This window comes from Prosopis cineraria, unplaced genomic scaffold (genome assembly GCF_029017545.1).
Source record: "Prosopis cineraria cultivar Desert tree isolate PC_DT_omini unplaced genomic scaffold, ASM2901754v1 PC9, whole genome shotgun sequence".
NCBI classification, from domain to species: domain Eukaryota; kingdom Viridiplantae; phylum Streptophyta; class Magnoliopsida; order Fabales; family Fabaceae; genus Prosopis; species Prosopis cineraria.
In genome coordinates this window covers 16,474,826-16,546,914 of record NW_026555340.1, presented here as the reverse complement: position 1 = coordinate 16,546,914, position 72,089 = coordinate 16,474,826, and the positions used below count along the sequence as shown (strand labels likewise).

At 31.6% G+C, this 72,089-nt stretch overlaps 2 protein-coding genes across 7 annotated transcripts; both read right to left on the bottom strand.

Moving 5' to 3' along the window:
• Window positions 1–17,830: 17,830 nt before the first annotated feature.
• LOC129319921 (uncharacterized) lies at window positions 17,831–47,533 on the bottom strand. 6 transcript variants are annotated; one of them, XR_008595558.1, is made up of 4 exons: window positions 46,762–47,533; window positions 43,846–43,896; window positions 39,868–39,971; window positions 35,895–36,542 (listed from the first exon to the last, which is right to left on the bottom strand). XR_008595558.1 is itself a non-coding variant. In XM_054965031.1 (3 exons), the coding sequence occupies exons 1-3, from the start codon at window positions 46,948–46,950 to the stop codon at window positions 17,999–18,001; spliced, it is 312 nt and encodes a 103-aa protein (XP_054821006.1). In that variant the 5' UTR covers window positions 46,951–47,533; the 3' UTR covers window positions 17,831–17,998. The 6 variants fall into 6 exon arrangements, 3 of the variants coding, with proteins under 3 accessions (XP_054821006.1, XP_054821005.1, XP_054821007.1); XR_008595557.1 differs by lacking the exon at window positions 35,895–36,542 and adding an exon at window positions 37,473–37,761; XM_054965031.1 differs by lacking the exons at window positions 35,895–36,542; window positions 39,868–39,971 and adding an exon at window positions 17,831–18,070.
• Window positions 47,534–60,665: 13,132 nt separating this feature from the next.
• LOC129319452 (germin-like protein) lies at window positions 60,666–62,533 on the bottom strand. Its single transcript, XM_054964522.1, has 2 exons — window positions 62,065–62,533; window positions 60,666–60,838 (listed from the first exon to the last, which is right to left on the bottom strand). The coding sequence occupies exons 1-2, from the start codon at window positions 62,531–62,533 to the stop codon at window positions 60,666–60,668; spliced, it is 642 nt and encodes a 213-aa protein (XP_054820497.1).
• Window positions 62,534–72,089: the final 9,556 nt, after the last annotated feature.

Sequence of the window (72,089 nt, the reverse complement as noted above, 5' to 3'; positions counted from 1 at the left end):
CCACAAGATATGCACTGAACTTGGTGTCGATGATAATTATGAGTTCTTGTCTTTACTTTTAACCTCCATTGGCAAAGTGAATCAAAGAATTTCTTATATTGGAAAGACGATGTGTAAGCAAAAAAAGAGATGCTGGTTTTTACCAATTATTGAGAGGTATGAAATTTTAAATTCATCACTCAATTTATAAAAAAAAATTGCTTGATGATGTGATATTAATATAAATTAATATATTATAGCCATCATTGGATGCTTATTGTCATTTGCTTGTATGAAAATACTATATACTGGTTTTGTTCACTAAAAGAGAAAGTAAGCTATAACATGAAGTCTTTAATTGAATTGTAAGTTTTTAAATAATTCTATTTTGTGTTATTAATAATATAAATTTAATATTTTCTAAGTGTGTATATTTGGTAAATAGATCTTTAGCGACATATTGGAAATCAACAGGAATGGTTGACAAGAAAAAAAAAATAAAATCAAGTTTGTATCAATGCAAGTAAGTATTTCAAATTTATTCCTTAATTAGAATGAAGATTATAATATTAGTTTAATGAATTTAATTATTTCTATTTTTTTTAGTGTCCTCAACAACTAGGAAGTGTAGAGTGCAGGTACTATGTAATGATTTTCATGTATGAAATCATCGCTTAAGGTATTATTCACTTATTTGATCAGGTAATAATTTGTAAACAATGATATATAATTATGAAATTTTTCATATACTTATGTTATTATTCATTCGTATGTTGCTATTGAATTTGCAGCACTTTCAAAGTTTAGAACCATATTCTAAGCAAGAGTTGAGACATATACACAATTTGTGGTCTAGTTTTTTCTTAGAATTAATGGGATTAGAGTAGAAATTTTCTAGATATTTTGTATTGGAAATGTAAATTTTTAGTTCATATGTTTGCATTGGAAATATTTGTATTAATCTCTGGAGCTGCTGTTTCTGTATTAATGCAAGTTTTTTAAGTAAGGGATGTATACAAGTGGTATGAGTGAAAAAAATAGTATTTACGACCACAGTTATTACAATAATTGTGGCAAAAATTCATTTAATAATTGTGGCAAAAATTCATTTATGGCGACAATTGTAGCTAAAATTGTGGCCATAAATGATCTCAAAAGCAATTTTTCGCCATAAGTGAGCTCAGACCTGTAGTGAAATGTGATATTTTGCTATAGGTAAGTTGAAACTTGTGGCAAAACATACCATTTTTTGCCACAAGTCCGAGCTCACCTGTGGCGAAAAATTATATTTTTCTACTATTTTTTGCCAAAGGTGGTCTCAGATCTATGGCGAAAGATGGTATTTTTCGCCACAAGTGAGCTTGAAACTGTGGTGAAAAATAACATTTTTCGCCATAGTTTCTTTTGACCTGTGGTAAAAAATGTCTATCTACTACCACACAATCTTTTATTACATAGCGTCTTTTGTTGCCAAAAATGCATTTTAATTGTGGCGAAAATTAATTTTTACACTAGTGGTTTGAGGTTTCAGTGGGTTCATGGGTAGAATAGAGTGATTTTCTTGTATTTTAAATAGAGAGTAAATTAGTAATTGAATCTTTAAACTTATTTACCATTAAATCTCTAGGAATTTGATAGCTATTAAGGTGATTTCATAGAATTTTTGAGTATTTTGAATGTTTTCCCATAAATCTTTATAAAATGCTAAAGCATTTTTCTGAATTTTTTCTTTTTCAAAAATCCAAGTGTGATCCTCATTCCTTATAGCCTCAATTTTATTTCTTCTTCATCTCGTAGTGGCTTTACATTACTACAAAAATGACTTTTTACAGTGGTTAAAAATGACTTTTTACAGCGGTTAAATAGGTAGTGTTGTTACAGGAGATGTAGAAAGTCTAACTTTCTACATTGGTTATACAACCACTGTAAAAAATATATATTCTACGTCGGCTAACCATAACCGATGTAGAAAATAGTTCAACGATTAAAAAATTAAAAACTGGAGCACTTTCTATAGCGGTAGAAAGTCCTCTTTCTATAGCTGTTGTGTTGGAACTGCTGTAGAAAGTCCTCTTTCTACAACAGTTCCAACACAACCGCTGCAAAAAGTTTGCTATTTTACACCGGATTTTAAATTAACCAATGTAGAATATTAATTTCTACAATCTTTCTATAGCAGTTCTAACACAACCGCTGTAGAAAGTTTTCTATTTTACACCAAATTTTACATTAACCAATGTAGAATATTAATTTCTACACCAGTTATGGTAATAACCGCTATAAAAAGTGTATTTTGTTTTTAAAATAAACATTCATATTTTTAAACTTACCCTACTCTGTACACAAAAATTACCACAGCCAAATCAGACAGCTCAATTTATTTACAATTTTCAATATAAAATTAAATTAACAACTATCCAAAATTTAAAGTTATCTATGAACTATCTAAGAACTATATACTGAGCTATTCCAAAACATTATGTCAATAAATGTTTTCAAAAGTTGTCTATAACTAACAAACTTCTTAAATTGTATGAAACTTTCTACAAAACTTACAAATTCTTCCCAAAATAAGTTTCCTAACATAATGTCTTCAATTTCAGCTTTGGGGAATGGATTTGAATTGTCAAACATCTAAAATATAATTTGTAAAAGAGACTTATTATGTACTCTCAAATAACATAATAAAATAAAACTCTTAAAAATATATTTACATCTTTTGTAAATTCAATCATACCCAATGTGATAATGTTGAGCATGTCTCATGACATAGAAGCCACACAAATTCATCTTCACTGGTTATCTACGGCTCTGTATAAAACTAAATCATAAGAAATCAATAAAAAATCTTAATAATTGAACATATTCATAAAATATAACATTACCTTTGGCTCGATCCATGTAGGATCCCTGAGCTCATGTCTGTGCTTTTGCAAGACCACATTTTGATATGTTTTCATTGCTCTATGTTCAAGATCACTAAGTTAGTAACTAAAATATTTAGTGTAAATTATATTAAATATTTTTTGCACCAATATACTTATGAGTCTTTCGTCTTCTTCATTGCCTTTGCCTTCTTCTTTGCATGTAGAGTATTCCTTTCTTCGTCATGTGATGTGGGCAAAGGAATCCGAACTTATCACCTTTGCCTAACGTGATGCACAAATAATGAAGGTACCCACAGTAATGCAATTGTATTAGATCACTAGATGTGATAATTAAGTTAATTTCATTAAAGAAACACAAACTTATATCATAAATAGTTCAATGTGTGGTGTGGTAAGCTGACTATCTGTCAAAAGTCCAAGCAAATCTTCCCGTTCAATTGTCACTATCATATCTTTCTTACCCACAACCTCCGGATCCATTTCTAAATCTTTGAATTTGAATGATAGATCATATGCCATTAAGATCATTTGTTGGTGTGGAGTTAATGAGGGTTTTGGAAGTTTTGGGAGATTTGGCGAGAAAAACTATTATACATAATAAAAAAGAAAGAAATAGTTAGTAAGAAAACATTTTAGGAAAGCTGCAACATAATAAAATTACATACCATAGGTTGAACCATATTCACAAGTCTCTTGGGCCACAAGATAAAATTGCCAACAGCTTCTGCTACAGTCTTTACCTCATTAGTAGAGAATGGAACCAACACGTTTGGCACTTTTAGATCTTCAACCACCACTCTTACTTGATAATCTTGAATTTGCTTATGGTGGATGGTTGACCCTAAGTTGTAAATACTACCAAGAGCAACCAAGCATCTATCTGGATCTTCTAGAAACATCTCGCATGGTTCACCAATGTTGTCACCAGAAGGACCCTCTGACACACACTCAAGAACATTACTCCCTTTTGTGCTATGAAATTCAGGAGATGTATGAACTGGTTCAGTAGGCATCTCCTGTCATGAGCTCATCATGCTCATTATCTCCTCCTTCATTTGCTCTTTTATTTGTAAAAGCCGGGCCTCAAATAAAGCTTCAAACTCTTCTTTAGTTTGCTGTCTTATAGTGGATATCACTGTTTCAAGTTCTTCTCTAGTCACTACACCTCCTGAGTTGGGGCGTAAAGGTGCTCTAAAATAGTCACTTTTGCCCATACCATGTCCAACGCCCCTCACACAACCCAGATGCTCTAGTTTTCCTATTGCAACCATCAAGATATCATTTCTGCCCTTTGGAATGAAACTTCCTTGGGCTTGTTGCTCCTTAAGAGCATCCTGTAACATAAAAATAACAATCTTAATTAATATTATATATAATTGTATAAAAATTTAAAAGGACAAGAAATAATAATATTACTTACAATCCTCTCAGCAATCTCACGCGCAGTCTCACTTGTATAGCTTTATTTGCTTCCTTTTTTGTATTGGTGTCCATATCTCCATTTCTCCTCTCAAGAGATGGGGGATGGTGGAGAAAGGGTATGGAAGGATTGGACTTAGCTTTTTCTTCTCTCTTCTTCTGTTTCTTCACCATTAATATATTATCAGCCCTAACATAACCCCTACGAGACAGCGTGTGGGGGCATTGATTCTATCAAGTAATTTCTTACCCTCTAGCTCATTTTTCCTGTTAAAAAAGATTAATTTTAAATTTTATAGTTGAAGTAAAACTAAACAAAACTTAAATTAATTAGAAATCAACAAACCAAAGCTTTTTCAGAAGTTTGAATCCTGACAAATTCTTACCAAGCATCTTTATCAAGGAACTAGTATATGTTGAGAGGATTAAAAGGAGCCTAACCCTTTGGCACCACAATATGGATATATCTCCTAGCAAGATCAGTCTTGAAATTTCTCCAGCACGTTCCACAGTAGGAAATCAACCTATGTCGACAATCTTGATTAGAAGGAATATCCTACGTGAGTTGCAATTAAAACACAAGATGATAATTAGTAATTTAACAATGATATATAACTACATGCATAAATTAATTACATAGCTAAATACTTTCCCATATGTGGTCTTTCACATGTTCTGGCATATTAGACCAGTCCTCAAATACAATAGGGGACTTGGTGCGAGATAGGAGGCCAAGAAAACTAACAAACTTGGCCTTGTGTTCCCCTATCGAATTCCATCTCAGATCAAATTAGATTGGTAACCTGCGCCAGCACTCCTACTTAATGTCAAATCTCTCAATCGTGTGCCATATCTACCTCTCCTCACAGACTGGCTCTCACTAAGGGTACCCTGACTTGAGTCATCGCCAAGTGGCTGGCCAATAGTGGGCTGGCTCTGAGTGTCATCACCATGTTTACTCTGATACTCTATATTACTATTAATTCATATAGATTAAATTAATTAGAAAAATAAACAAATATAAGATAGTTAGAAAACATAATATAAATTTAATTGAACTTAGAAAACATACTTTAATTTAAAAACTAAATTCATATAGGGATATTCTCCCATATCCCTTCATGGTGATCATTTCTTGTAGCATGTTCGTCATTTACTTCATCTACTACATTCAAAATTGGTAGCCCTGATGAGAAAGTAGGGGTTTCAGAAATATCAAAGCTTGATTCTTGATTATCATCACTATCAATCACCATTTTTTCTTTCAGTGTTATTGATTAATTTTTATTTTCTGGATTTGTCACATAGAAAACTTGTTTAGTTTGGTCTGCCATGATAAATGGCTCATCCCCATAAGTTAGTTTTTTAAGATCAACCATTGTAAATCCTAACTTATCATTATAAACACTGTTGATGTCAACCCATTTGCATTTGAAAACAGGAACTCTAAATTTTGTATAATCAACCTCCCAAATCTCTTCAATAACCCCAAAATAAGTCCTTGCTGCCAGTTTAGGTTTCTTATCTTTTGAGCTAGAGAAGTGAACAACTTCAACCACTATCATAGCCCTACTATTTTGCACTGTACTCTTTTCATCCAAGGACTTTGTGTAGAAAGAATACCCATTGATATCATATGCACTTCAACATATAACATCAAAGTTAGGACCTCTTGCCAACCATTTAATTGTATCAGAAATGCTACTTTCATTCAAAACTTTCTGCTTGAACCAATCTACAAAAGTCTTATTATGCTCTTTCAACAACCTTTGTTCAATCATTCTCATTCGATAATTTTCTACCTTTAGAAGTTCTTTGTGAGAAGAAATGTATTCTATAACTTCATCAATATTATTCAAGATATATAAATGTACTTCTTGTAATTCATCATGACTTATGCTCTTTACTGATACTCCACATGTGCCTTGACCTAATTGCCTCTTCTCACAACGAGATTTAGGAAGTCCAATTGATTATGTACTTGACAAGTAATTAGAACAAAATTCCATGGCTTCTTCAACAACATATTTTTCAACTATCGATGCTTCAGGTCGATATGGATTCTTGACATACCCTTTTAGTATTTTCATGTATCTCTCAACTGGGTACATCCATCGTAAATAAATAGGGCCACACAATTTTACTTCCCTCACTAGATGCACTATTAGGTGAACCATAATGTCAAAAAAAGTAGGAAGAAAGTGCATCTCAAGTTGGCACAAAATCATACAAGCTTCTTGTTCTAACTCTTCTAGTTTACAGGGATCTATAACTTTACTACATAAAGTACATCTCAAGTATACTTATTGTAAGTCTTAAATCTTCTTTCAATATACCTCGAATAGCCAAAGGTAATAGTTGTTGCATCAAGACATGGCAATCATGAGACTTTAAGCCTACCAGTTTCAACTCTTTCACAGATACAAGCTTCTCAATATTTGAAGAATACCCTGAAGGAACTTTAATTCCATGTAAACACTCACAAAAATTTATTTTCTCAGACTTGCACAATATATGAGAGGCTAAGGGATAATAAGTTCGCTTATCTTCTGGTCTCGGGTGTAAATCCTCTCGTATTCCCATTTCTTTCAAATCCAATCTTGCGTTCACACTGTCCTTAGTCTTTCCTGGTATGTTCAAAAGCATTCCAATAATACTATCACACACGTTTTTCTCCACGTGCATAACATCAATACAATGTCTCACTTCAAGATTGTGCCAATATGGAAGGTCAAAAAAGATAGACCTTTTTTTCCATATGTTTTTTACACCAATGTTCTTTTTAGCCTTACCGAAGACAATATTGATATCTTTCACCCGTTCAAACACTTAATCCCTAGTCAAAGCATCTGGAGCATGATTGTGCTCTTGGTGACCATGAAAAGCTTTCTTTAATTTATGATAAGGGTGATCTCGTCTAAGAAACCTCCGATGGCTAAGGTAGACTCTCTTCCTTCCATGTTGAAGTTGATGATAGTTTGTGCTTTCTTCATAAATTGGACAAGCTTTATGACCTTTCACACTATAGCCAGATAAATTTTCATATGCAGGAAAATCATTTATAATACAAAAGATTATAGCATGTAACTTAAAATTTTCCTTTCAATTTTCATCAAACACTTCCACACCTACCTCCCACAACATTTTCAAATCTTTAATTAGAGGTCTTAGGTAAATATCAATATCATTTTCAGGTTGTTTTAGTCCTGAAATCAACATGGATAGCATCATGTACTTCCGTTTATGCACAGCCGAGGTGAAAGGTTGTAAATCACTAAAAGAACAGGCCATGAACTATGTATACTACTGAGACTACCATAAGGATTCATTCCATCAGTAGAAAGTCCGAGCCTCAGGTTTCTTAGCTCATTACTAAATTTAGGAAACAATTGATCAATTTTCTTCTACTGAGGAGAATCGACTGGATGTTGAAGTTTTCCATCATATATCCTCTCATTTGCATGCCACATCAAGTTCTTCACATCATTAGTATTTGCAAACAAGCGCTTGAACCTTGGTATAATTGGAAGATACCATAAGACCTTTGCAGGAGCCCCTTTCTCTTTGTACCGTGGTGCCTCACATTTCAAATACTTCTCCTCCCCTTCAAGCTCTTTTCTGTACAATACATAATCATTAGGGCATGCATGTATTTTTTTATACTTCATACCCATTGGACATAAGATCTTCTTGGCATCATAATAATGATTTGGTAGTACATTGCCTTTCGGCAACATTATTTAAAGTAACTCTAGCAACCAAGTGAAACTTTGGTTACTCCACCCAATTCTTGCCTTTAAGGTAATCAGTTTTAACATCCCAGATAACAAACTAAAATCAGTGCACCCCGGGTATAGAGGCTTCTCCACATCAGTACACAATTTATCATACACATATGCTCGTTCAAAAGCTTCTTCCCCCACATTACGGATCATGTCCTCTAATCGATCTTCATTCATATCTATTTTATCATCCAGATTATCAATTTCCATGTATTGAGACGTGTTATGCCAAATCCATACTGTATAATTCTTGCAAATCCCATCACAAATCAAGTGCTCTCTTATTTCGGCAGCACCTAATCTCCTCTCATTCAAGCAATTAACACAAGGATAATAAAACCTTACACTATTGTCAACAGCATTTTTCTTAGCAAATTTTAAAAATTCCTTCACCCCATTATCATATTCATCACTCGTTCGTCTAGCATTCATCCAACTACGATCTATATGTCAACTCCTAAAGAATATACTAATGTTAAAAATTAGACCTTTTTAAAAATGACTACATGCAAACAACTTGATGAGGCCTTCTTAAAAACTAAATTTAAGCAATTCAAGGGAAAAAATGAATTTTAAAAAATTTTGACAAAGTCTTCCCTAAAAATTGGACTTCCCAAGACTTTTAAAAAATTTTAATAGAGAAAATTGATAATTTTAAACCAAATTAATGATCAAATGCAACAACTTAAGGCTTTATGAATCCACTAACAGCACTCCGAACAATAATCATTATCATTATCATCATATATATCTATATATATATATACACATATCAGCCTAATAAATTAACAAAAAAATACAATCAAATAAAAAATTATCTTTACAAAAATTAAGAGCCATACCTAATCAATCAAGAGTGGCGGCAGTAACAAGAGGAGGAGCAAGCAGGAGGAGGAAGAGGCGGTAGAGGTAGGGGGAGGGAATGGCAACAGAAGGGGGGAGGGGCAGCCAGTAGGGGGAGGGGGCCGACGGGGAGGGAGAGGGGGACAGGGGTGGGGACAGGGGGTAGGGGATGAGGAGCAGGGGGAGGGGGAGGGGAGGGGGTGAGGATCGAGGGGGGTGGGGACGAGGGGCTATGGGGAAGGGGATGGAGGGAAGAGGAAGGATGAATGAGGGACGGGCGACGAGGGAGGAAAGCATGAATGAGTGTTCTGAAGGCATAAAAATGAGGGAGGAGAAGCGTGGAGTTTAAAAAAAAAAAAAATTGAACCACTTTCTACAGCGGGTCACTATACACCCATTGTAGAAAGTGGTTTTCTACAGCAAGTGGCTTGCACCCGCTATAGAAAATAGAGTTTCTGCAGCTGGTGCAAGCCACCCGCTATAGAAAATTGTCTTTCTATAGCAGGTGCAAGCCACTCCCTATAGAAACTCTATTTTCTATACTGGGTGTCCAACCATCTATTGTAGAAAGTATTTTTAACAGCAATTGCCTTTTCACTCAGTGTAAAAATTATAATATGTGTTGTTAAAATTATAAAAATATCACCACCTTAACTTTCTACATCGTTTGCTCAAACGATGTAGAAAGTGCTCCTTGAATTTCATATTTTGTACTAATGTTAGCATGAAAGTATTTTGAGTTTCTATCACCAAGCACATAAAACTTATCCTTGGACTTTTGAGCCCAAAGCAGTTCCTCTTTGAATCAAGAAATCTTCAAGTTCCTCTTGTAATAATATTAATTAAATGTACTTTGCTGTACGCTAATACAAAATGCTTTTTTAAAGTCAGAATTTCAGATTTATTAGACAAAGCTGTTCTGAAAAAAAATGTCATTACGTATTCCTTTACATTATAGTTTTTATTTTAAAAATGCAACAAATATCACGGAAAAAATACAACTCACAAAATTGAAGGCAGGCTAATGCTTTTTGAACCAAATATTGAAGGTTAAAACCAATTTAATAGACCATCAGATCTGAATGGACCGAGCTGGCCAGTCGAATAGGAATTTTGGTGAACGAATCATTTGGTCTAGAAAATGAGGTAAATAATTTGCTTTTGAAAATTCGGGTCAATTTTCTTTTTTTAACAAAAAAGGGTTAACCAAATCAAACCAAGCAAATTTTTTTTATATATCATGTCTTTAAACTATGATTTCTGCATACCTGTATATGCTTAACTAGCTTTGTGATAGCAAACTAATCAGCTAATGGGCAAGAGATTCATATATGTTAAAGGGAAAACCCATCTGCCAGCCCTCATAGTTTATACTTATTTTTAAGCAGACCCTCTAGTTTCAATTATTAGAATTGAGCCCTTATATTTTAAAGCGTTAGGCCCGTTAATCCTCTCCAACCATTTCTTGTTAGATCTGGGGTTAACTCTTTCGATCTGTTGGGTCCTCTGTTTTGCATGGATTTTTGTTGCCCAATATGCATTTCTCTATCGTCTTTCATTTTTTTTGTTAGATCGTGCAACTTCATCCAATTATGTAACTGGTTTAAGACAAAAAAAAAAAAATATGTACTTCGTACTGGAAACTTCTCTCTACTGGTTTCACAGTGCGTAGCTTGGTTCCTTTATAATTTGTTCGTGCACTTTATATGTTGATGGAAGAGGATTTTGGATAGAAGGTTCAAAGCAGCTCTGCAATTTCGATTGATAAAATTTGCTCATGCTTCAGACTTCATACGAGAATGAACGTCCATGGTTTTAGTTTTAACGTTTACTGAGTTTAGCTTATGATGTCTTGGCTTTCAAGCTGTTAGAACTTAGCAATAATTAACTTGCACGTTGAACTTTGGTACAATTCTACAGAGAAGCACTACTCAAGATTTAATTATAAGGGGCTAAGATTGTCAATGTTGGGGCTGGAAATATGTAACACGTCATAATACGAAAAGATTGAAAACTTCTTGTGGTAATTTACATATCTAGCAACAGTTTTAGGTAATGTGCTGCCTATTAAACCAATGAAAGGACTCTTGGTTTCAATACGCATCTGGATTAAAAGAACCTGTTTGTTGAGTTTTCGGTCTTGTTATGATTAATGGATTTTTCCCATACCATTTGTTGTGTCGATGATTGATTTGGAGTTTTCTGAATATCTTGCATCCTTGGTGATTTACATATCCTGCTTGGATTTTTCTCAAACCTTGTATTTATCTTATATTGTAAATGATTAGTTTGATTTATCGATATGTGATATGCTGCAATTGATCTTATATAGTACAATGAGCAAGTATAAATCCAGACCTTTCTGGGATATGAGAAACACTGCATTTTTTTATTGACATATACTTGCAACAAGTGCAGAAATTGTAAATAAATGGTGGTAACTTTACTAAAGTAGGATGAAAAAAATATAAGGCTTGTTTGATAAATTGTTTTGAGAACAGTTTTTTATTATCTAAAACAAAAAAATAAAATAATTTATTTGATAATATATTTTTAAAAAGTATTTTAAAAAATAAAAAATTAAATATTGTTATGCAGAATAAAAAAAATAGAAACATCTTTTAAGTGTTTTTGAATTATTGTTTTAAAGAACAAGAAAAAATGTAAAAAAATACTTATTTTTATTAATTTTTTTTATTCTCAAAATATGTTTTAAAAAATATTAATTTTTAGAATAATAAAATCAAAATAATTTCAAATAAGCCCATATTATATGCCTTCAATGATAAGACTAGAGAGGGAAATGTGAGAAGCGGTAAATCAATTTCTCCCAGCCCCATCAGACCTTCTCATATCCTCTTGCGGTTTTCCTTGTGGCAAGACTAATTTGCAAGTGGGCCTTCAGCCAACATGGACCCAGAAATTATCTTGTGGGCTCTTGAAGATATCTTTCTCTTATGTAAGGGGTACAAAGTAACTACTCTTAACTGGGGGGACACAGGTCCAACTTTAAATTTACTTTTACTTGGCCCAAACCTGCTGCTCGAAACGCCATATGCCTCACTTTTCGCAAGATTAAATGAGAAAATATATTTACAAATTCTTATAATTTTATTCAATTTTAAATTAAATTCTCATAATTTATTGTATTTTAATTTTATTAATTACATTTTTTTAATTTCTAAATGTTAAAATTCTTAAATTTTTCTTTTTTAAAAATAAAATTAAGAATTTTTATATTTTTACTAAATGATTATGTAACTTTAAAATTGATTACACAATTTTTATAACTCAAATTGATATAATTATGTTTTTTTCTAATTTTTTTTACATAGAGAAGTTTTATAAATATTTAATAAACAATGTATTAATCAATTTTTTAATTTTGATTAAAAATATTAAATTAAATTATATATAAACTCCATAAGTATTTTTGTTTTGTGAAATTTAATAATTTATTATTAATTTTAGGCTAAAATGCATAAAACCCTCTTGAACTTTGAAGCAATTATATATAACACTCCTCACCTTTAAAAGCTTAAAATTATAAGGGTTTGATTTAAATGAAAGACATTATAAAGTTCTATTTCAAAATTGAATGAAATTATAAGTCCTGTTAGATTAATTTTCCTATATTAAATTTAAAGCCTTAGTTCCTTCCTTCAGTGCTGTTTTTCTTCTATGGGAAGCTACCTCGTCCTTCTTCTTAGGTTTCCGTTTGCTCTTCTCTCTTTTTCTCCTTTGTTGTCACTGTGCAAGTGAAGACAACATTTTTGACAGGTCCTTCACGTGCTTTCTTTCTCTTCCCGTCCTTTGGTATCTCTCATTTTTACCCTCCATTCCATTTTGATGTCTGCCATTTTACATTGTTCATGGGGTGTTTGATTCTTTCCCCCTCTCCTTCAAGATTAGCTACTTATTTTGTTATTATTAATGAGTTCAATAAGAGCCCTAATGAAATTAAAAGAAGGAGGAGAGAGGATTGGTGAAAGTGTTTGGTCGGTAAGTAGTTATTGGTGAAAATGTACGGTAGTGGATGAAGAGTTGACAAATTAAAAGGTTTGAGTGAGAAGTTTATAAGTGAGCGTCAATATGCTTTACAACAATAAGCTTTTTTTTTGGGTAAAAGTCAAATATGTTAACAAAAAGAATAATGAAGTATATAAAGCAAGTATTAAAACAGGTCTGTTAAAGTAAATAGAGAAAGCAGGAAAAGACAAAATGTTGGGACCACATTTCTGAATAGTATAACTATTAAAATCCTGTAGAAACTTTAAGATGTTTTGATCCATGAGATGCAGTTGATTAAAGAAAAAGCAAACTCCTTTGTTATGTGTAATCTTCTTGCTAAACTCACAATGATCTTCAAAATGTTTCAAAGAGAAATTTTTTATTTGGTCTTAATGCTATTGACATCATGGATGATAATTCTTTACATGATTCTTCTATTACCTTTCGTAGTGCATCTAACGTTAGCTTGTCTTCATTGCTTTCTTTGTTCTATGGAGCTAATGCTTTGGCCTCATCACCACACACATTTGATCAAAATGCTTCCTCATTGGTTACTCTGTGCAACCTACCTCCTCTCTTTCTCAAGATGTTACATTCTCTTCTTTACTTTCTTGCACATGTGATATTGATGAATTGTGTGAGGCTTGTCAAGTAATTTTTTCTTCTTCTAGGAGGGCTTCCTTCTCTTTCAACCAATATTAATTTGAGAAAGGTATTTTTTTTATCTTCTTTTGTAGGTACACAAAGCCAAGAGGCAAAGTTCATTCCTTGCTCATTTATAACAAATCAAGGGGAGGACTTGATTTTAGAAGAAAATTCTACACCTACAATACTTAAGGTGGTGACACTTGTTAAAGGTCTTGACAAGTCCAAAGAGAGGGAGGTTGTGACTTATGAGGTGGAGAAAGACTTTGAACCAGTAAGTAATCTTGAAGCAAAAGAGGCTAATGTGCTTGCAAAGTCTAGTGATAATTTGAATTCCATTGAATTCCCAAATGACGATTTGTTGAATCTCATGAACTTGCCTTACTTTCTAGTAATGGTCTATCTCTTTTTACTTCTATATTGGCTTTTTCTTGCTTAAATACTTACAAGTGTCAAAATTATTTGGATATTTATTCATTTTTTTTTTGATATGCATGGCACTCCTTTACATGAATTTGTTGATGGTGATGAATTTGACTATTCCTTCCTTGAACTTTCTAATATGTGCACTTCCTTGGACTAAAACAAGCTTGAGAAAGGTTCTTGTGTTGATTTTATAGGTTGACATGATGTTTTGACTAAGAACATCATGAGTATAAAGAATCAGATGCTATGGAGGAAGAAGCCATGCCTTTATAAGCATAAGAGCAACAACTATGGAACTTATGATTCTACTATTGCAAATGAAAAGCTTGTCTTTGTAACTTCCAAAGAGATCATGTCTTGTGATCTTGCACCGAATAAATAAAAAGAGTTATTTCATTTAAATTTCATGCTTTCTATTTTTGATATTCCTCTTGATTTCTATAATTGTGATACCTACCATTCACCTTTAGCTTTACATATTTGGATTGAGTTGTCAAAAATAAATTTTCACAGACATGTTTCTTACACTTTATCTTTTAAGGCCTTTGTCAATTAAAGCTTTTGGGAGGACTAAATGATCATCATAAGGTATCAAATGTTCCACTACAAGAGCTTGAGGATATTTAAATTGGGTTGTATTTGTTTTGTTTTTGATTTGATGATTGAGCAAAGTACAAGTGTGTGGAGATGTCTCCATTGGTTAAAAAGTAGTTTTCATTTGTTTTCTTTCATTCTATAGTTGCATACATGAGCGTTTTCCTTTGTTGTTTGGATTTTGGTCAAAGTCATGACTTTCCCTAGAACTTTGAGCTCCCCTTTTGTTGTCTCTTAACCTCAGCCAAAGCATCATAGAACTAATTAAGCCTCGGCTAAGACTAAATTAGCCATGACCAAGACCCTTTCTTTGGGTAGTTGCATAAATCCTTGACTTGCACTTGCTAATTGCACCTATTTAGAGCTTACCTTGTCATTTTTCATTAATCTAGGCATGTATTGAGGACAATGATTCAAATTTAGGGCAAGATCAAAAACATTTACTACTATAAAACAAGGCTACCAAAGCACTCATATCAAAGCGTTTTTTCATGAAAGTGCTCTAATATGATAAGACATAACATGTAAGGGCTTTTTTTTTGAACAAAATGCTCTGGTATCAAATCTTGCACAAGAGCATTTTGTAGAAAAAAGATTTCATAGGTAGATAATTTTTTTAAAAAAAATATTTTGACCTACCAAAGTGTTTCTGGTTGAAAAAGCCTCGAGTCCTTTTCATTTTTACACTTTAGCATCTTTAAAAGCTTCTTCCCTCCCTTCTCTTTGTGCTCAAACTCACTGGTGGCTGCCATCACCAAGGTTTCGCCAATCCCATCAATAGAACGCTTGCCATACTCAAATTCTACTATTTACCATACTCTAGCTCATGTCCCATAGATTGCTTCATCCAGATTGCACTACTGAGCTCTCTATCCAGCTTGCATCATTGTCTAAATTTGTGCTTGTCTTTTCATCTTTCTTGGTGTCTTCTTCTAGTTCCATCCTTCTAGATTCTACTCTAGATCTAATCTTGAGTGAGCTTTAGTTGCAACTTGGGTTTGTTTCCTCTAATGTCGATTTCAATAGCTCTTCTATATGAGTGTCTATGATTTTAAAGAGTGTGATTCTACTATGTGATTGCATATAGTACCTTCAATTCTATATTTTATAATAGCCTTTATAAATGAAGTTGGAGCTTGGAATATTGGGAAGTATTTTTGATGGAATTTAGGTTTGTCTTTCCTTTAATTTACTCAAAGAATTATTTTCTTATTTTATTGATTGACATAGAGGCCATTGAAAAGTATTGCTATAAGATCTGGGGATGTTTATATTCCTCGTGGTGTCTTTGTTCTAATAATTGATAAAGATATACCTTAGGAGTTTTAGCCTAAAAAAAATTGTAATAAGAGAAACTTAATCATTTTTTGCTACTAAGTAGTAAACTATTGTTTGTTTGTAGTCATCTTTCTCAAAGATTCTTTTTTTTTCTTTTGTGGCAAGTGAAGGAGACCAATTAACTGGTGGAGATCTTTATGCTATAAGTTTCCTTTGCATATGGATTAGCTTGGTAATTACTCTTATTTTTGTTTATCGAATGTATCATCATGCTTTTTATAAATCATTTCCCATCACAGACTATTTTTGAGAACATTTTAATGCAATGCCATTTTCCACTTCATCTTGATGCCATAGTAAAAATTACTTACATTACACCACCTAGACAATATTCCTTGAAGGTTTGTATTTGAAATATTTCACTGTTTTATCTCTATCTTATTGTCTTTGTGATTTTTGAGTCCTTTACTGCTATCAAGTTCATTTCCTCTGATAGACAATCATTTATTTTTTAATTGAACACATGCCATATTCACAAAGAACAAAAGCATTCATATTACAGAAGAGCATATGTTAATTGCAGAAACTCCCCAGACATAAAGGTATGTATTTAACTTGATTACTACTAACTCTTTTTGCATTCAATCTGTATAGCCTAGAATTCTAGAATTAAGTGAAGAAATTATGAAGCTGAGTAAGCTTTTTGGTATTTTTAGGTATAAGCAATTCTTATCCAATTATTTATAGATCTTCAAACTTTAAATTAGTATTGTAATGATCCTAAATTTTAAATTAAATTAAATTATTTTTTTACCAATTGTTATTTTATTTAAATTAGTTTTATAGAAAATAGAATTAAGAGGAACTTATGCTGGTAATTTTCTTGAAGGTCTAATGTTTGAATTCTACTAAACAAAGGTTTGATTTTTATTTTGTTTTAAATTATAGAAAACTTTTAGGCCTTTTTAACAATTTTTCCTTATGTCATTTCTTGTAGTTTTCTCAATTTTCCTCTTCATTTAGAATTTCTGTTCTTCTTTCGTGAAACAAAGCATTCCATTTTATCTCATTTTCTTCCTTCCCTTTCTTCACCACATGAGCTATGATATCCACCTAAACATTACCAAAACTCACCATACAATCACAACAAACAATCATAATTAGGAGCAAAGATTGTTTCTAAACTCACATTTTATATATAAGGGTTAAAAGTAATAATTTTTTAGAAATAATTTTAGAATAATTGGAATCCCATAAAAAATCTTTAAATTTATAGTTTGAGCTCAAACTTAATAATTTATAAAGGTATTAGAAACATGAAAAAGTTTTGGGAAACAAAACATTTAAAAATGGGGCAAAAAATGTCATTTTTGAGTATTTTGGTGCATGCGCTGTGGTTTGTGGTTCATGTGCTGTGGCATGTGGCATAGAGAGACAAATTTGACTGCTGTACCATGCATTGTGGCTTGTGCGTAATGCGTTGCGGCACACGTGTCTATCATAACAAAATGTTGTCATGATAGCTTTTCGGAATGAACTTCAAATGCACGCCATTTTCATATCCAATGTCTTATTGGAGTGATTCAACCGCCCATGTGAAACATATTGAATAAGCTAACCAATCTGACAATGTATCAGAATTTTAGACACTCGGATGCAAAAATCAATTTTTAAAGTGATTTTCAAGTATCCAAGTACCCATAACTCAAAACTTACACCATTAACTCATTTTAAGGCTTGAACCAAGTCTAATAGACTAAAATATACCTGATTAAGCATTCAAACACACAAAAAACATACCAAACATAAAATTTGGCCATTTAATGCAATTTCACCTAATATGACTAAAATACAAAATCAATATCACATATACTATTTGGCTTCTATTGCCACATAATACACCACATATACATTTCACCATGTGTATACAATATTCCTTGCACTTGTATTAGTATTTTAGCCTATCACCACAAAAATCACCACATATACACATCATATACAATGTTGGGCTAAAATATAAAATATTATTGTATAATACAAGTGCAACCAATCAAAATGACGTGCATTCCTAGTTGACAACTCATGTTATCATCCATATAAGTTTATGTACACAACTCCAAATAAAATCGGGCTTTATAATGATAATGTAGCAAGTATGTTAGCCCTTGCCCGATTCCTTCCCTTGTTTAGTCTCAGCAATAAAACCTGTAAAATGATAACCATTGGGTGAGATAAAAATCTCAATAACTAAGATAATCTATATTATCAATTAACATGTTAAGTTATAGACAAGCTTTAAAATAAGCATAATAAACACACCATATAAAATCACAAGTTATATGCATGATCACTAATCATCCTATCCTCCAATACTTCTAATCAAACCAATAGGCTATTTCATAAAACTAAACCACATGTATGGTCCCCAAGTTCACCATCCATGGTAGGACTACCTATTCAAGGTGTCTTAAACTACTTCTGAACTATAGGTTCCCCCTATTACAAGTAATTGGGGTATCGTTATTCCAATATCGCATCCTATGGATATTAAGGAGTATTGTCTCCAACTTCACACCCTTTTGAGTACTAAGGAGAGTAAGTCTCCAACACCACATCCTTTTTAGGACACTAAGGAGAAATATAAGCTGTACCTGGCATCTTGAGGTGCCAACAGTGCCATATGGACTTAATCTTCACTAAATCTACAAGGGTGACCTCCCATCCTCTAATATGCCACATTCACTAATACATCTCCACTTGATCATGCATAAACCACTTTCTAAACAAATATAATAAATCTTATACTTACTTCAAAAATATGAAATTTTATAAATTAATACTCCACTCATTTTTTAAAATAGTTTACTTGTACAAAATTTATACACACACACACACACACACACACATAACAACTCATAGAAAAAAAAACTTCAGAATAACTTATACAAGGTAATAAATAATGCAAATTATCTAGTTACCTCAACCCTTTTGATAGTAAAAGGATTACATGTGGTATTAAATCTCTTCTTATCTCAAGGCAAGTTTTCCCACATTGCAATCTATATTAACAAGTATGATATGTTAATTTTCAATTAACACAAGCACTATCAGCCATCAATAACATCCCAATTCTCCCACTTCTCACTCATATTCTCAACAAAGAGGCTTGTCAAGATTAAAATTTGTTCACACAATCCCCCCAAGCCTCCCTCTCACTCTATCATAATATAACACTTAATATCTCAACTTATCACACTTCAAAACCCCATGATCAAGTTAGGGCTTGATCCAACTTTCACCAAACAATAAAGTAGCTTCATATTATCACTTATCCAAGGTTAAGAAACTTAAATCAAACCTTTAGAATTAATTTAAATATTTAAAATATAGACCCATCGCTTAATCCATTCAGAGTAAATTCTCCAACTTCTAAATTCCATAGAAAATGAGATGAAAAGGTAGAGGAAAAGGGTAGGAAACTTATTCAAGAGTTTGAAGGCCTAATTTATCTTTAAAATCCTCCTAAAATGATGCCCTAACAATGCCCAAAGCTTTTCTCTTCATGTTATAGGTTTTCCCCCACAAAAACTTCCTTTTTTAATGATTTTTTAAATTTATGCTATCTGTGCTATGCTATGCGCCATAGCGAATGACACACACGCCACGGCTTATGACATAGCGAGCAAAATGTCATTTTTGCTCCTCCTAATGCCACCTAACTTGATCCAACTTTCATCCTAACTCAATTTAGAGCCAAATATGACCCAAAAAGCCAATTGGCAACTTAAAAACATAATTAAATTAATTAATCATTTTTTTAACTAATTTATCCCTTAATTAGTCAATTTTTTCAGATTTGAAGTTTTCATATGTTACATGAGCTCTTCTGATTCTTCATCATTGGTTTGCATTTCTGTTCTTTACTACTAACTTCACTCTTGTCGTCGTTGCTTGTTCACTACTCTTCTCTTCGTCTATGTCACTGACTGCTATAGGGTTGGAGTCACCGAATATTCCTTCCTTGTTGTCCTCCTTTGCTTCTTTCCTATCTTGTGTTGGCATGTGTATATGTGTCATCTTCAACTTCTTTTCCTCCTTAGTTCTGGCGTTGTGTGTACATGCGATAAGCTTGTTGTTTCTCTTCTCTTTTAATCAAAGATTTTGTCTTTATTTCTTTTATTATTGCTTTCATGAATTCTTGAGAAATTGAGGAGTTGATTTGATTTGGTTGATGTTGTATATAGTTTTATTGGAAGGCTAAACTGAATGTTAATGATAAAAATTAATACAGGAAGCTTATTAAATTGTTAGAGGCTTATTATGGACTGAATTTTAAGGAATTCTCTCAAGGTGTTTGTAAAAATGCTTAAGTGAAGGATTTAGTAAATGAATGTTATTAAATTTACACTTTTATATCTTGGAAAGCTATATGTGCAATTACATCTAAAAGTAATAAGTTGAAAATATTGATTGGGATCTTAAGGAATCTAAAGTGGATAACATTAAATTAAATATTGGTTTGTACTGCTTTATTAAGCATTAAGAAGGCATTATTGAATGAAAAGGTTTCCTCTTACTCTTGTTGGATTACAGTTAAGTTACTAATTTGATAAGGCAATTGTTGACTGCATATGTTTAATTGTGATGTTATTTAGATTAATTTAATGCTACTAATTGTTAATGTGTGTGTATGTGTACAGAATTGCTATGGTTTAAAGTAATGAGGGAAGTAGCCTATTGAGTAAATATAATGTCTATTAGAATTTCTAGTTGAGGTTGCCAATTTTAGTTACTGCTCAATATGATTCAAGGTGTTTGTTAACATATGTGAAAAAAAAGGATTAAAGGAACTTGTGGCTTGTAGCACATTACAAAGTTTTAAGAAAATATGAGTTTCACTTAGTCTATTATGTTTTATGTTAAAAGAAATTATAGAGGTTATATATGTTATTTGAGATTTCTCTTTTATGCTAAAGTGACAAGTCATTTAAACTTGTTAATTTGATTTGGTTAATGCATGGATGATTGAAAACTGTCTTTAAAATCAAGATCCTTTTACATTCTACAAAATTAATTGAGAGTTACATAGCTAGTGAACTATTAGAGTTCATGTTATTGGACTTAAAGAATTTTAAAAGATATCATGGTTTGAGACAAGTGAATTAAAAACAAATAAGGTTTTGGAAAATCTTGTGGATACTTATATAAAGCATATATAGGTGGAATTGTAGCAGGGGAAATTTAATATTAGTATCTTATTGGTTTGTTTGATTAGATAAGTAGTGGCATTATCGAAGTATAAGTGAGAAGCTTAAAAGGAACAAGCTATAGAGCTATTAGGAAATATGTAAGGTAAGTGGGTAATGTCCTAAATGAATCTTTAGTAAGTGTACTTGAATTTTAATATTATCCCTTTATAAATTATATAAACATTCTTGTCAATTCTAATTTTTTGGTAATTATTTTATTAATGATGACATCTTGATTTTGTTGACAATTGATGATATTGATAAGTAATGATTGAAGTTGATATGCGACAAACAGTGTTACTTTTCAAAAACAACTTAATTTCTTAATTCTATATTTAATATGCAAACTTTTAATACAGTAATTCATGTGTGGAGGGAATAGAAATAAGTATGGGAATGAAAGATGATCCTTGAATTGTATATTTTGAAAGTGAAAAATTTTGAAATTGTTTTTTTTAACTCCATGCATGCTTGATTTTAATTAAAGAGACTGAGTTTAGAATGTGGATGCTAACAACAGTTTCATTAGCCCTTAGTGCACTATGGTACACCTAACTAATAGGGTGCTTAAGAGGTGCTAGCTAGCCCTATGTGACGGCCAATATACATAGAATGGAGGGATGTTTATTATGAGTATAGTACTCACGCTTGTTTTTGTGGGCCTTATGCCTATGCTTGATTTCATGGGCTTTGTGTTTGTGCTTGTTTTCATGGCTTTGAGCCATACTTGTTAGTTACTTACCCTTATTGACTGTACATTCACACTTGTTAATCATTCTAATAAAGTCTTACTAAAACGTGAATTTTTGAAAAGTTATTATTATTTTAAAATTTATTATATTAAACAAATTGTTGCTTGATTGTACATGATTTTATATGATAAATTATATAATTTAGTTGTTTAAAACATAAATTGTAGTTTGGAATGTTGAACTTGATTTCTTCATTATTTGTAATTAAATGCATGCGTGCGTATACTTGATTTATGTTTTCATATATGATTGTTTAAAAAAATGAGTTTTAGTATGTTAATGATTATTTTTCTTATTAAATTCATAAATGTTTTCTTCCTTCATTTTTATAATCTCCATTGCGATGCTACTTACTAGAAACTTTCTTTAGTTTTAGATATTATAGTTGATCCTACACCTCTTGCTTATCATTGAGAGGCAATATTGCTTTTTGGATAGCGGGAGCACTCTTTGAAAATTCATTTTGATATAACTATGTATTATATTAAAATTGTAAATTTAGTGCTCCATGTATACCATAATTAGGTTCTAGTCTTATTTTATTAATGTGAAATTTGTTGGTGTAAAGCTACGCTCTTTTTTGATTTGACTAACAAGTTTAGTTATTGTAGAAATTTTGAGAGGTCATAATTATAAAGGAGACTCTATTAAAATTTCTATAGAATGGTTAAGACTTTATGAATTTTAAATTTTGACATAAATTATATCGTTATCTTAAAGTAATTTTTTGGTTAATTAAGGCTTATGAAATGTGGTCTATCTCATATTCCATGCTAATCACACTTAGTACTGGAGTGTGACAAGTATGATATATATATATATATATATATAATATAACTTGAGCTCTATGTTTATGTAGTGTTGGTGTACAATATTTAATTATTTGATGGACATTTGTGCAAATTCTAGGGTGGGATTTTGTTCCTTTGTTTTATTGTTGGCTGTGTGACTTATGGTAAGTGTCTAGATGAGGTGCGCTGATTTTGTTATGTCAACTGCCTCTTAATAAGTAAGGGCTTTTTGAGGGATTTGATCTGTACATGTCAACATAATCAAGTGGGGATGACTTGCCATTAGGGACTTTCTACCACTATGGCTATTGATGGTGTCACCTATCTCATTATATCACATAATTGAATTACTTTTGTTTTTTGGTGAAACATAATTGAATTACTTTAATTGTCATTGTGATTTATGTACGCTATAGCTTTTTCAACTTTTACTATCTCACTACCTAAGTTTTTTTTCCTTGAGTTAGATAAATAAAAGAAACTTTTAGACTTGTTTGCAATAAGTTCTTCTCTCTCCACATCTATTTTCTTTATGCATTGTAAGTCATAATTTCAACTTTTTAAATGTTATTGGCATGGAAATTAAACTTACATAAGTTCTTGATGGGTATACAGGGCACATTTAATTTTATGATTTGATGCCAGTGTTAATGGCAATTGCCTTGCCTGACCAATTGCTTTTGGGACAACCTTCAAAGTGTAGGGGTAACAGGACCATATAGAGCAGTAGACATGAAACTTTATGTAGGGAACCTTCACTTTAACATGACCGAGGTTAGCTAATAGAGGTAATTAGCTATTTTCATGATTTTTCTGTACATTGACTTATGAGGGATGAGCAAAGACATGTATATTGAACTCCTACTGTTGATCCAAAATGCAAAGCATTAATGTTTATTGAACTCTTTTAACATAACAAACTTCACAAGCTGTCATAACCAGCAATAATATTACTGAGTTTTCTTCATATTACCATGTTCCCTAGTACCCCTCTTGTTGTTTGCATTAGATAATTATACTCTAGTTTCTATTAAGCGACAGTCAACAAATGGGCTTTTCTTTTTGATATACCTTTTGTTGTATATTTATGTTTTCAGGTGATCATGGATAGCTATCAATTCCTATTAATTTTATTAATTTTTCTATTTTGACTTTTGTTCATTAACTTACATTAATTGTATAAAGAAAATTTCTTGCATAATAATATTTTGTTATTATGATTTATTTGTTAAAAATATTGTGTATTTAAATTATTATTTAAATGATTGACATTTAAAAATAAATATGATGTAAGCTGATATAAGAAAAAAAATTCATATTTTTTTTTAAAATAAACCTTACAAGAACGTTTCTAGTCAGAAAAGCTCTCATAAGATACCATACGAGAGTGTTTTTAAGGAGAGAAAGCTCTTGTAAGATAGGCCTATGAGAGCTTTTTATGATAGAAAGGCTTCCATAAGTCTTATTTAAAAAGCTTTTATTAGGTCTATAGGGTGTTTTAAGTCGTAAAAGCTACCATACGCCCTTCATATGAGAGCATTTTAAAACTGCTCTCATATGTTTTGAAGCATTTTGAAAATGCTCTAAATGGAATAAAATAAATGCTCTAAAAGGCTTTTTCTATTGTGGTGAGAAAACGTTTTATAAAAATAAAAAATTATGTTTTCTTTTTGTTTGAAGTTGCTTATTGATAAAGTTTTTAATTGGAAATCTTGATACTTGATATGAGAATGCCTTAGAGTTTGGATCATAGTGAAGTGAACTTGATCCTTACCTTGAGTAAATGTGTTTGAGTAAAGAAAAACCTTATTGGAAGGAGCATATGGTAGACTGTTTGCTAAGTGATCAACATGAGAGACAAAATTTATGCTAAACACTTGAGATTTAAGTGTATGCATTTATTCCTTGTGAGGTTACTCATTGAAGTGAACTCCTAATGAGAACTTAAATCATGAAATACAAAATCCTTTCTTTATTGTATTTGATTTAAAAGTGTATAGATGAAAATTGAGTATAGTTTTCAAGTATAATAAAAATACACACAATCAATCACAGAACACATGCTACCACACATTAATAAAGGTTACATTTACTCCTTACTAGGAAAGCTTCTCGGACAAGCCAATTATCACTCTAATGGTGTCAATATCACAATCTACATACAATATGATACTAATTATTGTTAACACAATGATAATTATATAATCTAATCGAAGTGTGTATACACTAATCACTCTCTAATCCCAGGATTATGTTAATTAATCTCTTAACCTTAATGCATTCCTAAACACTTTAATAATCAAACTTAGTCATATTAATCATCATTACACTTCTTAAACATACATTTAACCTTTAAACACTAAAATCATCTCTAATCACCCTTAACAACTTAAGGTTTTCAGATTTAATCACTCTACAGCCATAATCATCATCAAAACTCCCTAAAGAACACATATATAACCTTAAAATGTAACCTCTCCTAATATCCACCTGACATTAGGAGGGGTTAACATAATCACCACATTCACAAACCAACCTATACTCTGAATATCTATTTCAAAATCTTGAAACCCAAAACTTCATTTCCAAAATCATTTGAAATCCCATACATAATAATTATTGCACATCAAAAGACTAATTCACACATTTATCACAGTCAAAACGTGCATTTAAAATAAAGAAACAAAGTTTGAAAATAGGGCATGTATCACGGCGTGCACCACATGTGCCATAGCATATGGCACAAAGCCACGAGCACCCTTTCTCTATATCATACGCATGGCATGACGTGCAATGTCCTCTAGCGTACATGACAATAATTTTTGCTGTCATATGACATGCGCAGGTTAAACTTTTGACATGCGCTGTTTACACATATAACGTTCGATTAGAGTGGTTTAAGCACCTACACGAAGCTTATTTCATAAGCTAACTAATGAGACAGGTTAGATATAATCTAATAGTCTGATCAAAATTTAGACACTCGAGTGTAAAAAAGTTAATTTTTTCTAAAGATTTAGTGTAGCCAAGCACTCAAATTGATCCCTTAGTCTCATTAGACCATTTTGGGCATAGAACTAAGTCTAAAAGGAGCTTATACACCTGATTGAACATATTTTATATCATATTCACATACAAATCAAAATTTGGCACTCAACAACCCATTTACACTTTGGGAAACTATTCACAACTTAATATAAAAACACTAGTCTGGCTATTTTCACCACAAGTTTACAACAAATTCACACCTTTCCACATCCATAACATGGTCATCACTAAATCTTAGTCCATGTTGTTCATTTCACCACATACTTTCACACGAGGGCTAAGATTTATAAAATCACTACAAATCTCAACAATTCACACGTTTAAACATGCATGCAAGTCTTATGGCAACTTTTCATATACATCTATTCAAAAGAGTAGTGTTCATTACATAAAACTCGAGAATTCTATGGCAATAGCACAACTATGCCAGTCTTGACTATTTCTCTTTGCCTTGCTCACTACTGTGATTTGTAAAAATGTAACCACGATATGAGATAATAATCTCAGTAATAGAATAACTCTCTATTACTAATTATTACATGTAACTCTAAGTAAGTATTGCATAATAAACATTTCAACATAGCATATAACACAGATTTCACCTCAAATCATTACATTAATATAATATTTCACCACTAATCACTACTTTTACAAGCCATTTTTATAATAATTCACCACTAATAGCATGATCACTACTTTTTAAACCTCCAAGTCACCCTGACTGAAACTATAGGCTCACCCCAGACCAATGCACACATGCTCAGCCCTGAGTGCACTTTTAGTGGTAAAATCACTTGGCCAAAGGCATCCTATCTTGATTTTGGACTATGGTTTTCCCCATTACACATAATGGAATGTCATTGGCTTCAATGCCATATCACAGATGCTGAGGGGCCTAAATCTTCAACACTGCACCTCAATAAGTACTATAGAGATATAATTTTACAATATCGCACCCCATCTAATACTAAAGAGAATAATGCTATATGGTCTTTCACTACTTCTCCTTATAGGTGAAGTCCCACCCCTATGATCATACTTTTGCTTAAATCACATGTTCGCATATAAACTTATATATATATATATATATATTTATTTATTTATTTACATGTAAAACCATAAAAAACCATGCAAACATAAACTCTAACCTTTAGAAACCAATTTCATACAATAAAAATCATTTGGAAAATATATTTATTCTAAAATATTTTCATACAATAATACTCATACTCCCAAATAGTTATAATAGATAATAGAATAGAGAAAGTTATTTGGTTACCTCAATCCTTCTATCACAAGAAAGGTTACCCGTGGACTTTCACAACCACCAATGATTTGCTACAAACTTCCTTTGTCACTCTACATGCAAGATAGGCCAATCTACACACAATTGGCATTATTAGTTAATTAAATCAATTAACCAAAAACACTTAATTGTTACTTTGGACCACATTTAACCTCTCCTTTGTTTCCACTTGATCATATTAGGTTCATCACCACTCATTCTCCACTATTTATCACTTTTATCAATCTCATTTTACCTCCACTCAATTTCCACCCCTTTTTCCTTTGATTTAGGGCCAAATTTAAGCTTATAGCTTCAAAATTCTATCATTCAACTCTAAACCAATTACAAACCCTTAATTTAATTCTCGAAAACCTTTTTATTACTATAGAGTAAGAAACTAACCCTTGAAATTTTCTCAATTTAATTTCTCTATAACTTATATTAAGAGAAATTATAGTAGAATCAAAGCTAAGGGTTACATGAGACTTACTCAATAAGCTACTGATCAAAAACTTCTCTTGATGCCTTAAATACTCTTGCCCTATCAGAGCAATGCCTCATTCTTCACTCCTTTCGTGTTTTCTTCTTTTTCCCTATTCTATTTCTCGAGTTGACCATAACTTATGAGCTAATTTTCTATGCCATACACTGTAGTGTGTGAAACAATGAGAAAAATACTCACTACGTGCATACGCTTTTTTTTGAAACATGGTTCTTCCACCCATATCTATTCATTAAACCTTCCAAAGACTCAAATAATCAAGTAATCATCCAAATTTCTAATTACTAAATAATTACTAATTCACTCCTAATTACAGGATTAGAAAATCAGGATGTTACACAAAATACCAATAAAATTCAGACCTAAGGGATGGAATCACTCTAAATGCAAAACCCTAGTTCAAAAACCCAACAAAATCGCTTAGAAATGGAGAGATGAGACGGTACATGATAAATCACATATTTTACATACTTTTATTTTACATTTGTGACCATATTTTATTGATTTAAACCCTTATATGCATGATTTTAACATTGAATTTGATCATCAACTCATTTGCATTGAGTTTTGGCATTAGGGACATTTTGATCATTTTGCACATTTTATTGAAATTTAATGTTTTCATATGAAATTTCAATTCCCTAGCACATTTTATTACTTGGAAAATTGTTATTTTAATTTTTTAAGACTTTAGTTAGTTCAATTAAGTAAGATTGATTTAGTTTTGTTTGTTTTGTGTTTTAAAAAATTTGTGGGCCAAATATGGTAATTTTCCCATTCCTTCTTTTTAAATCAGTTTTGACTTTTCAAAAGGGAGAAAATGCAGAACAGGAACAGGAAAGAAAGGGAAAAGAAGAAAGAAAAGAGAAAGAAACAGAACACGAACGCAGGAGCCACCATCTTCAGCCACTTCACGCACATTCCGTCTCGGGCATCAGAGACGCTGTCAGTAGGACGAGTTCGGCCATTCATTTTCGCCACCACACACACCTCTTCTGGCCTCCAGTTCAGTTGAAAAGAATCATCGCACATCTCTCTCTTGGTTCAGTTCGTCCCAGATTCCTTCACTCGCAGATTCCTCAAGAAGTCGTCTATGGTTGTTTCTTGTAGATCTCTTCCTCAGCCAGTAGCTATGGAGAGTGAGATGAGAGGCTAAATCTTTAAGAATTTTTTAAGATGGTGAAATTCTACTTGAGCTTCATATTCTTTTAGTTTCGGTTATGTTGTGGCTTGAATCTGATTCTATTTCCTTGCTTTGATTTCAAATTTAACTCAGTGATTCTAGTTAGATTGATTGAATTAATTTGATATCAATTTTTTATTGTGAGGATCAGATTGCTTTGTTTGCATTTTCTATTGAATTTGTACACCTCAAATGTTTGAGTTTATACTTTCATGGTTATTATTTGCTAAATTTGAATTCCTCTCAAGTCTTGCTTGATATTTCTAATTCATTCAGCTTTCATTAAGTCTTAATGAGGAGTTAATTGTCTAGATTTAATTATTCTAAATGTTAGAGCAAGGTTTTAGCAAGGCAAAAATTCAATGTGATTAGTTTTATCAAAGTTTAGCAATTATTCAAGGGTTATGTGTCTCGGTCTAAGCTACATTTACCTAGTCTTAATGGTCATTAGGCTTTTATTTTGTCAATTGAGTCATATAAGAACCGAGCTCATGGAATTAAGGAGTCTATGATTGTAGAATGGATTTAAAACTTGAAAAATTCATTCATTTGTTTGTTTGAGTCAATGTCACTTTCATTCATTTTTATTTGAAATTTAAAAAACTAAAAATATTTTTCTTGATTTTTATCAAACCAATAGTGACTTTAAGTAGTAAATGGTCTATGCATTGAAATTGGTTGTTTAAACTTGCTCTCTTGGTATTTTAATGACCTAGGATATTCTTAACTATATTCTAGTTTCTTTTAAAAAGTTTGATATGACTTAGGACTTTTCAGTACACGATAAAAAATATATTAAAATAGAGACAAAAATGAGAGATGGCCTAATGATCGTCTCTAATAAAGGCGAAAAAATAGGCTAATTATATTTTTAAAGAGAAATTTAATTTTAAAAATATTTTAAAAAAAATATATACATATTTATATATTTCTCTTAAAAAAGCATTGCAAAATTCCTCTTGACTTCTGTTATTATTCATTAAAAATTTAATTTTTAAAAAATTAAAATGTTAGAGACAAGTTTAGAGATGAATAAATTTTATTTCTAAGCTAGCCATCTCCAATTATATCTCTAATATCAATTTTACATTTTTTTTTTAAATTTAGAGACTAAATTTGAGATGTATTTTTTTTATAAATTTAGAGACAAAAATTTAACCATCTCTAATTCTATCTCTATATTTCTTTAAAATTTTATAATTTTATTTTCATTAATTTAGAGACGAAATTAGAGATGATTGAAATAAATATATTAGAAATATAATTATTTTTGTTTCTCAATGTGTCTCTCATTCAAAGTAGAGGCAAATTTAGAAATATAGTCATATTTTTAATTTTTAGATTATCAATTGTTTTAATACATGTTTGAAATATATTAAAATAAAAATTAATTTTACAAGATGTAGAAAATTTTTTATCATTATTTAATGAGCTTCCCATTCAATGCAAACAACGAAAATTCAATGTTTCTATTCAAAAATATTTATCTTTAAAATTTATAGAGTGTTTGAAAATATTTTGCATGTCATTTTAATCTTTCTCTTATTCTTTCTCTCTTTCTCTAAGTTTAACCATTCTCATTTTTTAAATTCTTATTTAGTATTCATTAATTTATTCTATAACCATTATTGATTGAATATTTTTTCTCTTTTGTGTTATTCATATTTTCCTTTAGTACATTTTTAATTTTTAATAAATGTTTACCAAATAACAAAATTGTTTTGAAAGAAATCACTAACAATATTTTATAACAACACATTAAAATAAAAAAATATAACCAAAACTCCAAAACATATATGAAATTGAATGTTAAGAAGAATTAATAAAAATACATTTGAAATGACTTTAAATAATATTTATACGTCCAGAATTAATTATTTTAAAGCAAAATATCATTTTTATGCTAATATATATATATATATATATATACACGAATAATGTTCATTTCAGCATAGGAAGGATAAAAAAAATAAATTTTGAAGTATATAAGAAAATAAATTATTTTATCAATATATAGTATAACTTAAAATTATATAAATAAAATAATATTTAATTCACAAAATAGAATTATGTATTAATATATATATATATATATATAACATAAATATTTTAAATTTTAAATTTGTTCCATACTAAATAAATTTGATAAAAATTAATTTTTTTAGAATTAATTTTTAATTAAAAAATTCACATAAATATATTTAAATTAAATATTTAATTTAAATGTTTTATATTTTAAAATTTCTTAGTATTTACTAAAAAAATTTAAAAATTTTTAAAATGATAATAACAAAACTTTACATGGTCATACTTATTTTTAAAAAATAATGTTAAGAAATAATTAAAAATTGTAGATAAATTTATTTGGCAGAAAAGAATGGGAAACATTTACCATTTTGGGAGAATATAAAAATTTAATTATTTATTTATTAATTTTTGAGAATAATATGGAGGATATAAAAGTGAAAAAATATTTAATATAAACTAAAATAATACATATTTAAATAAATTATATACTTAATTATTTTTATATTAAAAATTGTTTCATTTTAAGTTTATTTTCCTAACAAAAATAATATTTTATTAAAAATATAATGTAAATAGTAATATAAATAATTTTATCGTACTAATAATTGAAAATAAAATACAATATATGCACATCTTTTTAATAATATAATATTTATATATGTATATGTAGTTAGGTAACATATATTTAATTTCCTATGTAATAACATCATATGTATTTCAATTTAATTGGCAAAGAAGGAGGATTGAAGGCTTGAAAGGTGGAAGGTTAAAGGATCAAATCTTGACCTTAGCATATTTTGTAACAAATATGTAATGTGGCAAGTAGTGGTGGCTAACATGGTATGAGGTGGCAACATGATATGTGACGTGATATTGGTTGACCCACACATGGGTAAGTAAGTTAGCACATGTAGATGCACACATGGCTGGTGAGGTGTCACTGACATGGCATTATAGACTTAAGGAATTTAGTTTTTATTTTTTATTTAGAGACTATTTTATTCTGTCTATATCATTTTATATAATTTTTAGAGTATTTTATAGTAACAGATTTTTCATGAAAATTAGAGATGGTCTTTTTTATTTAGAATAGAATAAATTCATTTTTAATTAGTGACGGCTTAAAAAACTCATCTCTAATTATTTAGCAACGCCCCTTTTTAAGACATCACTATATTCATTTCTAAGTCCATCTTTACTTGTTTAGAGACAGATTTTTTAATGGTTAGAGATGAATTATTATATGTCTCTAAACAACATTTTTGTTGTTGTGGTAGGAGAGTGATTAATGAGCTTATCTTAAGGATTTAATGCTCCAAAATGTTCCCAAGGGATGCTCTAACTATAACCCTAGCAGACCCTTGTAATTTTTTCCTCCTACTCTTCTATTTTCTTCCTTCCTTTTATTCTGTCACATGACAGAATATTTAATTTAAATTTCTAGCTATGCAATATAGTAGACGTATCATGTGTTATGGTCACGGGCCATGACACATATCCAAACTCCTCACAACCTTAAAAAGTAGAAAAAAATATGTATTAAAGATTCCATTAATCACTTGTTCCCCTTCACATAGAAGTTTGGTCAATCTAGTTAGCCTAAATTCCACAAGATTCTTCTCTTAATATCACGCACCTTCATCTTGTCCCAACATAACCCATGCAGACCCTTTTTGAGAATACTAGCCCCCCCCTCCTTCACAAACATGAGCTTGCCACGTATGCTGAGATGGATTTATAAGATGATGTGTTTAGATAGTGTGTAGGGACAAGATTAAAACACATGTCATTCACTAATGAGATGGACTTATAAGTTGATATGATTAGACATCTCATGTGTCTTTCCATCTCATGAATTAATAGTCAAATTAGTCTCCTTGATAGTCAATAAGGTGATGAATTAAGGGAAAATTTCATTGAGGGACCCTTAACTGAAGTTAATGAAAAAGAAGGCCCTAAAGTTTTTGATGTTTCATTGCATGGCTGGGGCCTAATATGAAATTAATTTTGAAAGTAAAATTACAAAGTTGCCCTTAAAATTATTGCAAAAAAAAATTGAAGCACGTAGATGAGAGCTTTAAAGCACATTCAAATACACATATGTTAACTTAGGAGCTTTGAAGCATGTAAAGGAGGCCAGGTAGTTGACAAAGTTTATTAGTAAAGTTCCATCGCCAAACTTGTTATCCAAGAATCTATATTGAAGGGCTGACTAATAGGTTGCACAAGGTTATTTTGGTTAAGGTTTTTATTTGTTGAGGTTTGACGAGGAAGAGGGTTCCATTGAGCATTTCACAAAAGTTGAACTGTTGTGAACTGTGAAAGTAATAGAAGCATAACAATGTAAGTTAAATTATGTTTTATTTGGATAGTGGTTTCACAAAAATGTCTATGTTATATTGGGAAAAATAATTCATTTGTAAATTAGTGAAGTTTGAATTTGGTAGGCTTTGTTGTTCATTACACAAATAGTAGTTATTAAGTAGGTTAATAGAGTTGTTCGTTAACTAAATAGCAGTTTGTGGGCAAGCGTGGTTAGGGAGATGAACAAGCTAGGTTAAAGAAATGAACATGAATTGTTAGTAAATGAACAAGTTTTGATGTGTAAATTAACAAGTAATTGAATGATAATGAAGAATTAGGAGTTGTAAATAACCCCATCCTAGTTGTTCATTACCCTAATAATAGTGGTTAATTAGTCAGGTTGTTGATGATGTAATTTTGTGTGGATCAAAATGGTGCTATCTTGTGAAGAACTTGATTTTATTTGATTTTTTTTGTAGGGCAAAGAATAGTGAGAAAGGTATTACAAGGTGGCACCTTTATATAAGGAAGTTTTATGAAAGTAGAAAACGAAAGAGGACATTTCAGCAAAATCATAAGAAGGTAGTACAAGAATGGAAGAAGTTGACAAATGGGGAGAAGGAAATATCGAGCAACAAGCATTTGGCATCTAGGCCTAAGAAGAAGAAGTATTTGGCACCATTTAACACTCGATGTTTACTTCTGAAGTTCACAGAAGTTGCTGAATATGTGAAAGCAGATGCTTTATTGAAGAAAAGGGTTGATGACATTAGTTTTGGGCACTTACTAGATATAACTTGCAAGAGAATACCACGTGGCTTATTCAAGAAGATCATACTTGGTTTTGATCCCCTACCAGGAAGTTGACACTAAGAGACACTTAGATAGAAATCAAGCCTGTAGATGTGCACAATTTATTAGGATTACCTTATAAAGGAGAGCAAGTTAAGGTGCCACGTAAGAGGGGACCAAAAGAGAGCAAGTCAAGGAAGAGCTTTCCTTGGAATTACAATCTAATAAAGGAGAACATAATGTCTAGTAGTGCAGGGGAGGAATTTGAGGCTTTATTCCTACTTTATACCCTTAGTTCTCTACTTTGTCTTATTGGCAGTCTATTAGTAAGCAATAAGCTAGTGGAAGTGTTAAAGTTCATTAGAGAATGTTAGGACAAATTTGATTGGGCATCTCTTGTGCTGGATGAGTTGAATAAAGAAATAGAGAAGTACTAATAGCTATTACAGTCAGGTGATCCCATGGGTACAAGGAACATTGATAGTTGCGTCTACTTGTTAGTGGTATGTATGAAGACTTGTTCATTCCCTAATGTGTGTTTAGTTTTGAATCCTATGACTTCTATTGTTTACTTGGATTCTTGTTTGAATTGTTTGTGTGTAGCTTTTTTTCCTCTAAAAATTCTTATAGTTGAAGGGGATGGATTTTTTTATGCAGAAGCAGTGAAGGACTGGACAGAGCAACGAGTTAATGATAGAGTCAACATTGAATAGAGAAGCTCATATGGGATTTTACACGCCCAACCCACTTCTAAAGCAAGCATTTCAAGACACCAATCACATTTAGAATTCAGTGCCTCACTTCCAGACTAGTTGAGAGAATTTTATTTAAGGTTTGAAAAGTATATTGATGTTAAGGTTTTGAAGATAAAGAAGTAGGTGGCAGATGAATTGGTGACAATACAATCCATAAAGGGTGTTATGAATGATGACCAATCGAGAGAAGAGGTAGAAGGGAAAAGTCTTGACATTCAAGACACAAATGAGGTGGGAGAAGATAGTGTAAAAGAGAGTGACCAAGTAAGGGAAGATGATAATGAATAATTGGTAGAAAAGAGTGAAGAAGATGATTACCAAGAGTGAGAGAAGAGTGAAGACAAGAAATAGGAAGAGGAGATATTATTTAGATAAGATACGGGAGGAAAAAGTGAAGAAGAGAAGAAGGAAGAGGACAAAGATGATACAATAGAGGGAGAAGATAGTGAAGAGAATAACAGTGAAGAGAAGAAGAAGAGGGCAAAGAGGATACAAAAGAGCGAGAAAATAGTGAATAGATGAATGAAGACAGAGGAGGGAGAAAACAGTAAAGAGAGGAATGAAGATAGAGAAGATAAGGCAATATATACTATGCATGAGAAGGATTGAGGGAATGAAGAAAGATAGAGAGAAAATAAGCAAAATTCAAAAGATGTACTTGCTACTGAACTGTGAAGATCTAAAAGAGCTAACAAAGCTAGTGCATCAGGGAAGTCTCCATTCGTGCAGGACACTGTTACAATTAAGAATGTCAAGAAGAGGAAATTGTTGGATGCTAAACATGAAGCAGTATTCAAGCTTTGCACTACTACCTATAGCCAGCATAAGTTAAAGAGGTGAGTCTTCATTGGGGTTAAGTGTTATGGTAATGATTTCACTTATTGCAAAATCTTTTTGAATTCTAAATTAATAAGTGTTGAATGTAGTAGGATCTTTGTGAATATGTACAACTACCACCTTACTTGGTCTGAGCTATTTTGTCTTGATAGAGGAAGTTATATAAACGATAGGGTGAGTGAAATTTATGATTGAACATGATTTGACTTGTTCAATGTATAATGCCATTGTTTTCACTCCTTTTTTATTATATATAGTTTGTAACAATGGTAACCAGGATGTTGGTGGGTGACTAAAGAGAGAACGGTGGTCAAGTATTGAGGCACATATTCAACAGTGAATTCATGGTAAAGCATTTAGAACATTATATAATCTATGCTTGCCTCATTAATGTTGTTGAATTAGTAATCAAATCCTTAGTACAACTTGTATGCTTGTAGACACAAATTGTGACACAAAAGCAAAAGTAGAATTGGGAGTAGTATAAAGCACAGATTTTAAAAGATAATGTTAGGTACAACATTGCAGATTTCTAGTGGATCTTTAACCCCACATGCTTCCAAAGTCACTCATTTTGTTATGCTTTGGGCATAGAGACCATGAACTTCTACATCCTTGACTTATTGGTGGATGGAAGGGAAATACAATAGATTAAAGGATAAAAAACTACACACAAGCATTCTTGTGGTAAGAAGAAATTAGAAGATATGAAAATGAAGAAAAAATGACTATAGTTGTATGAGATTGCTTCCACCAATTGTTGTATGCAGTGAAACCCCAACTATTTCACAATGATAAAGAATTTGATAATAATGTTAAATGGGCACAACTTAATCTCCAAACAGATACGTGCATTAAATTAACATGTGACTTTCTATTATTGATTCTTACTTTTGTTTTTAAAGCAATTTGACTATGAGTATTTGCATATGCAGGACATCTTGTGGGGTTCACATTATTGAGGGGCTAAAATCATGGGACAACTCTTCTTGTGATGAACATGGGTATACAAGTCTATCGTACTCTGATGAGGACGTCCACAACGTTAAAGTTGAATTATTATGGTAGCTTGTAAGCCACGAGAAGAAATCCAAATGCAAGGCCGTGCTGAAACTCCTTGCAAGGGGCGAGGCTAAGAAGAGGCAAAGCTGAAGAATCCCAAAGAATTGTAGTTTTTTTATTATTCAATTATTATGCAAATGTGTAAAAATAGAAGTCAAAAGTGATAAGATTTTATAAGTTAATGTCATTACACATAGTAATATAACGAACAAGTTATACCAAGTTCAAATCTATCTTTACTCGTAGTTGGAATTTTTTAGTATATTAATATTGCAACAAACAAGCAATGTAAGGATGCAAACTTCATTTTATAAATAAATGAACCATGTAAAGTAAATTCAAAAACAAGTGAAACAGGAAATGACATAACATATTGGTATGTCCATTACATATCAGTGTGAATGAGGCTCCTATGGATGATTAATTGATACTAGTATGTATTTTTCATATCGTATGTACATGACACATTGGTATGAAACATACATACCAGTGTGAATGAGGCTCATGTGGAGGCTAAATTGGTACTGGTATTTATGTTTCATACCAGTATGTTAGTTACACATCAATGTGAAACATACATATTGGTGTGAACGAGGCTTGTGTGGAGGTCAAATTAGTATTGGTATGTATGTTTCATACTGATATGTACATGACACATTAGTGTGAAACATACATACTGATGTGAATAAGGCTCCTGAAGAGGCAGAATTGGTACCAATATGTATGTTTCATGCTAGTATGTACATGACACACCAGTATGAACGAGGCTCCTGAGGAGGCAAAATTGGTACTAGTATGTATGTTTCATATTGGTATGTGCATGACACAGCAGTGTGAAACATATATATTGGTATCAATTCGTCCTCTATAGGAGCCTCGTTCACACCGGTATGTATGTTTCACACTAGTGTGTCATGTGTAGATATCGGTAATGTCACACCCCAAAAACAGAACATGTTTGGCACAGAATATAGAGATAATAACCATATCCTAAAAGTCTTTACTCAAGAAATCTCTAATTTATAAGCCATGAAGACCTTTGATAATAAATTAAGTCATCCTCAATACAAACCATATGAACAAAAGATTTAATATCTAAAAAAAACAATAGTAGCAGTAAGGAATTCTCTTCCAATCAGTAAATAACAAAGTATACATAATAAGGACAAGGACCCTAACAATAGCTTATGTGGAGCACTTGACATAAGAGATTTACTTTAAAGAGGTTTGATTTCAGCTTTTCATCTCAACTGAATATTACAACCCCTCAAGGATTAGCAGGAGGCACGACATCCACTAACATATCTGAGACCAAAATAATTATTTCCAGTGAATAACGTCCCAACAATAAACAATAAAACATAAATAAATAAAATAAAAAGTTTGAAATAGTTATATAAGTTAAATAGACAATTTTTGTAAAAACTTAATGAACTTCATAATAAAATGGCTCTATAAATTTTAAATAAAATCTCAAATCATTGAACTATCATAGCAAATAATAATATCACTTGATTTCAAGAAAGCACATAAATGAAATAAATATTTATAAATAAATTACTAAATAAAAACCAATAGAATATGAAATCATCATATGATTGGATTCATGTTTATGGGGACTTATTAGAACAATTAACAAACGTGGACACACAGTCCACGAGAGTAAATAACCAAACGCGGCTTATGCCACGAAAACAAACGTGGACACACAATCCACGAGGGTAAGTAACCAAACGCAGCCGAAGCTACAAACAAACGTGGATACACACAGTCCACGAGGGCAATGCTAACCAAACGCAATTCAAAGCCACGAAATCAAACATGAGTACAATGCTCACGAATAACCATCCCTCCGTTCCACGTGCGTTGGCCATCGCACAGGGCTAGCACCTCCTATAAACACCCTGCTAGCTAGGTGTACCATGGCGCGCCAAGGGCTAACGGAACTGCCGTTAGCAATCAGTGTTCTGTATAAAGTCCCCCTTTTAAAACCATTTTCAAACATGCGAGAAAATCATCACTTTCAAGATACAGTCCTCATTCTCAAAATCAAACTCGCATGAATACTTTTAAGCTTTAAAACTTGCCAGAATTAAATTTCATGTCCAATGCTCATGCTTGCATTTATTGAATAATCAAAAATTTTTGAAGTCGAACTCGTAAGAATCATTCTCTGTATCAATTCAATAAATTCTAGAATGAAAATTCCATAATTAAAATCCAAACTTGTATTTAGTGATAAACTAAAATTATCAAATCTGGTAAAGGTAACTTTACAAAAATAAAATACTTTAATCAACAAAATATCCAATAATCATATTGTTGCTGTAAAAAGGATTTGTATAAAAATGTAATATTTCAGTATAAATTTTATTGGAATATCAGTTGGGACGCTATCCACTTACCTAAAGAGTCTTCAAGTGTATAACTCACTTTCAACTGGTCCTCTAGTACGATATTTGACCATTAAATTCCTAGTACCCAGTAACACTATTGTTATTCATTTATAAATTTATATTCAAGACTTCAATCTAAAATTCCAAAGAGGTATCACAAATAAGTCTCAATCTCCACTTTTCTCAAACATTGTATCAACATTTTGCAAACACGAACTCTTTAACTAATAAATTTAGGTTCTTTTATCCAAATCTTATCCCAATCATTTTCCATAAAAAAAATTTCAATGTCAATACATGTTTAAATTGATCAAACTTCTTCTTCAACATAAATTAACTTTAATACTCAAAGAAAATTATCTCCCAACTTCACCTTACTTACAGGAGATAGAGAAAAAAAAATCCATAATCTTAACCAATAGTTTCTCAACAACCATATATATCCAAAGAATATTTTTATTATCAAATTCCTTTGCCACCTTCACTTAAACTCAACTTAATAGTGTTTGAGTCAATCATTCCTCTCACCATAATTACTAAAATTTAAGCAAAAATGTATCATCAAACAAGACTTTTCTAAGGGGTATTTTATCAAACATTTTACATACATGAATTTTCAAATTTTAAATACTCAATTCTTCTCTTCAAATCCCATCCCAAAGTTCTTCTAACAATTCAACAGCACCAAGACTCTTATAAATTCAGCTCATCTATGAGGTCATAGTCGCAGAAATAGAGAAAATGATCATTAATTTTTTTTTGTCATAACAATTTGTTGCACATATATTCAGCAAAGAGAGACACACACTAAAAAATTTAATTATCTACTCAGACACTCACGCATAAAATCATTAAGAAGGATAGCTCAAGGCTTCTCACGTTAACCCTCAACATTAACAAAAGTCAAAGAAAGAGACGGGACATACAGCAGAACAAGGAAGAAATTCTAGTATGCTGCACGAATCAAAAAGAGGAGCAAAGCTAACACAAACAGATCAAAAAGCAAAGGACTTACGAGCAGCACCCTAATGGCAGGATTCAGCTTTCACACTTACCCACGACAGGAACACGAATTGCGAGTGGCGAAGACAGACGAAGACGAGAAGAACAGAAGAGGACCTGAACGTAGCAAGGTGGCAAATAGCACCCTCCTTAGTCGGCGACAGTTGAAAAAAAAAGAAGAGAAGGACTTCGGTTGCTATAATTTCTGACGACAAATGAACTAAACAGCAGTTGAGGAGACTAAACAGAAAGTGAGACGAAGCAGGGGAGGGGGAGAAACAGCGATCTAGACTTCCTAGTGACGATGAACGACGGCTTACCCACGACCAAACCGGCGATGTTGAAGACGGTGGGGAAGGGAAGGAAGGAGAATGATGAAAAAAAATGAAGGATGAAGCTTCGCTTGATCTCTCCCTGCATCCAGCACTTGATCAGGATAAGGAGAGGAAAAGAAAATAAAGAAAATCGTAAGCTCTCCCTCTCTCTTCTGCCGCACCGACTAAGAAGATTCAAGAAAGTCAAATAATAAATTTATGGAAAAATTTACATAAAAAGTCCCAAAGCCTGTTGAGAAAATTTTGAAAGAAGACCCTATGAATTAATTTAATTTAAATAATAATAATAATTTTTTTATAATATTTCTAAAAATAAAGACTCTCTAATACTTTTCTATATAAATAAAATAAAACTAACATTTAATTAGAGTAATGTTTGAACTCTAGACCTCCATACATATAATCAGTATAAATCCCACTAAGCCACTACTCTTTATTTATCATAAAATCAAATTAATTAATTAACTAATTATAAATTGGAAGGAAATTTATTTAATTCAAAATTAAAGGTCATTACATTCTCCCCTCCTTAAAAAATTCGGTCCTCCGAATTTTAATAAATGCATACCTTAATCATTGAATAAATGCGGATACTTTACTCACATCTTACTCTCTCCTTCCTAAGTGACTTCTTCAATGGAATTATAAATACCATCTAACTCCTGAGGCCAAACAAGATAGTAAACAACAATATCTACTTTATCTAGAATCTATAATGGACCAATGTACCTCAGGCTAATCTTGCTTTTCTTCTCAAACCTCATCACACCTTTCGTAGGTGATATATAAAAAAAAACTTTGTTTCTCAACATGAATTCTAACTCTCTATGATAATGATCTACTTAAACTTTAGTTAAATTTGGACTATTAAAAATCTTTGTTTGATAACTTGCACTTTCTCTTTAGCATCCTACACCAAATTTGTCCCCAAATTTCTCAGGTAATATCAAACCATTCAATTGAAAATCTTCATTATTTATCTCATAACTCAAATATTAAATAACAATTTGATAACTATTATTATATGCATATTTCAATGAAGCCATTAGTTATCCTAATTCCTTGATATAACATCTAAAACTTGAACTATCCTTTCATATAGATCATTAGTTTGTGATAGTACCCAAAGTTCCTTGCAAAGCTTACTAAAAACACAAAATAAATTAGAGTTCTTGCTCTACAACTTGGATAGTAGGACTCTATGCAAGTTTACAAACTTTTCTAATCATTGATATGTTCATATCAATTTCTAATGCTTTACTTTAGCTTGCACACAAACTATCATGAGATGAAGTCAATTATATCCTTTCTCAAACTATCCTACAGTACAAATAGTTTATTTATTTTATAAATCTTGATACACCTTTGCTGACCTTATGAAGAATAATTGATGTACATTGAGTTAATTCCACTCCTTATAATAACATCACCTCAACCTAAGATATACATATTTTGCTATTGTCTCATAATGTTCCTTCCTAAGCAACAACAAATTCATCGTCAACTCATTTCCTTATTGCTACCAACAACTTGCATAGTTTTAGGTTTACAATTTGACCATCTATTTCTTTAACATGTAGTGTAGAACCAAATTGCCCACAAGTAAAACAATACTCAAATTTGAACTTGATTTCATTGCGCTCTATTTCATGAATCTCTTTTATCAATGATCTCCTTAATATTACTGCTACTACTACGTGCCAAATTATCCTTAAATTTTCTACTTAATATTAGCTCTATCAATCATGAAGAAAATAATACAATCATAATTATAGAGCAATCCCGTCATTCTTTTCCAAATTAAAACCCCTCTTTCCCTCATAGTAACTTTAAGTTAAATGCGGATGTTAAACATTCATGCAATTTTTAAAGACTTTTATCACAAGATTCACCCTCTATGAATTCTACTTTCTTTTGAACTAGCTTGTCATAAAAAATTCCACAAAAACCAATGATAATATCATGTTAACATAGAATTATAAAATCCAACGACAATATTGATAGTTGTTAGTTCTAAATTCCTTCTATCTCCTTTGATATGCTTAAATCCCACCTCCAGGCATAACATAAAAAGTTATTTGACACACCAATCTTCTTGTTTCAAGAATTCTGTAAATAAATATTGTTCTTTAAGCTCATGTAGTATCAAACATATGAATAAAGTTTATCATATTATTTTGAACTCCCTTTAAATACACCAAAATTTCCTCAATAATTTCTACCATAAATTTATTAAGAAAATATTTAAACATTATATTCCTCTAATTCATAAACATCACTCTTTCTTCTGCATTTACCATCAAAAGCCGTTTCAACTCACTTAGGACACTTAGAACATCTTATTAATAATCAATATAATTAGTTAGAAAACAATAAAGCTTAACCACTCTTCACCTAATTTAGCATGTTATGAACAGATAGTTAATCATAAAATTTAAATAATCATAATTTGAACTAGAAACATCCAATTGAAGCAAATTAAGACTTCTCGAAAAGATATATTCATGTCCTATCCACTGTTACAATTTCAAAATCATTGGAATCCATTTAGTCTATGTAAATCATTAAACATCAGATCCGGTACAAAATATCCATAACTGTTTCATAACAACTTCTTAGACTAATTTCAAAATTCATAAAATATTCTTTAGAACAAAAAAAAAATTAATATATTCGAGAGAATGAAACTTCCATATTTCCCTTAAATACGTGCAAAATTTCAGCTCAAACTTTAACCTTTAAGGCCTGTAACTGTAATCATACTTTTTACTACTCATTTGGTTCTAGTTTGAAGGATCAATTGCTTGAACTTACACTCTTTTAGAATTCTTCATCTTACACATATTTCTAATCACTCATATAACATGTAAACCTGATTCGATGCTTAAGATTGGTTTTATGACTCAAAATGACCACTTCACTTGCATTAACACAACTTTAAGTCATATATAATCCAATCAAACTATATGAACTCCAGAGTTTCACTTCAAGTCATAATTCAAGTTTCTCATCACTTAGGTTCAAATTCTCATTCCCATATCATACAAGACCTATTTGACCCCTAACAAACTCATTTGAATCATTATCATAAGCCAAGAGTCTAAATTTTTACACTTTATCCGACCACAATTTGTTGTTAGCCTAAATTTGGTGTTTCAACATTATAAACCTCTCATCCACATTATTGGCTCAATTAATCTCCATAATTCTCATTCGCACCTCCTTTTATTGTAATTTCATCAAATAAAGCATTTAGACACTTATGGAAAGTCATCAAAAAAATCCTTCCCTTTCCATTGATGGTAAAAGATTTAAACATTTGATCCATCAAAAATATCTCACTAGCAGGGTTTGCTATCATAATACCCAAGTATATATGACCATAATGAATTAAAATCAAACAATGCATGAATCTTGTGAGGACAAAATATAATAATACTTATAACTACTATACTATATAATTAAGATTCGTATTGAGCCATGTGAAATATAACCATGATTTCTAAATCTCTTCCTCGGAATTTCTTTTTATATAGTTTAAATGTTGCTCTCATAATTCAAGCCAACAAACACAGAACTTGGAAGAGACCAAATTAAGCCAAAATTCATACTACTTAATTTAAAACAAGCCTGTATTAAGGGTCTTAGAGTAGTACCAGTTTGATCAAATGCCCCAGTAATACTTGTGATCTTGTGTAATCTTCTTTCTAATATGAAAACAAAAATTGTTAACCTCAACAAAATTTGTAACATGTAAAAGAACATATGCTTCAAAAATAAGAGCATATTGCTAGATTGAGTTCAAGCTCTATAAGAAACTATCCAACTATAGATCCTTCCACTTAATACTTAATGAGTGGACAACATTTCTCACTATGCAAGAAGACCAAGGAGATGATTAACTCAAGACACAAAACTATATATTAAGGGAAGTCAATAAAAAAAGAAAGGAAAGACAGTTAAGGACCCTCTATAAGGCCTTCAATGATGCCTTGATTATGATTATGCCCGGGTTCATAATGATAATCAAGACCCCATTAAAGAATCCTTGCTCCACACAGCTATAGGAAACCTAAGCTCTGATACCAAACTGTCACACCCCAAAAACAGAACATGTTTGGCACAGAATATAGAGATAATAACCATATCCTAAAAGTCTTTACTCAAGAAATCTCTAATTTATAAGCCATGAAGACCTTTGATAATAAATTAAGTCATCCTCAATACAAACCATATGAACAAAAGATTTAATATCTAAAAAAAACAATAGTAGCAGTAAGGAATTCTCTTCCGATCAGTAAATAACGAAGTATAAATAATAAGGACAAGGACCCTAACTATAGCTTATGTGGAGCACTTGACATAAGAGATTTACTTTAAAGAGGTTTGATTTCAGCTTTTCATCTCAACTGAATATTACAACCCCTCAAGGATTAGCAGGAGGCACGACATCCACTAACATATCTGAGACCAAAATAATTATTTCCAGTGAATAACGTCCCAACAATAAACAATAAAACATAAATAAATAAAATAAAAAGTTTGAAATAGTTATATAAGTTAAATAGACAATTTTTGTAAAAACTTAATGAACTTCATAATAAAATGGCTCTATAAATTTTAAATAAAATCTCAAATCATTAAACTATCATAGCAAATAATAATATCACTTGATTTCAAGAAAGCACATAAATGAAATAAATATTTATAAATAAATTACTAAATAAAAACCAATAGAATATGAAATCATCATATGATTGGATTCATGTTTATGGGGACTTATTAGAACAATTAACAAATGTGGACACACAGTCCACGAGAGTAAATAACCAAACGCGGCTTATGCCACGAAAACAAATGTGGACACATAATCCACGAGGATAAGTAACCAAACGCAGCCGAAGCTACGAAACAAACGTGGATACACACAGTCCACGAGAGTAATGCTAACCAAACGCAGCTCAAAGCCACGAAATCAAACGTGAGTACAATGCTCACGAATAACCATCCCTCCGTTTCACGTGCGTTGGCCATCGCACGGGGCTAGCACCTCCTATAAATACCCTGCTAGCTAGGTGTACCATGGCACGCCAAGGGCTAACGGAACTGCCGTTAGCAATCAGTGTTCTGTATAAAGTCCCCCTTTTAAAACCATTTTCAAACATGCGAGAAAATCATCACTTTCAAGATACAGTCCTCATTCTCAAAATCAAACTCGCATGAATATTTTTAAGCTTTAAAACTTGCCAGAATTAAATTTCATATCCAATGCTCATGCTTGCATTTATTGAATAATCAAAAATTTTTGAAGTCGAACTCGTAAGAATCATTCTCTGTATCAATTCAATAAATTCTAGAATGAAAATTCCATAATTAAAATCCAAACTTGTATTTAGTGATAAACTAAAATTATCAAATCTGGTAAAGGTAACTTTACAAAAATAAAATACTTTAATCAACAAAATATCCAATAATCATATTGTTGCTGTAAAAAGGATTTGTATAAAAATGTAATATTTCAGTATAAATTTTATTGGAATATCAGTTGGGACGCTATCCACTTACCTAAAGAGTCTTCAAGTGTATAACTCACTTTCAACTGGTCCTCTAGTACGATATTTGACCATTAAATTCCTAGTACCCAGTAACACTATTGTTATTCATTTATAAACTTTATATTCAAGACTTCAATCTAAAATTCCAAAGAGGTATCACAAATAAGTCTCAATCTCCACTTTTCTCAAACATTGTATCAACATTTTGCAAACACGAACTCTTTAACTAATAAATTTAGGTTCTTTTATCCAAATCTTATCCCAATCATTTTCCATAAAAAAAATTTCAATGTCAATACATGTTTAAATTGATCAAACTTCTTCTTCAACATAAATTAACTTTAATACTCAAAGAAAATTATCTCCCAACTTCACCTTACTCACAGTAGATAGAGAAAAAAAATCCATAATCTTAACCAATAGTTTCTCAACAACCATATATATCCAAAGAATATTTTTATTATCAAATTCCTTTGCCACCTTCAACTTAAACTCAACTTAATAGTGTTTGAGTCAATCATTCCTCTCACCATAATTACTAAAATTTAAGCAAAAATGTATCATCAAACAAGACTTTTCTAAGGGGTATTTTATCAAACATTTTACATACATGAATTTTCAAATTTTAAATACTCAATTCTTCTCTTCAAATCCCATCCCAAAGTTCTTCTAACAATTCAACAGCACCAAGACTCTTATAAATTCAGCTCATCTATGAGGTCATAGTCGCAGAAATAGAGAAAATGATCATTAATTTTTTTTTGTCATAACAATTTGTTGCACATATATTCAGCAAAGAGAGACACACACTGAAAAAATTTAATTATCCACTCAGACACTCACGCATAAAATCATTAAGAAGGATAGCTTAAGGCTTCTCACGTTAACCCTCAACATTAACAAAATCAAAGAAAGAGACGGGACATACAGCAGAACAAGGAAGAAATTCTAGTATACTGCACGAATCAAAAAGAGGAGCAAAGCCAACACAAACAGATCAAAAAGCAAAGGACTTACGAGCAGCACCCCAATGGCGGGATTCAGCTTTGACACCCACCCACGGCAGGAACACGAATTACGAGTGGCGAAGACAGACGAAGACGAGAAGAACAGAGGAGGACCTGAACGTAGCAAGGTTACAGAGAGAACCCTCCTTAGTCGGCGACAGTTGAAAAAAAACAAGAAGAGAAGGACTTCGGTTGCCATAATTTTTGACGACAAACGAACTAAACAGCAGTTGAGGAGACTAAACAGAAAGTGAGACGAAGCAGGGGAGGGGGAGAAACAGCGATCTGGACTTCCTAGTGACGATGAACGACGGCTTACCCACGACCAAACCGGCGATGTTGAAGACGGTGGGGAAGGGAAGGAAGGAGAATGATGAAAAAAAACAAAGGATAAAGCTTCGCTTGATCTCTCCCTGCGTCCAGCACTTGATCAGGATAAGGAGAGGAAAAGAAAATAAAGAAAATCGTAAGCTCTCCCTCTCTCTTCTGCCGCACCGACTAAGAAGATTCAAGAAAGTCAAATAATAAATTTATGGAAAAATTTACATAAAAAGTCCCAAAGCCTGTTGAGAAAATTTTGAAAGAAGACCCTATGAATTAATTTAATTTAAATAATAATAATAATTTTTTTATAATATTTCTAAAAATAAAGACTCTCTAATACTTTTCTATATAAATAAAATAAAACTAACATTTAATTAGAGTAATGTTTGAACTCTAGACCTCCATACATATAATCAGTATAAATCCCACTAAGCCACTACTCTTTATTTATCATAAAATCAAATTAATTAATTAACTAATTATAAATTGGAAGGAAATTTATTTAATTCAAAATTAAAGGTCATTACAGGTAATATATTGACGTACTAGTATGTACAAATATTTCCTATAGCATTATCGTTTAATCTCAGCTGTCCATTTCAAATATACATCCTATGGCTAGTATTTCATATCGATATGTTGTAAACCTATTGGTAGGAAACTGAGGTTGTGTCAACTAGACAGTTACCTTGTCTACACCAAAACTATATTCCTTCCCTTGGTATCTCATAAACACTTGTCCGACCTTAAACCTTAACCCTAATATCGGATTGCACAAGTCACTCTGATACACAAACCAATACTTGGTACCCTTTTGAAGCCGGTATTGTAGAAAACAAGTATGGTAAGGATATTAACAACATACTGTAAGGTAATGAATCATACAAAGTAAGGTCACGAACAAGTCATTCTAATAAAGAGACCAACACTTAGTAATTTTTGAAGCCAAAATTGTAAAGAATAAGTAGGGTAAGGACATTAGCAATATATTGTAAGGTAGTAAACCCCACAAAGTAAGGTCACAAACAAGTCATTCAAACATAACATTAAACAAGCACTTTAAATTTTGTCCTATCATGTAAAGTAAGGTAATTAACATGTAAAAAGTAATTTTATTAATAAATGTCAATTACATTGTAGATAAAGGATGAAGTGATTTCATCCAAGTACTTTGTCCAATCTTTGAACAAGTACCCAATTGAAATCCTTTTCCTTTGCCATATAAATGCACTTTTTTACAAAAGGCATTCTATACCATATAAAACCCCTTTACAAAAAGTAACCTATAAGATTATACCCCTTTATAAAAAATGACCCATGTCGTTTACCCCTTTACAAAAAGCAACCCATGCCAAAAAATTAATGGGTTGTGTGGATCCATATAATAGCTGCCTCTTAACATTCTAAAAAAATAATTTATTGGGATACATATAATCATGTTCTATGTTCATAATCATGTTCAGCTAGGACTCGAGTTCTTGCAAGTCCTCATAGTATGATTTTGCTCCCTCCATCTTGAACAGTGATACACCCTTCTGTCTTAGAATTGGGATTCAACCCTCTGAGTTCTTGGCCTTCCAGGAGGCCAGGTAGTCGAAGGTGGTTGAAGCAACATCGTATGTCTATAGTCATCATAATTTAGGATGTCTGGTACAGGAATATAAGTCTCAACTAGAATCATTGCCTTGCTGTAAATCTTTTCGTGAGCTTCTTTTATCAAGTACTTGTCTACATACTCATATACATTTCCATAAAATGATTTAATTATAGCACAAGCGTGCAAGCAAGGCACTCCATTCATATCCCATGCTTTGTATGAGCAAATATGGTTGTTAAGATCGATAGTCAAATCTCCTTTTTGACCACTCACTCTAAATATATCATTTTTATAGTCTTGTATACCCATTTTGTCAGATCATATCACATTCTCTATCAATTTAGCCTCAACACTTGGTACCACACCATTTTTCCAATTCTAAATGGCCATCTTGTAGGCACGCATTTTCTTAGCTAATGTTTCCCTGTGCATATATATCGACATAGGAATATTGTGCTTCCTATCTTTCACCAACCAAGCATTGAATGATTGCGCAAGGTTGGTTGTGATGTTGTCTCATCTCTTATGCTCGAATTAGCTTTGTGCCCACCTTTAGACATCACCCTGATTTTCAACCCATTGTGCTAATTTTGGTGAAAAATGCATCAAGTTACCCATTCTTGTATCAAACTCCTTAGGATGCCTTGCATAAGCAACTGCATCTAGCAACTTCAACATTATTTCCTTTACTAATCCTGTAGCCTTTCTCTTTCCCCTACTCAATTTTAAAAATTCATTACTAAAGTTTTCCTTCACATGTTGATAATAGTATGCATGTCGCTCCCTACTAAATATAGCTCATTGCACTTATTATAGATGGATGTTTATCAAACACAATTGTTAAAACCATATTACCTGTTATCTCCTTTGAGTTGTGCAAAAACCATATCCAATCATCAAGAGTTTCACTACTAACAATCATATAGGTAATAGGGAATAATTGAATGTTTGCATCATAGGTTTGGGCTCCTAGAAGAGTCCCCTTGTATGGTCTACTCAAATAGCATCCATCCATATGAATAATAAGCCGGGTACCTTCTAAAAACCCATGCATACAACATCTATATGCAATGAACAGTCACTCAAATCTATTCTCAAATGAAACAACCTATTTGGCCACTATCCTTGGATTGACTTGTTGTAGCCTTTCACATATCCAAAGCAATAGCATATAGTAGACTCTCGGGATACCATGGATGCTTACCAATGCCCTTTGTTTTGCCCTATAGGCTTGTTGATAGCTTAGTCTTACCTCATAATCTCTTTCCAAATCTTTTATTATCTCATTAGATGGCTTGTCAATGCTGGACCTCAACTCATCTACTATAATTCTAGAAGTAAGTTTGCATCTCTTATTGTGTCCAACAATAAGATTGTCTTGTGCATCATGCATATGTTCTAGTACTAACGATGTTATATGTAACCATGTACTTTCCTTACTCACTCGATTAGCTGAGAGTTTCCAGAGACAATCCTCTACCTTACACGCTCATTCTCTTCCTATTGTTCTTCATGAACACAAATGGAAAATTGTAAGCTATGCTATATTTAAGCAACACACCTTTAAATGCATCTCCATAAGGGAATGTCTATCCAACCCATATAATCAAATCCTTTCACTTCCAAGCATTCATCTTAAGGATTGGTGTAGGCAAACTTTGTTCACTTAAGCTTTCAATATTGCACAATCTTTGTGAGCTCTAAATGTATGTTGATACTTTGTAAGGGTAAGGGAGAAGGAGTACTTGTTGTCATAAAATTGGGAGGATTTACTAGTACAAAATATGAAATTTAAAGGGTACTTTCTATCGGTTGGAAGGCAAACGGTGCAGAAAGTTAAGGCGGTGGCATTTTTATAATTTCAACAATGCATATTATAGTTTTTACACCGGGTGAAAAGGAAATCACTGTAAAAAAAACTTTCTACAGAAAAAAACTACTTTATATAATGAATGGTGTCTACCTGCTACAGAAAACCAAATTTCTACAGCGAGTACACATCACCTGCTGTAGAAGAACCTTTCTACACCTGCTATAGAAACTCTCTTTTCTACAACGGGTGAGCTTTACCCACTGTAGAAAACTACTTTCTTCAGCAAGTGAATAGTCACCCGCTGTTGAAAGTAGTTTTTCTATAGCAGGTGACTATTCAGCCACTGTAGAAAGTAGTTTAAATTTTTTTCTCTCCTACTCATTTTTTCTTCAGCATGTCTCCTCCCTTATTTCCTCTTCTTTGCGCCTTCAAAAGTGTGCTCTCCTTCCTCCTCTCCCTTGAGCTTAACCGACGCCCTCTCCCTCCTCCTTTCCAACAGTATCCCCCTTTCCCTTGCCTTCCTGTATCCTTTCCCCCATCACCCTACCACTCCCTCCCCCTCCCCCTCCCCTATCGATCCCTCCCCCGCCCCTATCCCCTCCCCCTGCCGTGCCCCCTCCCCCATCCCCTCCACCTCCCCCTACCGCTCCACCCTTCCCCCTCTTTAGTGTCATTTCCTTTGCATTCCCCTCCCCTTACCTCTACCACCTCCTCCTCCTCCCTTCCTTCTCCTCCCACTGCTTGATCCTCCTCTTGTTGCTGCCGCCACTCTTGATTGATTAGGTATGCCTCTTAATTTTTGTAAAGATAATTTTTTATTTGATTGTATTTTTTTGTTAATTTTTTTAATTTATTAGGATGATATGTGTATGTATATATATGATGATAATGATATTGATTATTATTGAAAGTGCTGTTAGTGGCTTCATAAAGCCTTAAGTTGGTACATGTGATCATTAATTTGGTTTAAAATTATAATTTTTTCTATTAAAAATTTTTAAAAGTCTTGGGAGGTCTAATTTTTAGGGGAGATTCTGGCAAAATTTTTTAAAATTTATTCTTTCCTTTAAATTATTTAAATTTATTGTTATTGATATTGATTGTTGTTGGAAGTGTTGTTAGTGGCTTCATAAAGCCTTAAGTTGTTGCATGTGATCATTAATTTGGTTTAAAATTATCAACTTTTTCTATTAAAATTTTCTAAAACTCTAGGAGGTCTCATTTTTAGGGAAGACTCTACCAAAATTTTTTAAAATTCATTCTTTTCCCTTGAATTGCTTAAATTTAATTTTTAAGAAGGCCTCATTAGGTTGTTTGCATGTGGTCATTTATTTAGGAATTTAGATTTTTGAAATAGTTTGAAGGTAATAACAATAGTTATATTCTTTAGGAGTTGACATATAGATTGTAGTTAAATGAATGCTAGATGAACAAGTGATGAGTATGATAATAGGGTAAAGGAATTTTTAGAATTTGCTAAGAAAAATGTTGTTGACAATAGTGTAAGGTTCTATTATCCTTGTGTTAATTGCTTGAATGAGAGGAGATTAGGTGCTGTCGAAATAAGAGAGCACTTGATTTGTGATGGGATTTGCAAGAAATATATGGTATGTATTTGGCATAGTGAACAATTGGAAAATTATAGTAACACGTCTAAATATGTGAAAATTGATAATCTGGATGATGAAATAGATATGAATGAAAATTGATTAGAGGATATGATCTATAATGTTGGGGAAGAAGCTTTTGAACGAGCATATGTGTATGATAACTTGTGCACTGATGTGGAGAAGCCTCTATACTTGAGGTGCACTAATTTTAGTTTGTTATCTAAGGTGTTAAAACTGGTTGCCTTAAAGGCAAGAGCTAGGTGGACTGACCAAAGTTTCACTTGGTTGCTAGAGTTACTTCAAATAATATTGCCAAAAGGAAGTGTGCTACCAAATTATTATTATGATGCCAAGAAGATCTTATGTCCAAGGGTATGAAGTATAAAAAAAATACATACATGCCCTAATGATTGTGTGTTGTACCAAAAAGAGCTTGAAGGGGAGGAAAAGTGTCCGAAATGTAAGGCACCATGGTACAAAGAGAAGGGGGCTCCTGTAAAGGTCTTATGGTATCTTCTAATTATACCAAGGTTCAAGCGCTTATGTGCAAATACTAATGATGCGAAGAACTTGATATAGCATGAAAATGAGAGGATATCTGATGGAAAACTTCAACATCCAGCTGATTCTCCTCAGTAGAAGAAAATTGATCAATTGTTTCCTGAATTTGGCAATAAGCCAAGAAACCTGAGGCTTAACTTTCTATTGATGGAATGAATCCTTATGGTAGTCTCAGTAGTATACATAGTTCATCGCCTATTCTTTTAGTGATTTACAACCTATCACCTCAACTGTGCATGAAATGAAAGTACATGATGCTATCTATATTGATTTCAGGACCAAAACAACTTAGAAATGATATTGATATTTACCTAAGATCTTTAATTAAAGATTTGAGAATGTTGTGGGAGGTAGGTGTGGAAGTGTTTGATGCAAATTAGAAGGAAAATTTTAAGTTACATTCTATAATCTTTTATAGTATAAATAATTTTCCTACATATAGGAATTTGTTCGGCTATAGTGTGAAAGATCGTAAAGCTTGTCCAATTTGTGAAGAAAGCACAAACTATCATCAATTTCAACATAGAAGGAAGACAGTCTACCTTAGCCATCGGAGGTTCCTTAGATGAGATCACCCTTATTGTAAATTGAAAAAAGCTTTTCATGGTCACCAAGAGCACAATCATGCTTCGGATGCTTTGATTGGGGATCAAGTGTTTGAATGGGTGAAAGACATCAATATTGTCTTCGGTAAGACCAAAAAGAATATTAGTACAAAAAACATATGGAAAAAAAGGTCTATCTTTTTTAACCTTCCATATTGGCACAATCTTGAAGTGAGGCACTGTATTGATGTTATGCATATGCAGAAAAACGTGTGTGATAGTATTATTGGAACACTTCTGAACATACCAGGCAAGACCAAGGGCGGTGTGAATGTAAGATTGGATTTGAAAGAAATGGGAATATGACATGATTTATACCCGAGACCAGAAGGTAAGCAAACTTATTGTTCCCCAGCCTCTCATACATTATGCAAGTTCTGAGAAAATAAGTTTTTGTGAGTGTTTACGTGGAATTAAAGTTCCTTCGGGGTATTCTTCAAATATTAGGAAGCTTGTGTCTATGAAAGAGTTAAAACTGGTAGGCTTAAAGTCTCCTGATTGCCATATCTTGATGCAACAACTATTACCTTTGGCGATTCAAGGCATAATGAAAGAAGATTTAAGACTTACAATAACTAGACTCTATTTCTTTTTCAATGCTTTATGCAGTAAAGTTATTGATCCTTGTAAACTAGAAGAGTTAGAACAAGAAGCATGTATGATTTTGTGCTAACTTGAGATACATTTTCTTCCTACATTTTTTGACATTATAGTTCACCTAATAGTGCATCTAGTGAGGGAGGTAAAATTGTGTGGCCCTATTTATTTACTATAGATATACCCAGTTGAGAGATACATGAAATTACTAATAGGTTATGTCAAGAATCCATATCGACCCGAAGCATCAATAGTTGAAAAATATGTTGCCGAAGAAGCCTTGGAATTTTGTTCTAATTACTTGTCAAGTGCAGAATTAATTGGACTTTCTAAATCTTGTCATGAGAAGAGGCAATTAGGTCAAGGCACACGTGGAGTATCAGTAAAGAGCATGAGTCATGATGAATTATAAGAAATACATTTATATATTTTGAATAATATATGATGAAGTTAAAGATTACATTTCTTCTCACAAAGAGCTTCTAAAGGTAGAAAATTATCAAATAAGAATGACTGAACAAAGGTTATTGAAAGAATATAATAAGACTTTTATAGATTGGTTCAAGCAAAAAGTTTTGAATGAAAATAGCGTTTGTGATACAGTTAAATGGTTGACAGGATTGATGTTATATGTTGGAGTGTGTATGATATTAATGGGTATTCTTTCTATACAAAGTCCTTGGATCAAAAGAGTACAGTGTAAAATAGTAGGGTTATGATAGTAGCTGAAGCTGTTCACTTCTCTAGCTCAAAAGATAAGAAACCTAAACTAGCAACAAAGACTTATTTTAGGGTTATTGAACAGATTTGCGAGGTTGATTATACAAAATTAGAGTTCCTGTTTTCAAATACAAATGGGTTGACATCAACAGTGTTTATGATGATAAGTTAGGATTTACAATGGTTGATCTTAAAAAACTAACATATGGGGATGAATCATTTATCATGGCAAACTAGGCTAACAAGTTTTCTATGTGACAGATCCAAAAAATAAAAATTGGTCAATAGCACTAAAAGGAAAAATGGTGATTGATGGTGATTATAATCAAGAATCAAGCTTTGATATTTCTAAAATCCATACTTTCTCATCAGGGCTACCAATTTTGAATGTAGTAGATGAAGTAGATGACGAACATCTCACAAGAAGTGATCACTATGAAGGGATATAGGAGAATATCCCTATATGAATTTAGTTTTTAAATTAAAGTATGTTTTCTAAGTTCAATTAAATTTATATTATATTTTTTAACTATCTTATATTTATTTATTTTTCTATGAATTAAATTTATATTAAGTTTAATTAATTTAATTTATATGAATTAATAGGAACATGGAGTATCAGAGTGAACATGGTGATGACACTTAGAGCTAGCCCACTATTAGCCAGCCATTTGGTGATAACTTTAGTTAGGACACCCCTAGTGAGAGCCAGTTTGTGAGGAGAGGTAGATGTAGCACAAGATTGAAAGATTTGACATTAAGTAGGAGTGCTGGGCATAGGTTACCAATTCAATTTGATCGAAGATGAAATCCGATAGGGGAACACAAGGCCAAGTTTGTTAGTTTTCTTGGCCTCCTATCTCGTACCAAGCCCCCTATTGTATTTGAGGATTGGTCTAATGTGCCAGAATGTATGAAGGACTAGATATGGGAAAGTATTTAGGTACTTAATTAATTTATGCATGTAGTTATATATCATTGTTAAATTGCTGATTATCATCTTGCGTTTTAATTGTAGCTCATATACGATGTTCCTTCTAATCAAGATTGCCAACACAGGTTGATTTCCTATTGTGAAACATGTTGGAGAAATTTCAAGACTGATCTTGCTAGGAGATATATCCATATTAAGGTGCCAGAAGGTCAAGCTCGTCCTAATCCTCTCGACACATATCATTTCCTTGATGAAGATACTTGGCAAGAATTTGTTAGGATTCGAACTTCTAAAAAAGCTTTGGTCTAATGATTTCTAATTGATTTAAGTTTTGTTTAGTTTTACTTCAACTATAAAATTTAAAAATCATTTTTTTACTAGGAAAAATGAGCTAAAGGGCAGGAAATTGCTCGATAGAATCAATGCCCCCACACGCTATCTCGTGGGGATTATGCTAGGGCTGATAATATATTGATGGTGGAGAAATAGAAGAAGAGGAAGAAAAAGCTAAGTCCAATTCTTCCATACTCCTTTCTCTACCATCCCCTATCTCCCGAGAGGAGAAATGGAGATATGGACACTAATACAAAAAAGGAGGCAAAAAAGGCTATACAAGTAAGATGGCATACGAGATTGCTGAGAGGATTGTAAGTAATATTATTATTTCTTGTCCCTTTAAATCTCTATACAATTGTATATAATATTAATTAAGATTGTTATTTTTATGTTATAGGATGCTTTTAAGGAGTAACAAGCCTAAGAAAGTTTCATTCTAAAGGGCAGAAATGATATCTTGATGGTTGCAATAGGAAAACCAGAGTATCTGGGTTGTGTGAGGGGGATTGGACATAGTGTGGGCATAAGAGACTACTTTGGAGCACCTTTACGCCCCAACTCAGGAGGTGTAGTGACTAGAGAAGAGCTTGAAACAGTGATATCCATTGTGAGATAGCAGATTGAAGAAGAGTTTGAAGCTTTATTCGTAGCCCAACTTTTACAAATGAAGGAGGAGATGATGAGCATGATGAGCTCATGACAGAGATGGCTACTAAACTAGTTCATACGTCTCTTGGATTTCATAGCACAAAAGGGAGTAATGTTTTTGAGCGTGTGTTAGAGGGTCCTTCTAATGACAACATTGGTGAACCATGTGAGATATTTCTAGAAGATCCTGATAGACGCTTGGTTGCTCTTGGTAGCATTTACAACTTAGGGTTAACCATCCACCATAAGCAAATTCAAGATTATCAAGTAAGAGTAGTGGTTGAAGATCCAAAAGTGCCAAACGCGTTGGTTCTATTCCCTACTAATAAGGTGAAGACTGTAGCAGAAGATGTTGGCAATTTTATCCTGTGGCCTAAAAGACTTGTGAATATGGTTCAAACTGTGGTATGCAATTTTATTATGTGGCAGCTTTCTTAAAATGTTTTCTTACTAACTATTTCTTTCTTTTTTATTATGTATAATAGCTTTTCTCACCAAATCTCCTGAAACTTCCAGAACCCTTGTTAACTCCACACCAACAAATGATCTTAATGGTGTATGATCCATCATTCAAACTCAAAGATTTAGAAATGGATCTAGAGGTTGTGGGTAAGAAAGACACGATGTGACAATTGAACAGGAAAATTTTCTTGGACTTTTGTCAAATAGTTAGCTTACCATACCACACATTGAACTATTTATGATGTAAGTTTGTGTTTCTTTAATGAAATTAACTTAATGATCAAGTCTAGTGATTTTACACAATTGTATTGTTGTAGGTACCTTCATCATTTGTGCATCATATCGGGCAAAGGTAATAAGTTTGGATTCCTTTGCCCATATCAAATAACAGAGAAAGGGAATACTCTAGAGTTAAGGGCCCAGTATCTCTAACAAAGAATATGTGAAGTTAAGAAAGATGTTTTTATGGCTCTATACATGGATCAATTTGTAATTAATAGTTTTTTCGATGTAGATTTACTTTAACTCATCATATTTTACAGGGACCATTGGTAGTTGTTTGTTCTTTTAATGAAGAGCAACATTATTGTCTTCTTATGTTCCGTCCATTACAAACTTGGGAAGGAAATGAAGAAGAAGATAGACTCATAAGTACATTTGTGCAAAAATATTTAATATAATTTACACTAAATATTTTAGTTACTAACTTAGTGATTTTGAACATAGAGTAATGAAAACATATCAAAATGTGGTCTTGCAAAAGCACCAACATGAGTTCAAGGATCTTACATGGATCGAGCCAAAGGTAATGCTATACTTTATGAATATGTTCAATTACTAAGATTTTTTATTAATTTCTTATGATTTTTTCTTATACAAAGCTGTAGATAACCAATAAAGATGAATTTGTGTGGCCTATATGTGATAAGACATATGCTCAATATTATCACATTAGCCATGACTGAATTTACAAAAGAGGTAAATATATTTTTAAGAATTTTATTTTATTATGTTATTTGAGAGTATGTAATAAGTCTCTTTTATAAATTATATTTTAGATGTTTGACAATTTGGATCCATTCCCCAAAGCTAAATTTGAAGATATCCGTATACGTTAGGAAACTTATTTTGGGGAGAATTTGTGAGTTTTGTAGAAAGTTTCATACAATTTAAGAAGTTTGTTATTTGTAGACAACTTGTGAAAACATTTGTTGACACAATGTTTTGGATAGCTCAATATATAGTTTTTAGATAGTTTATAGATAACTTTGAATTTTGGATAGTTATTAATTTAATTTTATATTGAAAATTATAAATAAATTGTGCTGTCTGATTTGGCTGTGGTAATTTTTGTATATAGAGTAGGATAAATTTAAAAATATGGACGTTTATTTTTAAAACAAATATGCTTTTTACAATGGCTATTACCATAACTAGTATAGAAATTACTATTTTACATCGGTTAATGTAAAAATTGGTATAAAATAGCAAACTTTCTACAGCGGCTAGAACACAATCGACGTAGAAAATAGACTTTCTACACCGACTGGAACACAAGCGGTGTAGAAAGTCTTTCTACACCAGTTTCTATAGCGGTTGGAAAAGAAATTGCTGTAAAAATTGCTCTAGTTTTTAATTTTTAAATCGTTGATCCATTTTCTACATCAGTTATGGTTAGCCGATGTAGAATCTGTATTTTTTATAACCATCGTATAACCGAATCTACATCTCCTGTAACAACATCACCTATTTAACTGCTATAAAAAGTCATTTTTAACCACTGTAAAAAGTCATTTTTGTAATAGCAATTCAACTCTATTATGCTCCATCAATAAGTATGAAAGAAATTTATAGTGTATGTCAACCAGAAGGAGGGAAATTAACAATTGCATTAAAATTGACAACTTACTTCTCTTGGAACTCCAACTGGGATGTTTGTGCAACGCATACATGACCATTAGTTTTGTTCTCCCTAATTACTTCATCTACTCTAACATCATCGACAAGATCTAATAATGTATCTCCAGCTGGGATGACTTTGTATTTCATACAAAAATCCTTACATTCAGGCCATAAATTATTCGCTATGATACTTCTCACTCATTCATATGTTAGCCCTTTAGTTATCTATCTTCCAAGTACAATACCATCCTTATAAATAACACTACCACCTACACTTTTAAATCCCCCCTTAACATGGAAGATGTTGTACAGTTGCTTCTTTGAACAAGTATCCATTTATAATGAGACTCTGCATATGTTAACATTCAAATTTAATTACTTAGGAGCACTTTATAATTGGAAATGTAAACAAGTACATTAAGCATATTTACATGAACATTGTAAAATGAAAAAAATTTTAGCTAAGCAGAAAAGTTTTCTACCACAACTTAAAGAGAATATACATTTATAATGTTCTAACCACCTATCATTTAATGTAATGAAATGAAGTTGAGTAGTTATGAATATCACGGGTAGTTTTTAATGATGAAGCTGTACCACCAGATCGTATTTACTCTTCTTTCTAACTAGAAAAAAAGTTGTAGAATAGATGAGGGGACAAAAGACAAGTCAAAGGAAGGGAAGATAGGTGTAATCCAATCTTCCAAACTTGTGTTTCCAACTCCAAATCAACTATACCAAAAACCAATTACACTTTCATAGAGATTAAATCATAGAATCATTAGTTAACTTACCAGCTTGTGATGTTGGAGAAGGCCAAAGAGGGGAAATGGGAGGAATAGAGTATTCCCGTGCTTCTTTACTTCCACCACAAGCTTTATTATTATTTATTTTCTCTCTCCACAAGGCAACTTTGTCATTTTACTTTCCAAATTAATATCAGATGAGTAACCCCCGGCTTATAGTGATATATCACATATTTAGTAGTCTTCTTTTTTATTATGTTGCGTTCGAGGGTCCTTAGTGAAATTTTCCCATAAATTAATGGCAAGGCAGCGTTGTTCATTTTTTAAAATGTTGAGCAAAATCATGTCTTTAAAAATGTTAGTATATCAATTGCACCTTTTTAAAAATATTTGGGGTAGATTTGTACTTTAGCCTATACATCTTTTAATATAACTTTGTAATTTCATAATTGTGGACTTTATAATCGTTTAAAATTTTATCTACTTTAACCATCTCATTTTCTTCATGTTTTCACATTCTATGCCTTTGTTACTCTTGCCCGTCGTTTGATCTCTTGTCCTCTTTTCTCACTGATTGAAAAACAGAAATATAATTGTCACTTCTAATATTTCATTTCTGTTTTGAATTTTAGCTCATCTCTGATTTACTTTTAAAATTTCTTACACTACCTACATAAAGAATTTTAAATATATAGATTTTAAATGTGATATTGTAAATCTAAAATTTGAAATTTAAATTCATCAATCCAAATTATACTTAAAGGTAATTAAGTTGAATTAATTTTAAAAGAAGTGATAATTTTTTTTAACATTTTAAGATGTATACAAATCACTCCTTAATTACTATTTTTATCCTCGTAAAGTAATTAGAAATATCCTGTAGTTTGATTTAGAGGAAGTATAAAATAAGAGATAAAGGTGAAACTTTTATTTCATGCCAAATGTAGACAAACTACATCCAGATCGATCATGCAACAAGTCGATCAACGAGATCAGATTATATAAAATATGCGACATAAAATATTTTATTTTATATATATATATAATATGCATAATACTTTATCCAGAGCCTCCAAAAACGATCTTGAGCCTCTTTGCTTCGAGAATATTAATGAAAGTGACAGCTGTTATCAGTTGAGTGGTCAAATTACTTTGGAACAGTGCGAAGTCCACAATCTGGATTCTAGGGTTTGAACTGCTGTAGCCTGCAATTCCCACTGATAGACTTCTACCTGAAAATAAAAGAATATGGTCATAATTTAAGAATGTTCATAATTTGTAAATCATAATTTATTTATAGATAATGAAACTTAAACTTTCATTCCTTCAAGTTTTCTTTAGTTATCTTCTCTTTAAACAATAAGGACTAAATTGATAACTGAGATGAATTTGAAAAACTAAAAATTTCATTATCCTTATTCATACAAATCAACAAAGAAAAAAAAACTTTAGAATAATATTAATATTGCATATGCAGAATGCATGCATCGTCTCTAAACTCTTTATCTTCATAACTTATATATACAGTATGAAATTTGGAGTTTTGTTGTATTATAATCAACAAGCAATTTACTCTTGAATACCCCCTAAAATTTTAAACTTGTGCAAATAATAATCTTTGTGTCGTGTCACACTCCATTATTTAAATGACAAACAAGTTAAGGATAAAGAAATCATTCGTATGAATTCAAAAATTTGTAGCTATATATAAAGGGGACTCAATGGTTAAGTTTAAAGGTTAATAAAAATATGTGCATTTAAAGGAGTTATGTACAAATCAATTTATTAATTAGTTTTATGAGAATGAGATTTATGCGCCAAAATGTTGAATTAATAATAGTTATGGTTTCATAAAAAATAAAAAAAAGTAAATTACAAATATTGATTCATATAGTTGTAAATAAAAATCAAAATTACAAAAATTTGAATTACATTTAAAAATTAAATATTTTATTCACAATAAAAATTCTTGATTTTGCACTCATTGGAATTGATATTTACAACATCTTATCTCTAAAATAAATTAGGGACAATGATAGTTAAGTCCCTAATAAAATTTTCTAAAAAATAAGTTATAAATATCAATTTAAATAATTATAAATTCAAGATTTTTAATTATAAATTAGACATTTAAGTTCTAAATGTAATTCTCAATTTGAAATTATTTGCACTGATGTATTTGTAATTCTTTTTCTTAAATTTTTTTGTCAGAGACCTAATTGTTATCAATTTGATCTTTTGAGATGCTACGGTTATTCTCTCAAAAAATTATCAAAGAATTGATTATCATTATTAATTCACTCTTCTCAAACCTAAGTTTAATTCATCCTTAACTTTTATGAGAATCCAACAATTAATAATCACTGCAATTGGGGGAAAAAAAGAAAGGACTTTCAGTGACCACTTTCGGCAATCAATGCTGCAAGTCTAACCTTCTGCAACAATATAATATACCTACCTTCATTGAGTTGGAAGTGCAATAAACCTTGAGGAAACACAAAAACATCTCCAGGGTTGAGAGTTTTCAAATACACAACGTTGTCTGATGAAATGAATCCAGCAAGCATCTGGCCTTGCATCACATAAAGAATTTCTGTAGCATCAGGATGTGTGTGAAGTGGTACAACACCATTTGCTTCAACATCGACGCGAGCCATTGAAACACTTAGACCATTCAGACCAGGAATTTGTTGAACGAACGCTGTCGTTTCACCAGTTTTGAAAATGTTTGCCGTGTTACTCTTAACACCTAAAACAGTTCCATGAAAATCATTGGCTGTCACGTTTTTAGGGTTCTTGCAGGAATATCCTGCAGGATCATAAGGCAGTGAAAAATCTGCAACACAAAAATCAAACACAGATGGTTCAGAGGAAGAGAATGAAAAGAAAAGGCAAAAGATGAAGATAATGGGAATGATCATCTTCATTTTTGTGCTTGATGTGTATGTGTGTTTCACCAAGATGTGTTTTCAATAAGGAGCTTCGTCACTTTATATATATTCTCCTGTCTTACTAGGGTGGAAAGAAAGTTTCCTCTAATTCTTATTATAAGATACTTTTATTTAAAAAAATTGCTCCTTAATATAAATAACTTGATGGGGTATTAATAACATTTTTTTAATATTATATACCCCTTTCTAAACTCATTAATTATGAGAGATAATGTAATACATATTTAGTATTTTTTTTCATTTAAATAAAGGTAAAATTAGAAGTTTATTCCATTTTAATCACCTCTTCTTAGCTTCGGTGAGATACCTAGAGGTGTCTTATAATAGAGATCAAATGAAGTATTTATTTTTATAGGGCACTTTTATGATTTTTAAATTTGTGCCCACCCTTACCCTTTTATTTATTTTTTTTTTCTTTGCTAGAACCTTACCCTTTAATTAGCCTCTATTAAATACTAGCAATATTATTAAATATTAGAGTATATTATTTTTAAAGTATGTATATTTAATAGGGTAAAGTTGAAAACTTCTTGTTACATTAAAATATAGTGAAAATGACTTTAAAATAGTGAAAATGACTTAAAAATTGGACTGGATTCCTATTATAGAGTGTTTTCTTAAAGAATTTATTGGTCTTTAATATAAGTCATACAAGGGGTTATTAATTAATAAACACAACACTAAGTGTTGTGTTTATTTTCTTTTTTAATAGGGTCAAAGTTGGAATATTTTTAAAATTTTGAAATAGATTTAATGAGTTAATTGCCTTTTTAATTTCAATGAGTTAATTGAGAGTGACTCGTAAGGTGAGAGTCGCGGGGAAAAAAAAAAAACTTTAAAACAGTTATGATGTGATTAATGAGGCCTGATAAATGTTTCATTATTTTTAGCTTAATTACGTGTTAGTAGGGTATAGCCGTTCTAGTGTGGAAGAAAGAAAGAAAGATTAGGGGGCTTAAATGCATACAACTGTCATTTGAATAATTTTCAATTTTAGTTTTTAAATGTTGTCACTTATTAATTAGTGATATTACGCTCATCAGTTTTGAAATTGATCAAATTTAGTAATAAATCTAAGTTGCTTCATTTAATGGGTTCAATTTGCTGAACTTGTCGAGAAGTTAACCTCCTTATGAACTAAGTTCATAAGTGATTTCTTATACTCTCTCTTCCATTATTTTAGGGCATCTTATATAATGATTTTTTAGTTCTTAGTATAAGATACATGGAAGCTTTTTTATTATTATTTTCAAATTTTATCCCTATTATAAATTTAATTTCATAGTTCATTGCATGAAAAATTCTTAAATAGACCAAGCACATCCATGTTCCATCAAATAAAATCTTATGTGTCATTATTTTTAATGATTTAATATCATATGAATGTTATATTTTATTAGATGGACTCTGGAGGACGTGATGCACCTAATCTATTTAAAATTTTTCTCTCATTATACATTGTATATCTTTCTTTCTATTTTCAATAGAGGTAAAGTTGAAAAAAGGCCAAATTTTAATGTTAATCCCTTAACTTTATACAAGATTTTATTTTACTTACTTAATTTTATAAAATATCTTTTAACTCTAGTACTGTTAGTTTTATTATAAAAATTTTTTATATTAAATTTTTAAATATTGATAAAAAATTCTTAAATATTGACGTATTAATTTTAATTTTTTAAAATAATAATGACTGGTACAAAAATAACATTTTAAAATTAACGATATTAGAGTTAAAAGACTAAAAAGATAATTTATAAGTTTAATGGATCAAATTAAAATCTTGTATAAAATTGAAGTATCAAAAGTATATTTTAGCCTTGGAAAATTTCATTTTAATACAAATTTAATGATTTAATTGTCATTTCTTAGTTCTAGCAAAGTAGTTGAAAGTAGCTTATAATAGGGACTTGAGGGAGTATATTTTAACAGTTTCCAAGAAATCTATTTTTTCGGGCCAAAAATTACTTCCCTAATTATATGAGAAGAATGAAGCTTAACTGCCCAAGAAATTTAAACTTTTAAAATAAGCAAGAAAAATTTCACTACTTCATCAAAAGTTTAACTTTACCTCTTTATTTACCTCAAACCAAGTGACTCTTACGAATCATGCTGGCTTCAAAAGTTTCTTAAGTATTTAATAATTTTAATTCATTATATTTTTGCTTTTAATGGTAATTAATTATTAAATTGAAAAATATTTATTTTTATTGCATTTATAGATCTAGTTTGAATCATAAATCTTTACCCAAGCTCCACGTCACCCTTAGATGTACTCCTTCCATTTTCAAATACAAGCAAATTTTAAATTCACTCATTATCTTAAACAGTTAACTTGTCTTTTGTGATAAAACAAAATTTATAAGAAAAAACATTACTTCCTTTAATTTTATTTATAAAGCAGAAAGAAAATGATTTTTATTTTTTATAAAAAGATCAATAACAACACTAAGAAATAATAGTTTACAATACATAAATAATTAAAAAGTCTAAAGGACAATGAGGCTGGAAAAGAGAATGGTCATGAGAAATATATTATTTATGTTGCACTAAAAGTTGCGAATGTTTTTATTTATTTCAAATAGTAAAAATGAATGACGAGCTTGTGGATGTCTTGCAATAAAAGTTGGAGCATATAATATTATGAAGGTAATTAATCCATGGAAAAGCTTCTTACAAAAACATTGGAGCAAGACGCAACTCTACAGAGGGGCGATATTATGAAGATAAGTCTTGATTCATGTTAAAGTAGCCTGAATACAAACTAAATTCATGCATTGGAGATATGTGGTAAACGAATATCTCCACTTGATGCTGTGTGCAAGCTGAGAATTGCAATAAAACAAAGCTAAGCAAAGAGTCTAATTTTTTATTTTATTAATAAGATACATAATTGGATTTTAATTTTTAGGATAAATACAACTCTTGACCCTATACTTTTAGCATACTTTGGTATGAGTCTCTACTTTTTTTGTTGCATCTAGTTCCTTAAATTTCATTTGTTTTCATCATTAAAGACATAACGGTGGCTAAAGTGCACAAAGCTCTATTACTTCGTGTACCAACTTATTAAAAGTATGAGTTGCATAAAAAATAAGTAGAAGGAAAAAAGAAACAAGTAATATATTAAATTAGAATCTTGAAACACACGACGGGTGAAGCTCTAGAATGAACAAAACATAACAGCTAGGGCAAAAAGGTCAGTAACTATTTTACTCATAAAATGTCCAATTTATCATAACTTTGCCAATTCAACAACAAAATTAGCATAATTATGTATATATATATATTGAGAGAGAGAGAGACGAATACCAAAACATGTTAAAAATATATAGCGACCAATAGTTGTATTCTTTCATTTTTTATCACAAGTTTCTCCTTTTATCACCCCTTTAAATGTTAATTAGAAAAAGTATATTATTAAAATATGAATATTTAATAGAGATAATATTGACAACTTATTAAATTTTTAAAAAAAATTAATAATTTTTAATGTTTTCCCTAATTCTAGTAAAATATATTACAAGTGGCTTATAAATATAATTCAAAGATTATTTGTGAGATTTACCTTAAGGTAAATAAATGACCAACCACCTCCCATTAAATCTGAACCAGTGTTTGTTGTTACTTTATTCTGAGTTGTGAGTCCCACATTTCTTTACATCTTCTCTAACCCTCTCCACATTCATTTTGCCATGGGAGAAGCTTATGTGTAGTTGGAATTCACATCATCAGCTCTAGACATGCCTCCACCATCTCTTGCATAGACCGTTGGAAGTCCACATACGGGTTAGGCGAGAAGCCAAGGATCTTGTTTGAGTTGGGTTCTTAGATGACCCAATCTCGCTTTTTGTATCTTGAAGAATTATAGAGGCAGATTCTATGAGGGGGAAGGAAAAGAAGAAGACAACAAAACTCTTGCCCAATCTTTCCCTAGTTCATTCCTTACTCATCAGTCACCGCTAACCCACTGATGCCATGGATAGAAATCAAGACAAGCACATCAAACTTAAATCTAAAAAATTGCAATCAAAGTTATATATACCAAAAAGGATCCAAGAATATGAATATATGGCAGATCCAATTACAATGAAACTCTACCCATATGATCAATCTGTACAAATTAAATCAATTCATTCCTTCGACTTAAACCAAGGGAGAAGTAGCATGTTATCAAACCAAATGAGAACCAAACCCAAGGATAAACACATTGGTGAGTCAGATAAAAAAAAAATCAAAACCATAAGGAACGCAACATATCATCGCACAACTAGCTTGATCCATCCATGGAGAGGAAGTATGATGCTAGTGAATAACACAAACCCATCGATGGAAACTTGCATAATTAACCCATACTTGTCGCCTTAGATCTAATGATCTCACTATCAATAATGGCAATGGAGGTCAGAATGGCATCTAAGACGGGTAATTGTTGACTATGTTGCCAGTCGCCACTCTTCACGAGTCTCTCACTAAAACTGTTGAACGGAAAAAGTGTCCCACACTCATAGGGATTGAACTCATTTGATTAAATTCGATGGAACTTCACTTGCACGGAGGTGTGAATCATTCATATCCCACTAATTTCATATTTTCGGGTTCATTTCCACAGCGAAACAAACATAAGGTCAGAGAAGATGTAAAGAAATGCGAGAACTACACTTCAAAATAAAGTAACAAGCACTAGTTCAAATTTAACAGGATGTGATGGGCATTATGTTTTCTTTTTTTAGTTGATGATTTATTTTGCCACCACCCTATAATTTAAAATATCCAATGGTCCTCAAAAATTAAGTCATGGTTAAATTTACAGATTTACCCTACATTTTAAATGTGCAATAAATTTGGTGGCTCAAATATGGCTTCTTCTAGTCCTTACTCCTCGAGCATTAGCAGATGATACTGTGATTTTTGAAACGATACAAGGATATGAAGGGGCGTTATAATATTGAACTAGATCTAGAAATGAAAATTCTTTTGAAGTGAAAATTTCATTAAGAGAATTAGTTTTTTAAAGTAAATATTATCAATTAAATGTCCAATAACAATAAATTAAAATTTCAATTTATTAACATATATTATTTTCTTAAAATTTCTTAAACCATAAGCCTTTTGACTCATTTTAAACACTATATAGTTTATTTGGGACCACTCTAACTAATATGGATGTGTTAACAATCATTGAGAAGTTGGTAAGTGATATAGGTAAATGAGCACAAACCTTCTGGCCTAGTAATCTTTTTTCAGAAATGAATGGGCACCTCAATTGCTTTTCAAATTTGCCAGAGCTAAAAAGCCATCATTGATTTCACCCTCTCACATAGCAAAAGGATATGGTTAGTCCATATTTTGTGTGTGATTGTACAAAGTCAAAGGAAGTATGGATGAAATTGGTTAAGTGTTCCAGACTTAACACTCTCTTTTCTCTTTTCTTGTAGGATGGGATACACTATAACACAAATAATAATGTTGGAGGTTCAAGTACTAGAAGAATCCCGTGGAAGAAACATGTTGCTCACTCATGATGAAATATTTGAAAAGAACGATGCAAATCAATTTATTTTGCAAATTACATTTTTATCAAAGATATCATTTTTACTTGCACCAAAGACATATTAATCTTCAATTAGGGCTCAAAAATGTGGATATGGACCATGATAGATCTCTAGCAAGATGTATCCCACCTAAACCTAGCTAGGTTAGATTGAACATAGATGATTTAGTCTCCACTAATGGAGTTGTAATTTGTGGAAGTTTTATTTGTGATGACTAAAGTAACTAGATAAAATGTTTATTCAAATACCTTGTGGAGGCGTTATCCTAACACTATCACTAAACTTTTGGGCATTCTTGAGAGTCTTAAACTTTGTAGGAGGAACAAGTTCACCAATATAAATATCTACTCTAACTCTCTTGAAGCTCTAATGCTTATTCAAAGTGACCTTATCCCCCCAAACCATCCTCTCATAAAACTATAAAGAAGATTAGAGATTTTACCATGAAGGATTGGATGGTTACTTTCAACCTGTTTAGGCCTAAAATGAAGCTATGGTGAACAAGCTAATTTTGTTAGATGAACTTTTCTTACAAAGCTCTAGATCAAATGATTGCCTAAAAGAAATAAGTCTCCATAAATTAAAAAAGAAATGATTTCTATTGGGTGAGCTTTTGTGGAAGCTCATATTGCCTCTTGAGACTAAGGACTAAGCACTCAGCAAGTTTTCACCTAACTAGGAGCGGCTATTCAAAATCTATCAAGTGCTTAAAGAGAACACATATTGGTTAGCAAGTCTCGATGGAAAACCTCATGCACAAGCCATGAATTTAAAATACTTAAAGAAATATTAGTCGTTGTTAAAATAAGGGCAATAAATAAACCCGAGGCCTAGAATGGCCTCAAGTAAAGTGACAACAATATAATGAAGAAAGTATGTATATATCAATGAATGTTTACATATGTACATGTATGAAAGAAAAGAAACAAAATTGTGTAAATAAAAAAGAAGGGGCTATTACTAGCTTAACCAATCTCCCTACAAGGTCTTCTAAGTCTCAAGGGCTTGATCCGGTTTAGCCTTTAAAGCTTTGTGCCAAACTTTGGTTTTGTCCAGCTCGGTTGAGCTTCTCTTTTGACTCAACTTGCAGGCCAACTCCTTTTCAGCCTCAACTAACTTCGTCTCCGAAACACATTGCTAAGCCCTCTCCAAGTCTCTTGAACGATTGCCAATTGTCATTCTAGCTCAACCTCTTTGGCTTTGAAGAGCAAATGTGTTGAATCCAAGGAGACAGCTTAACAACCTTGCTACTCAACTACTTTATCTAAGGAAAGAGACCTATATATTATTGCATAACATGCAAACATTCTCGAATATTGATAACAAGATCAGGCAATGTAGTCATACATTTCTGGACGTGGTGGTAGAAGTTAGGGAACTGAGAAAAAAGAGGTCCACTTAAGGTGATGGACTCAGCTTTTCAAAGGTGTCTAAGGCCTTGAAGATGTCTTCAAAATGACAAGCGGCAAGACGGTTTGGATTCATCTTCAAGTGAAGTTGGACAAGGTCTTTCACATCCTTAATAATCGAGTCTACAAAGGCCTCGAGCTCTACAAAGTAAGCGCTGGGAGAGTCTGAAGAAGTATGGGAGACCTGTACAAGCACAGCCAAAGAATAAAAAACAAGGAAAGCAAAATATACAAGAGAAATTTCACAGCTAAAGTAAAAGAGCATACCTGAGGAAGATCGGCCACAATGACAACCTTGCCTATGCCCAAGGACTCTTTATTCATATTTGAGACTCCGTATCTCTAGCACATTTGGTGATTATTCAAACCATGAACACAACCATGTGTTAAGAAAAGTCACTAAATGTGTAGATTGATTTGCTCATTAGGCACCAAATGATGACCTTAATATATTGATGTGGATTGTCTTAGATTTAAATCTTAGCAAGCAATTTAATTAAATATTTGTTGAGAGAGTTTTATCATCCTTGTGATCTTTTCCTACTCAATTTGAATTAGTCAAAGTGCAATATAACTTCTAGAATCCAAAAAAAAAATTTACATGGGCAAGATAAAAATAGACATTTATAAATTATATGTATAATTATAATAAATATATAATTGGTAATGTGTGTGTGTGTGTGTGTGTGTGTAACCAATAAATGAACTAGGGTATACTAATAAATCGATGGTCGACTAAATTCTGTTGCCATAAAAAAAAAAGGATGAAGACTACGAAGAAGGAATTGAAAAGATAAGAGATGAAGAAGACTTAAGAAAGAAGATAGAAGTAGAGTAAAAAAGTTCAAGAAGAAAAAATAGAAGCTAAATATTAAGAAACGAAAAGGAGAGAAAAACTGAGGAAGGAGATGGAACATGAAGAAAGAACAAAGAAGACAAGGATTAACTCCATATCAGCATTAAAAAGTTCTATTTATAAAATCTCTCTGTGTAAATAACATATGTAAGACTATTGAAACATAAACCAGTTTTGATTGATAAAATTTCTCTATAAATTATACGTAACAATAAAAGAGGACTGAAATAATGTTATAGATAACCAATGAGGGTTGGGTTTCAGGCGGAATGTGCTAATCTTTCATAATGTAATGAATTAATTTTCAAATTCTTATTAAGAGAGGTACCCTTAGTCAATGCCCCGACCTTATCTCAAATAAAATTGCTTTTTGTAAGACCAAAAAAAAAATTAGTGTTATAGATATAAGGATTTTCACGGTCCAACTAAACTAGATGTGTGTTTAGGGTTTGGCTACTAAAAAACAATGTTTGGGCCTAATTATGCGATCAATGTTGCATTAGAATTTTATTTATTTATTAGCTCAAGCCCCAGTTAGAACTGGCTTGGTCTAGTACTAGATTGGGCTGCTATTGTCATCTCTCTGCAAAAAAACATAAATAAATCTGAAAAAATAATCTCTTTTAAAATAAATCTTCTTTATATAAATCCTTATGAGAAGTTTCAATAATGAGATACACTTTTGCTTTAGACTTTTATGATACTTATGTTGTGTAAAGTTTAGTCACTAATGTAATATTATTGATCTTTTTATAAAAAAAATGAGTTGCACTTTTATATACATAATAGTAATAATATTTTTATAACATAAATATTAATAATATTTTTGTATGAGAACAACTTCTAAAATAAAGTATTTATATAAAGGGGGAAAATCGCATTCAAGACCCTCAAAAGTAAGAAATTTGCAAACAAGCCCTAATAGAATATGATATTACTCTACAAGCCTAAAGACCTTATTTGCCATCATATTTTTTTAGTGAAATAAGCCATTTGCCCCTCGCAAAAACAGTTGCTTTTGATTGTACCTTCTTCCTCTTTCTCTTTATTTGCTCTCTTCCTCCTCCTCCTTCTTCCTTCTTTCTCTTCCTCCCAAAGGTCAACCTGAACATTGTTGATTCAATCATCATGGCTTGTGCATGGGTAAGGTTCTCTGAAAATTAGGTTTGCAAAAGTCAAAGGAATACTCCTCTAGTCCTATTTATAAGGCAGAGAGAGAAGAAAAAATTTAATCTTATTTATAGGGCACTTACTAATTTTCAATACTCCTCTTTATATTTTTACCCTTATTAAATTTTTTAAATAAAAATACTTAGTAATGATATTTAAGAATATTTATTAGGAGTAACACAACTAGAAAATAAGCTTTTTATATTGCTAATTAACGTCGGTTTTATAAAAAACTATAGTAAAAAAAGGCGGTAGCATAAACGTAATTATCTGCATGAGTTTTAATATTCGTTGGATAAGAAACTGTTGTAAAAAAGTTTTTTCATATCAGTTATATAGAAAACCAACATAGAAAACTTTTATAAAAAAAAACAAACTTTTCATATCGGTTTTTTTTTTTTGAAAACTGACATGAAAAACTTCACAAAATAAAAAAATAAAAAAAATTGAACATTCCATGTCAGTTCTTTAGATAACCAACGTGAAAAACTTTTCTAAAAAAATTGACTTTTCATGTTGGTTTTCAAAAAACTAACATGAAA

What these genes read in the sequence shown, in the direction of transcription:
- LOC129319921 (XM_054965030.1), bottom strand. Translation starts at nt 46,950, where the DNA reads ATGGCAACCGAAGTCCTTCTCTTCTTGTTTTTTTTCAACTGTCGCCGA. An exon ending in CCGCCATTGGGGTGCTGCTC is followed by an intron (nt 43,897 to 46,761) that starts GTAAGTCCTTTG and finishes TTTTCATATTAG; the next exon opens with AAAGAAGATTACACAAGATC. An exon ending in TGGGGCATTTGATCAAACTG is followed by an intron (nt 36,543 to 43,845) that starts GTACTACTCTAA and finishes GGGATTCTTCAG; the next exon opens with CTTTGCCTCTTCTTAGCCTC.
- LOC129319452 (XM_054964522.1), bottom strand. Translation starts at nt 62,533, where the DNA reads ATGAAGATGATCATTCCCATTATCTTCATCTTTTGCCTTTTCTTTTCA. An exon ending in GCACTTCCAACTCAATGAAG is followed by an intron (nt 60,839 to 62,064) that starts GTAGGTATATTA and finishes TTTTATTTTCAG; the next exon opens with GTAGAAGTCTATCAGTGGGA.